At 40.4% G+C, this 71,618-nt stretch overlaps 5 protein-coding genes and 1 non-coding gene across 11 annotated transcripts; 3 read left to right on the top strand and 3 right to left on the bottom strand.

Annotated features, from left to right (window-relative positions):
• Nucleotides 1–16,388: 16,388 nt before the first annotated feature.
• On the bottom strand, nt 16,389–19,501 carry LOC144707202 (uncharacterized). 2 transcript variants are annotated; one of them, XM_078580332.1, is made up of 5 exons: nt 19,360–19,501; nt 17,852–17,925; nt 17,698–17,777; nt 16,718–16,872; nt 16,389–16,625 (listed from the first exon to the last, which is right to left on the bottom strand). In XM_078580332.1, exons 1-5 carry the CDS (start codon nt 19,469–19,471, stop codon nt 16,552–16,554), a joined length of 495 nt encoding a protein of 164 aa, XP_078436458.1. In that variant the 5' UTR covers nt 19,472–19,501; the 3' UTR covers nt 16,389–16,551. The 2 variants fall into 2 exon arrangements, with proteins under 2 accessions (XP_078436458.1, XP_078436459.1); XM_078580333.1 differs by lacking the exon at nt 17,852–17,925 and having other exon boundaries at nt 17,698–17,788.
• TRNAA-AGC (transfer RNA alanine (anticodon AGC)) lies at nt 17,582–17,654 on the bottom strand. Its single transcript has one exon. It is a non-coding gene; the product is annotated as a tRNA-Ala (tRNA).
• A 340-nt stretch (nt 19,502–19,841) lies between the features above and the next one.
• Nucleotides 19,842–24,952, top strand: EMB2076 (Pentatricopeptide repeat (PPR) superfamily protein). Of its 4 annotated transcripts, none has more exons than XM_078579558.1 (3): nt 19,842–21,251; nt 21,319–21,511; nt 21,582–21,722. In XM_078579558.1, exons 1-2 carry the CDS (start codon nt 19,860–19,862, stop codon nt 21,499–21,501), a joined length of 1,575 nt encoding a protein of 524 aa, XP_078435684.1. In that variant the 5' UTR covers nt 19,842–19,859; the 3' UTR covers nt 21,502–21,511; nt 21,582–21,722. The 4 variants fall into 4 exon arrangements, with proteins under 4 accessions (XP_078435684.1, XP_078435685.1, XP_078435687.1 ...); XM_078579561.1 differs by lacking the exon at nt 19,842–21,251 and adding an exon at nt 24,814–24,952 and having other exon boundaries at nt 21,372–21,511; nt 21,582–22,471; XM_078579560.1 differs by lacking the exon at nt 19,842–21,251 and adding an exon at nt 24,814–24,952 and having other exon boundaries at nt 21,372–21,511; nt 21,582–22,486.
• A 1,187-nt stretch (nt 24,953–26,139) lies between these two features.
• Nucleotides 26,140–32,042, bottom strand: LOC144706569 (putative galacturonosyltransferase 14). Of its 2 annotated transcripts, none has more exons than XM_078579556.1 (6): nt 31,516–32,042; nt 30,898–30,953; nt 30,654–30,809; nt 28,559–29,146; nt 27,852–28,154; nt 26,140–26,788 (listed from the first exon to the last, which is right to left on the bottom strand). In XM_078579556.1, the coding sequence occupies exons 1-6, from the start codon at nt 31,718–31,720 to the stop codon at nt 26,498–26,500; spliced, it is 1,599 nt and encodes a 532-aa protein (XP_078435682.1). In that variant the 5' UTR covers nt 31,721–32,042; the 3' UTR covers nt 26,140–26,497. The 2 variants fall into 2 exon arrangements, with proteins under 2 accessions (XP_078435682.1, XP_078435683.1); XM_078579557.1 differs by having other exon boundaries at nt 30,654–30,818; nt 31,516–32,033.
• An 8,761-nt stretch (nt 32,043–40,803) lies between these two features.
• Nucleotides 40,804–42,510, top strand: LOC144706998 (upstream activation factor subunit UAF30-like). Its single transcript, XM_078580111.1, has 2 exons — nt 40,804–41,181; nt 42,175–42,510. Exons 1-2 carry the CDS (start codon nt 40,870–40,872, stop codon nt 42,292–42,294), a joined length of 432 nt encoding a protein of 143 aa, XP_078436237.1. The 5' UTR covers nt 40,804–40,869; the 3' UTR covers nt 42,295–42,510.
• A 14,242-nt stretch (nt 42,511–56,752) lies between these two features.
• Nucleotides 56,753–57,675, top strand: LOC144706965 (uncharacterized). Its single transcript, XM_078580065.1, has one exon. It carries the CDS (start codon nt 56,814–56,816, stop codon nt 57,552–57,554), a length of 741 nt encoding a protein of 246 aa, XP_078436191.1. The 5' UTR covers nt 56,753–56,813; the 3' UTR covers nt 57,555–57,675.
• The last annotated feature ends 13,943 nt before the right edge of the window (nt 57,676–71,618 follow it).

Genomic DNA, 71,618 nt, shown 5'->3' with positions numbered 1-71,618 from the left:
GATGAAAAATGTCTACTTAGTATAAATAGGAGAAAGACCCTGAACGAAATTCACCAAGGCCAGAACTATTCAGGAGCCTTCCCCTTCTTCTCCCTTTTCCTCATGACTACTCTCCACTCTGGATGTGATCGAGATGGCGTAACGATGGCGACAGAGATTGAACGGGCTCATCAACAATAAGGAGAAGATCTGACATGCTGACGACCGCATGGATACGTCTAGAGGCTGCATACTTGAGAAGCTCAACTCGACTCGCTTCGAGATCCAAAAAGTCGCGTTGGTGATATGTGCATAGGTTCCCAGTTTCAATGATTTTTTCAATGATGTTTTGATTTTTTTATGTGTCTTCCACTATGTGGAATCCTCATCTTCATCCAGATCTAGGGAACTAGAACCTAACAATGAGGTCCCTGGCCAAGGTAGTGGAATATTGAAGAAGGGTACTCTGATGATTTCCTAAATCATCAATATTTATTATAATGAATTATTAGCGTTTGATAGTTGACCATATCCTAAGTAGTCCTAGGACTATGAAGTAAATGATAGATTATACATACAAAATAACTGATGATAGTAAGGTTCCATTGGAGAGTTGGTATACTCCTTTATGTCTTCAAGATCATAAGGTATAGCTTGTCACCCCGTAGCTGGAAATTCAACATTTTGATGAGGTTAAATTGAATCTTGATTAATTAATCTATTGGTTGAAATACTTAATATATAGGGTTTCCCAATAGGAGTTATTGGAACAAGAGTTATTAACGACACTTATACATGGGCTTATGGGGTAACACACAAATGGTATTTTTGACATTAGAATATATGCATAAAGTTTAGGGTTTTTATGAAAGAATCTAATAAAGTATGTATAGGATAACTCTTAAATGAAAAAATGCATGTAAGAGTTCTACATGCACCCATCCCTCTTATTTCTTCTCTCCTTTGATGCCCTCCCCTCCTGATATGAGTGGAATAACAAAAGGATAGAGGATCAAGAATATGGCACATCAAGATGGAGGATATTTTATCTGCACATGACCAAGTGGATACATATAGAGGCTTAACATGACTCCCATTAGGAACTGATAATCATATATTTGATCCGCACAAAAGTGATTTGATCATCAACTCTTAAAGATCCTTTATGATTATATTTTATCTTCCGCTGTATGAACCCTTAAAGGACCATGTCAATCACGACACCCAAGCCCTAGGAATGCTTTCAAAGTATATGAGTAAGTGCATATGGTTAGTGTACTCAAGCTTGCACCCAAAATTATTCTATCATTAATTTTTTCCTCAAGTACAAATAAATATCTCACATAGTCTTCTCCTTTGATGTGATAATGCCATTGAATAATTCATGCCATGACATCATTTGAAATAATTATAATCATTGTTTTGTTAAATGTTTAAAATTATCTTAGGAAATTAGGCATTTCCTTCATACCTTGGCTGGCCTATGTCTAACATAGGGTAAATATCTGAAATTAATCAAACATGATCTAGTGTTTTAAAAGTCAATGAGATTAACAAATAGAGTCAGTAATTATAATATTTCATGTTAATCAAAATAAGTTCAATTCTATGAGTAAGGTCTATAGGACAATGCTAGGTTTTTAAGCAAAACCTTATAAAAAATTTAAAATTTTGTAAAAATTATTTTAAATACTTTCAAATCAAAATGAGTTCATTTGACTAGTGAAATAGGTTTCCAATGCTTTTTGTAGATGATTTTACATAATGACTAGATTATGGCAGGATTTTCCATAATGAGATTTCTTGATCTGGAAATGTGTGGAATGATTTTTAATAAAAATATATTATTAGAATTCCCAAATCTAAAATTTTAAAGATACTAAATTTAAATGCTCAAATTTAGAAGCAACAATTTATATATATATTTCTATAATTAACACATAATGGCAGATTTATTTTATGAAATATATATCAAATTAAGTTCTTGGTGTGAAAATGTGAGGAATATTTTTTATGTCAAATCTAATTTTGGGATTTTCTGTCTTAGAATTAACAAGTTATTAAATTTATATGCTGAGTGTGACAAGTAATAAATTAGTTGACTTTAAAAAATATTTAATGCGTTGGTATCATATTTTATTTTCATTGAATATATAAATATTTATTCATTTTTAAAAGGGCATTTCATCATCAAAATTTAATTCATATATTCATGACATTAGTTGTATGATCATATAAGACAATATTGTTTTAGAATTAGTATGGAAAAATAAAATACATTTAAAATAAAATTAAAATGAATTTTTACTCCCCTGTTTGTAATCATCTTTCATCTAGCCACCTATGTTTCCAAATATGGGCAAATATCTCATGTTTCCTTTTATTCTCACTGGAACCAAGATATCTCAAGTGAATTTAGAAAAATGTAAATATATCTGTATAAATTAAAACATAAACTCTGCGTGCCTAGATTCCTATCCATGAAGCGTAGCTATTTGAAAAATTAAAAACTTCATTTGATTCATTCATCTGGGTAAAAAACTAATAGGAGCAGAATTGGGTATTTTTTAAAACTAAATGAAAAATATTTTTTTATTTAATGCATGCAGTCCTATATAGGTAATGATAGTAAACTATAATGAAGACATATATTTGTATAATGGTTAGGGATCATCCCTTACTCTTGTCACAGGTATTCTTCGATAGTAGAATTTCTAAAAAAATCAAAATTGTTAATTTTGAATTCCAAACCTTTCTCATTTTTAAAAGCACAAAATATTTTAATCAAGGAAAAATAAACAGTTAAATCCAATTCTAATCTTAAATTTAATCATATATGTAGTCTCAATTTTTCATCTTAACCTCAAAACAGTCTAAACAATTTATGGTTCAAAAGAAAAGTCAACAAATCCCCCTTTAGCAGAGGTTGCGTCACTTCATCCTCATGTCAACTATTAATAATTTAATGATAAATATATCTAAAATAGTTTATATATATCTCAGTTTATTAAATATATCTAAAATTGAAATTAAAATACTAATCAAGTCCCATTATTTAACTCAGTATTTATAAATTTAAGCCACAAATGATTCAGCATCCCTTAATACTTAAATCCCTTGATAATAAAGTACCCAAATCAGAAAACCTTTTTAGAGAGAATAAATTTATAATAATCCAATTTATCAAATCAGGTGATACATAAAATTGAAGAAAATACTACTTATTAACATATAATTAATTCATCTAAAAATTCAGATAGGTAATAACACCCTAAATTATGTGCTTAATTCAAGTAATTAGCACAATGTTAAGCATTAAATGAACTTAGAATAGGGTTTTTATCATATATCTACATGTTAATTACTTTCCAAGTGAATTCTGATTTTTCCCTAATTTTCAGTTAATTTATGAACTTTATAGAATTTATTTAAGCTTGGAATACCTCTATTTAAAGGAAAATAGTAGCTTTAAAAATTAAATTAAATTCTAATTAATGAGGAGATGAATTACTGAATTTTCTAGGTTTTTTATATAATTTAATTGAATTTTTGGGTATTTATTCGAAGAAGAAATGAATTTTTTATAGAAAAAGGATATAATTACAAGGAAAATAGTAATTTAAATCAATTTCTAAAGTCTGAGGGACTTTTCTGAAATTTTGGTTGCAAGTATGCCCGTAAAACAGCTCTCGGTCACATGTCTCAGGTGTCAAAATCTTCTATGATTTCTCTGTTTTTTCAAAAAAAATGTAGGAGAGAGAAAGTGGAGGGGTATATTTCCAATTATTTTTGGGCGGCGTCCATTTGCGTGCACAAATTAAATTAGGGACTTTTGCGCAAAACTCCAAGAATTTGATTTTTCAGGGCTATTAGGCCAAATCTCGATCGTCGGAAAAGTATCCGACGGCTTAAATGTGATCCGTAGATGCCTCTTTTGAGGGCGGTAAGTGCACCGCCCGTACTGCGCATACAAAGTGCATGCACGGGAGGTGATGTGGCGATTTGTGATTGGGTGAAGCTAGAAAAAATGCACAGGTAAGTGTGTTTTGAAACATATTTTATTTATTACCTGATTTGATAAATTGCCTTTAAAATTTACCAGCCAGTCAGGGATCGACACAGCATGGTGTGTAATGTGAAATTTAAATTAAATAAATGAATATTGATCCAACGGCTCTGATTGATCAATATTCATTTATTAATTACTTTTAATCATGAAATCAGATTGAGCTCAGATTTTATGCGTTTGCTCATCTCACCCTCCTCTTTCTATCTGTTTTGTTGAATCATTCAGATTTAGCCTATATCAATGGGAAACATTAATTTCTTATTGGGGGTAAAATGGTAATTTATACCATTTAACCTACGTATACAATCAGAAATTTGAGTTTGGGAGTTCATTCTGGAAGGGGCTCTTTCACAACTGCAAGATAGAGAGGAGAACCAACCTGGATCAACAGCATGTGGTGTTTTTTATTTCATTGTATTTGTATTTGAATTTTAGTGTAATTTGGATTATGTGTTAGTGAATTTGTTGGTTGGTTTTCTTGATCTAAGTCTATAACTCTATATCGCTTGGCTACAAGCCCTTACGAAGATCAAGAGGAGTTATTATCTAATCATTCCACTTGCAAATTAAGAACAAAAAAATAACAAAAAAGGGGAGTTTAATTTCTAGGAAAGATTTGATTGTGTTTATGAGATAGTAGTTAGTAAATTTGGATACCCAGTTCCTCCGAAACAAATTAAACCCAAATCTCCTTCTTAACCCCCCAACCTCCCCCACCCCCCTACTTGACTCTTTTGATCCTTTATATTGAATGAAAGAAGTAAATTTAGAGATCCCTAATGCTTCTAGTATTCCCATCTATTCTACCCTCCTTCTAAAGTCTTCATCTAATTAGGGTGATTTGATCTTCATTGAATATAACATTAACCCTAACTAGGGTTAATTCGACAATATATTATCTCACTTAATATCATCAAATTCTTGTTTCAATCTCCTCTAAATTATTCATAATCTTCTTAATTTAAATGCACTGTTTATTTCTTAAATACATTATAATCATCCAAAAATCATATTAACATGAATAATACACAATGAAGATAAGAAACACAACATTGTTCATTTTTAATATATTTCTACTACATTCTTTTTCCTTCCCTCTTCTTCTTGATATATTCTCATCCTAGTTATTTTTAATTCATTATTATGATGAACCAAATTTATATAGACCTTAATATGAAAACAGATTAAGAATCAGAAATGTTGTGTCGAATCAAATAGTCTAAAACAGAGACTCTCCATGAAAATTCACAAAAATGCAGATATTGAAATATGTGACGACAGAATATATAATTTAGAGTACTTTCATTATTTCTACTTTGACTTTCAGAGATCAATCTTCACACGAATGCTACTTGAAGTACGTTCCCAGCTTGCAAGATAATGTGAGAACACAAAATTTCTCAAGAGAGTGCACTTTATATTCTAGGATGTTATATTGCATTGGATGGCCAGTGTTGATGGAATCATATGAGGCTTAAATTATATTCTCACATTCCACATCTTGTACATTATTGCAAAATACAAAAAATTTCAAAACTATGTTAAATAAAAATTTATATTCGTTGGATATTTAAGAAAGACATCAAAATATATGGATAAAATAACACTTTATGATGCTGCTCATGTGATAAGTTTCGTTGATCCAAAACGATTCGTCTGGAGACACAAATGACAGATGGTGCTCTTTAGAGAAAGATTTAGCTGATTTTTAAGCTTTCCTAGATCATATTATACATAGCTAGTCAACCGAGTTGATTCATGTCATGGTCGTACAAGTATTATCATGCCTTTAAAATGAATGACATATTTTGAATTTACATTCATGTTTTGACTACGGCTAAAAACATGCTTATTATTTAAATTTACATGTTTTGTGTGTTAAAATAATTATTATATATATATCTAAGTGGATATGATTATTTTTATGTATTTTTTGATATTTTAAAGGATTTTGCAATAAGATATTAATCGTCTAAGTTGGTATGTATATTTTATATAAATTTATGACTTATATTTTTTCAAGATTTGAATGCCCACCATGTTGTGGCATTCAAATTGATCAAATGGTAAACAATCACAATTCTGGGTAATGATTAGCACAGCTAATCACTGTGAAAACTTACTGTAATGGTATCCCAAATTATGATGCTATAACTGATGGATATTATGTGGCTGTCAAGCCAATCACACTACCATGTATATTTAAGTTCATTGAATAAATTAATTACATTCATTATTATTCCATGTGATGTGTATAATGAAGTCCATGAATATGTGCAATGACATAGTGAATTATGATGAGATCATAATACAGTGATCACTAGTCTTTAAATATGTATTCTAAATATTCCTATTCGAGGATAGTCGAGACGGACATTGAATTATCCAAATAGAATAGCACTAGCTGATCCTACTTTTCGTTAAGTATAGCTGATCCTGTGGCTATTAGTGTGGCGACACGGACAGTTAGTGGGCGCTCTTTGGAGAAAGAGTTCACTGAATTGATCCGTATGAATCCCTGAATGGTATTATACCTAAACGTCAATCAGGTTGATTCAAGTCACGGTTGTATAAGTGATCCACTGACCTGAGACACCAAGGACATCTCGTAAGTGGACGACTACATTTTGACTGTGATATATGAGTCTCTAACCATGGGATTCAAATAAGTTATAGATTGGATGTATTAAGAAGCTTACGGAGATGATTGAGTGGTCAAGATGGGATCATCCACCCTCGTTATAAGAGGAGATTGACTCGAGGAAGACGATGCAAGAAAATCCCTGGCCAGGGTAGTGAGGATATTGGAGAAGGCGTTCTCCAATGATCCCCGTTACGCATCAGTACTAATCGAATGACGGATTAGGGTTTGACGATAGACCATGCTCTAAGTCATTCGAGAGTCTCGCGCGGATGATGGATTATACATATACGGTAACCGATGACGGTAAAGGTTCCAAGAGAGAGTTCGAGACTACTCGGTGTCTTCTAGAGCACGAGGTGTAGCTTGGCACCCCACGGGCTAGAAACTTAACCTGTCGATTGGGTTAAATTGATCCTTATTTAATTAATCTATATGTTGATATAGTTAATTAATAATTTTGGTCAATAAATGTTATTGGGCCATTTAAGTTATTAACTAGAACGATACATGGGACTAGAGGGTCACACGCCCAAGGTCATAAGGGCATTGGTGGATATATTTTTCTTTGGAGGGTTTTTTGAGAAAAACCTTAAGTGAAATATAAAGAGGGAAAGGGGTCTCATTTTAGACACCCATGCAAGTTTCATTTGAGAGCCCCTCCCCTCTCCACTCTCTTCTACACTTCCAAGGAAGAGTGTCTTCATGGTGAGGAGATCTTCAAGGTTCTCAAGAAGAAGTGAAGAAGAAGACGTGGAGATCCAAGCTCCGAGTGATCGCGTGGATACTTCTAGAGGCCGGGCGCGTGAACGGCTTTAGAACGATCTCGGAACGACAAAATCAAGGGTGGAACGTGTTCCCCAAAAGGTACTACAAAATTTCATTTTGATAGATCGATTGATAATCGATCGACCACGCTTCCGCATCCATGGAATGTATTTTTCATGGATGAACCAAACTACAGAACCCAACAATAACTACTGATAACATGCAGTTTTAGTACCTTATATTATCATATTTACATGTTTATTTGCATTAAATTACTCATATTTGCATGTTATCAAGCTTAAAATGATTAAATCTATTTTTAGAATGAATTTTTTAATTTTATGCATTTTTTGGAATTTTTCTAACCATATATTCTAAAAGAATATAATTTTTAAGACAGAGTATGATTTTTCTGGAATTTTTTGACATTAAATTGGAAAGATGTGATTTTTCTGAGTCGAAACATATATTTTTATGTATTTTTTGGGCTTTTATTTTGATTACCATGGATTTTTAAATATTTTTTAAGCCCTTTTATTTGCGCCACCACGTGTCGTCATTCGATTTATTGAACAGCGACGAATCATAGTGCTTTATGATGATTGGTGCCAGCCAATCATTAACTAGGCAATCAACACTTCGTGATTCGCAAAGCAATGATTGCATTTATGCCTAACACAAAGTTCTTTGTTTTTTTTATGCACAGAATGACGTGGACAGATAAAAAAAAGACGCTTTTTTTTGCAATAAATGCAGCAAAGAGCAAGGCAAGAAGGACAAAAAGCTACTTTTCTCTCCCTCTCTCTAGATTTTGACAGCAGCAACATGGCGTGCGTGCAACGATTAAAAATATACAGCACGCTGATGTGGCATGTACTGACGCGCCGCCACGTCAGCCGCAAGTCTCCTCTTTTTTCCTTTATTTATTCCTCATTTTGTCTTTTTCTTATTTTGTCTTTTCATTTTCCTAGGTGCACGTGGCATAGAAAAGGACAAACGCACACGGAATATGATGCGACACAGAATCTGAAACGATTGGAATCTTTAACGGAAACGAAAAACGATGGCAATGATAAGGAGAGAGAACATATCAATGGCCAGGATTTCTTGAACTTCAAACATCCATAACTTTTGATCTACAACTCCGATTTAGCTTAACTTTATAGGCGTTGCTTCGTCTTCCCCTCCTCTTTCTATCCATACCCTCTGATCTATAAGTAGAGGCCTGGATCATTCTAAAATCCATCTTGAACTTCTCATATTTGTTTGGGCTGATTGAAAGATAGTGAGTTTTGAGATCCATCAAGAGTGTTCTTGGTGTTTTGAGTGTGTGGGAAGACGCATTGGAGAAGAGGGGGAGCTTACCGGCATTTGTAAATTGCTGTGATCCTAGCGGAACATAAGGATCTAAGGTAAGTATCTTTGCCTTACGTTGTCTCTTTCCCCTCGCTATAGTTAACACAATTAGGTTTTATAAATAGTACTTGCACTCTCATTTTACTCTCGTCTCTCGTCTCTCCATCCTCATCACCATGCCACTCCACATCCAATCACTATCTTCGTTCATACCATTATCCATCATCATGTCCATCACGTGTGCTTACTCTTTTATTTAAGTTAAATTAAATTATAAATTACGTACTTTTTATCGATATCATTAGTTCACTGATAAGCCCAAAAATGATGTCTAAATACGTCGTTGTTTGGGCTTTAGACTTATGCAATAAAATTTGTAAATACCCTTAATCACTAAATACAGTTTATAGAGAAAGCAAGGGGTCGAACCACAGGGAGGCAACAAGCAAGAATTTTTATCCAATTTTAAATAAATTAATCTAAGAATGATTTAATTTTGCAATTAATAAACCTTAATTATATTTAATTGATCAAAACTAAGTAAAAACTTAATTTTGATTTTAAATATTTTTTTTCAAAACACTCAAGATAGGAAAATTTTAATTATAAGATCAGATTAATTCGGATTCCTAATTTCCCAATTATCATAAAATTTTAAGACAATTTTAATGACTTAAAATTGGGAATTAATAATCAAGAAGGGGGTTTTGAAATTGGACTTCAAGATGGATGAATTTTTTGATGAAATTTTATATTTAGGTTTTAAATATATTGAACTAAATTTCCAAACAATAAAATTTTAAATATAGAGAGAGAAAATAGACGAATTAACCTAGAGAGAGAAAATGAAGAATTTGGGGGAAAAGGAAAATACGACCCTAATTTAAAAATCTAAAAATTCAGAACTGTACCAAATCTATTTAAAACTAAAAATTAAAAATCAGATCTCGAAGCAAAATCTAATTGCAATGCTAATTTCATTCAAAACAACTTCTAGGGTATGTACATTTCGCCCATGCCAAGGCGTTTTAGAATCTCTCAAGAAGAAGTTCAAAATACAAATCAGAAACTTACAATTTTTGAATGAAGAATCAAGATCTGCTGACTTCCAAAGCAACTCCTGTGTCCTTCCTGGCCAAATCCTTGGGGAGAGCTTCAAAAATAGAATTTTGCCTTTTTCAAGACCTATATTTAAAGATCCAATCATATGGATCTTAGAGGGGTAAAAGACAAACATGTCCTCAAAATTTCAGCTCAATCAGACATCTAGATCTCGAGATATCATTGTTTTACTGAGGATTAATCTAGGCCGTTGGACCATTTGGTTATTTAAAGAAAATGGAATTTTCTTATTGGCTGACATCTTTCCCTTGTGTTCACCACCCTCGAATTGCCCGACACGTATTTGTGCACTTCCACAGGCCCAATCATTGAACACTCGATTCTCCATTTGAACGGTTAAGAATATGCCATGCCGCGTTTTATCCTTGTGCGTCGGGAACAATACAGACAGAAATTCAAAGATTTATCGGGTCGTCGGATCTTAGTTCAGGACTGACGTCAGTACCCTTTAAAATAAAAAAGAATATTAAGGCGGTGAGCTTACCGCAATTTTTTAATACACGCATGTTGATTTATGTGTGCATTTAATGCACATGGCGAATCGACTACTGCGTGCATTAGGTAACGCGCAAAGGGTTTATTTATTTATAAATGCATGTGGGTCGGTTGCCGCGTGCAATCAATGCACGCGGCTAACCGAGTGCACGTTGGAGGAAGTACGTCTTAAATGCACACGGAGATCGATTCTCTGCGTGCATTTATTGCATGAAAAAATTAATAAAAAGAAAATGTACCTTTTCCTTGTTGTCCGCGCCGCTCCTTTTTAGCAAATTATTCGCTCATTATGGCATCGCGCATTGCGATGCCATAATGAGCAAATGATGCTCTCTCTTATAATTATTATTAAAACAAATGCATCCAGTTATTCGCCCGAATTTCGGGCGAATGACGTGGATGCCACATGGTATATATGTAAATAAATTATAAAATGCTTTTTTAAAATGTCAAATAAATAAAATATGTATTATTTAAATTCGTAAAATCATTTCTTGGCTAAATATTGGTCAGGAAATTATTTAAAAATATCAAACAATTCCATAAAAATTAGGAAAGCCCTTACCAACCTTTAGCCAAGTATTTAGGGCGCTGTAAAAAATATTTTTTCAATGAAATTAGGTTAAATACCATGTAAAAAATAATAAAAAATTAGAAATAATAATACAATCAAAGTGTAAGTCATTTGTCTCCATTTATATACGATAACATGCACATATAGCCATTAAAACATATAAATGTGCTAAAATATTCACTAATTAAACATTATAATTTGCAAGTTATCGTTCACATCCTTGAATCTTGTTTTAGTCGACCCTCTCATCAATCATCACTAATATAAGAAAGTAATTCCATAATCACCATTCCCTGTGGAGACGATCCGTACTCATCACTGACTACATATTTTTAAGTATGGGTAAATACGTTTTTATTGAATAATCTCAATTCCTAACAACGAATTAGAACCCGAAATTTGAGATTATCAATTACCAATGACTAGCTGATGAATGTATATTTTTTAAAATTTGTTTGGTGAAGGTCACTAATAGTAAAAAGATACATTAAAATCAAAATAAATTCATGTGTAGAGACTAAGGGAAAAAATGTATTCCATAGACATTCCTTAAATTTTATATTTCAAAAAAAGATGGTGTGCATGCGTGATATCACGTGATTGACAGACGATGAAAAAGACATGTTGACAGTGTTCGCAATCTGGATGGCCACATCATGCAATCATTCCAATATCTTTCTCTTTTGAAAAGAATGAGATGTGTGTTGATGTGGCCCGGATCAACACATTGCCATGTCACACCTTAATTATTTAAATAATCTGCCCTTTTATCTCCTTTCTCCACAAGACACATGTCCCTCTTAGAGCAGCCGACCACAATTTACATGGAAAAGTCAGCCAATTGCTAAAACTCGGGATATTTCAGGATTTGAAACCATTAACACAAAAAACGAGTTGACAATGGCGCTAATGTGGAGAGAGAATATTTAAATAAATTTATGGTTGGAATTGCTAAAACTCTAGAGCTTGATATTTGAGGGTTGAACTAACTTTGAGATCCATCAAGCTAGTTCTTAGTGTCATACTTGTTTGAGGAGAGGCAACTAGTGTTCGCCCAACCGATATCTGTCCGTCATCCGGTATCAGACAACCGATATCCGATATCCGGGAAAAAATGGGACACTGTCGGATATCGGATATCGATATCGGATATCGGTCGATATCTGTCTAGAAGGGGTTAGACGGATATTGGTATCGGATATCGGGGGGTGAGGACGAATAGGGTATCGGATACCGGATATCAGTTTTCCAATATCCGGATTTCGGAGACGGATACAGGATGCCGGATATCGGCTCCGATATCCGGATATCGGAACCGGTATTGACCGATAAAAATAAACTATGTTTCACATTCTACCTGTTAGTTTTAAACGCATTGTGTGCTTTTTTATTTATGATAAATGCCCGTTAATATATAGTGTGCAATTTTTTTTTTCCTTCCATATGGGATAACAGGATTCAAAGTTAATGTAAACTCTGAATCCCGTTATCCCACATGGAAGATATTAGAAAGTTTTATCTGTATAAATTAAATGAGGCCTAAAAAGTATTTAATATTAAAATAAAATTTATATCTATTATCGCTACATTTTAAGAGCGGTATATATATTAATTTTTTAATTAATGAGTACACCGTCCAATAAATAGAAACAAAAATTTCTATATCTTTCCATATGGGATAAAGGGATTCCGAGTTTAACACAAAACCCGAATCTTCTATCCCATATGGAAAAAATTAAAAATCTGCAACTGTATATAATAGTTGAGATGTATGACAAACAGAAAGCTCATTCGGTTCACCGTGCCCATGTTATATGTGCGAAATGCGTGATATCTAATATATGATATCTAATAAAATTATTTTTATTATAATTCGATGTGGATCTCAGTTTTCGATATCCGCATCCGATATCCGATACCGTCATCTGCCCCGTTGAGACGGAGACGGATGCCTACATCGAGACGGATATTGGTATCGGATATCGGCACTGTAACAACCGATATCCGATCCGATATCTGGTATCCGGATACCAAAAAAAATGGATACCGGAAAATGCCTTTCCGGTATCCGATACAGCATCCGTCCCGATACCGGCATCCGGTACCGGTATCGGGATGGGCGAACACTAGAGGCAACAGAGAAGAGGGGGATAACTGCAGCAACAGAGAAGAGAGACACCACTGTTTCTTTTCATCATCATCATTAGCTTATCACCCTTGCATCACATATTTTCACATTTCTGTCACATTCTATGCCTTTCACATCACCATGTCTTCATGATCTTATCATCATCCCGCTTACATACATCATTCTATCATCTCGTGCTACCTATTTATCCATCTATCTACCAATCTTGTCATCATCACTTCACCCTCTATCTCACTCATTCTTACTTTCTCCTTCATATCACTATATCTTATCTAATATAATATATTAATCATCTTAATCTTGTTAATAATTATCACCTTCTCACCTCAATGTCTTGTAGTTTATATGTGTTCCCCCCTCATCATGTTAATCACTATTTAAAGAGTATTATCGATCATGGCCACAAAACATCAATATATGGTTCAGTTTAATTAGCTGTCAGATAAGATTAACAAGATTCTGTTTGTTTCCTAACGGATAAAAATATTATCATTGTCATTAATTTCTTACTTAGAAATTATTATCATAATTTGAACGTTATTAACCAAAATATGCATACTAGAATTAACCTGGTCATTTTATTGGTAAAATCTAGTTTGATTGATCTGAGAATTTGGAAAACGATAGGTTATAGACTGATTCTTCATGTCTTGATTATTCATTTCTGACATAAAAAATATTGACTAGATTTTCGTACTTCAATCTTGCAGTGAAAAGGCAACTTTCTTCATGAAGATATGGAGTGCTAATTTCATCGGTCCGGCTCTACATTCATTTTTCCCTTCATTTGATCTTCCTAAGATTTTTGGAGCACACTACCATGTTTGAACCTAATTTTACACAATCGAAAATTCATCTAACTAAGTTTGGCTATGTAATTTAAGACATTATTTATTTCTAGGATTCAGAAAAATCTCACTTACGCATTTTCAAGCAAACGCACTGCTCCCAAATCTTTAATTTACCCTTTATATTTTTGTTTACAAACAAGATTGTCCTTGTGTTTACATCCTTGATCCATTTTGTGAGAATCTGACATTTCTGTTGTTTGGATCTTAAGATCCAAATCAGGTCTATTTGTGTTGTTTTGTTGTTTTTTTTCTTTTTTCACATATATATACCCATATCTTCTATTTAATATGACCACTATAATAGACCTGATTTAGATCTTAAGATCCAAATGACATCTGTACTATGTATTGCGCATTTTCCCTAACGAATGAATGACGGATTTTCTTTCTTCTGACTGATGATGTCGTCGTCTTCCTCTCAATCGTCATTCCCAACATCACATGGACGTCTCCCATCGCAAGAATTCGGACAATTAAAAATTAAAGAATAAATTATAATGTTTTTAATTTGATCATTGATATTGACCTTTCTTCGTGATTAATTTTGGTGGCATATCACAAAGAGAAAAAAAATAAAGCCTGTAATTTGAATCCAACTATTTGTAGTTTCATGTACATGTACAATTTTTGTACAAACCTCCACACACCACGTTGGCGAAGAAGACAAGGGATTAATCTCCACACCAACATTTGTTTTCACAAAGTCCGTTCTGGTATCATAATTAAATAATAAAATAATTTATTTTCCACATTGTTATAAGATAATTATTTTAAAGGAAGTATGGATGAATTTATTAAATAAAAAGTATAGAACTTTCAATGAATTACACATTATTTTCTCTAAACTATGTAGGATTTGAGGAAAAGAGGAAAAAATGAAAAACATTTCTAGAAATTATTTATGCAATTCAGTCCATCTAAAATAAAATGAGTTCACCAGAAACAGATGGATATGTCCAAAGACGATGATAAAATTAATTATCTAGAGGAAGAAAATTACCGCCTCATAGAATGGAGAGCAATTGAAAAACAAATATTCTAAAATTTCACGTCCAAATTTGTACGCATTAAACATGTTTTAAACAGCCCCATGTTTTTTTATACCACCTTAAAAAACATTACAGCAAATTAGATTCCTAACCTATTTTGGTGGACCCAACTGTCAATAAATTGATTAGATTATCACACATTCCAATAGTATCATGTCTAGAGTTTTCTTCAACAGAACATATAGTCACATTTTATGGATGAACTGAATTCTATAAATTGGTGATATCTCCAAATCAACTTATAAATCTGCCATAGCGCATGATTGAATTAGTTGCAACAAAATATTCGAAAAAAATGGACAATCATGGAAGGACAAAAAAATTGAGCTAGAGTAAAAACTTTTCAACTTGCCTGTGATATCAATTTGGAAACAGAAATATCGAGAGACTGGGATGACATAATAAAAACAATAAAAACTCCAAGGGAAAAATAAATTTTCGTTTGCATTATTCGCACATGTATATTAGCCAGAAGTTACCAAAAATTAACATAGCGGAATAGATGACTTTCAAGATAAGATAATCATCTGTACCTCAAAACTTAAGTTCTAAGAGAAAAGGAGAAGCTAACTCCCAAGCAAATAAAGAATCCGAAAACCCAGATCAAAAGTAGTTACTGAACATGACTTGATAATCGGTGATTAAGGAAAAATTTAGACGATTTTTGGCCCAGAGAGAACCAAGAGAAGGAAATACATCTGAAACCTCAAATATTTGTCAATAATTTTCAACGGTTAGCGGCATAGATGGCTATCAAGATAAAATAATCAACATTAGTTTTAAAAGAAAAGGAGATGCAAACTCCCAAGCAAATAAAGAATCCGAAATCCCAAAGCAAAATAAGTAATTAACAAGACTTGCTGATCGGTGATTACATAAAAGACTAGATGGCTCTTGGCCAAGAGAGAACCAAAAGAACGAAGAGAATACTTCTAAACGTCAAAGATTTGTCGCTAACTGTCAACACTTCGTGGAATAGATGACTATCAAGATAAAACAATGAAGTTTTAAAATAAGAGGACTATACCTCAACGCTTTTTTTAAAAGAAAAGAAGATGCAAACTCAATCAAGCAAATAAATAATCCGAAATCCCTCTGCAAAATAAGTAGTTATGTGGCAAGACTTGATGATCGGTGATTACATACAAGTCTAGATGACTCTTGGCCCAAAGAGAAACAAAAGAAGATGAGAATACTTCTAGACCTCAAAGATTTCTACCTAACTGTCAACACTTCGTGGAATAGATGAATATCAAAATAAAATAATGAAATTTAAAAAGAAGATGATTATACCTCAACGCTTTTTTAAAAGAAAAGAAGATGCAAACTCAACCAAGCAAATAAATAATCCGAAATCCCTATGCAAAATAAATAATTATTTAACAAGACTTGGTGATCGCTGATAACATAAATGTCTTGACGACTCTAGGCCCAGAGAAAACCAAAAAAAAGGAAGAGACTTAAGGGAAAATTAACTTATCTCCTCGGCCAAGAGCTTTCATGATGTCTGCACTTCATTCGGCTCCTCCACTTGGAAATCAAAACCCGAAATGGTCATCGGACCCACGTTGACTACAAGTCAACGTCCAAAAGGCTAAGATACATATCCGAATAATGTATAAAACCCCAATATTATATGATAATAATAGGTGGGACCCACGTACCGACGACGTCGTGGCCGGACAGCTTGGGCATGAACCTCCTGACATGGTCCTCAGCGGCTGCATCCGCCTTCAAAGTCTCACAGTCAAAAGAAATCGATATATTTTGCTTCCCTTGGTTGGCCTTTTCCACCTCCTCCGCGGCTTCCTCGCCCCACCTGAGTCAGCAGAAGAAGCTGACGTGGATTAAATCTTATCCACAACGGCCACCACAATAAAATCCCATTTACGATCAAATACAGTAATTACGAGTTTCAAAAAATTGCTCGCCATTCGCCGATCTATATATTAATTTTAAGAATATTTAGGGAATAAAACATAAGCAGCTGACACATCATTAATTTGGAGATGCGAGAACTTTGTCTGATTTCTAAGAATAAATTCTCTCTAGACCGCAAACTGGCCTGATTTTTGGCCCAGCATAAACATTAGTTTACTGAAGTTTCTTGGCGGTTTCGAAAATTGCTCGCTATCCGCCGATTGAAACATTAATTTTACAACTATTTAAGCATTAAAAAATAAACAGCTGAAACATGATTAATGTTGGAGATGATTGTTCTTTGTCAGACTTCCAAGAATTTATAGTTTCTCTGGACCACAACCCGGACAGGCCTGATTTTCGGATGAGCAGAAACAATATTTCGCAGGGCTATAGAGGAAATTTATTTAGGCATTAAAAAATAAACAGCTGAAACATGATTAATGTTGGAGATGATTGTTCTTTGTCTGATTTCAAAGAATTTATTGTTTCTCTGGACCACAAACCGGACAGGCCTGACTTTCTGACGACCAGAAACAATATTTCCCTGGGCTATGGAGGAAATTAAAGAGCTAAATAAAAAGAATTTTAAGAAATTAACAAAAAAATGGAGATGCGGGGTATCGATCCCCGTACCTCTCGCATGCTAAGCGAGCGCTCTACCATCTGAGCTACATCCCCTGTTGAATTAGAGGAAATTATAACAATAAAAATTCGGACTTACCCGTGCACACAGTGAATTGATCGGAACTTTGCCGCATCATGCCCTCTGTATTCGATGACGACCACCTTTTCTCTCTTGTTCTGCATTTTTCCTGAATTTCATCAAAAAAAATTTCAAGAAAATGGAGACTGCGAAACGAGATGTGTTATCTTACAGAGTAATCGCATATAGTCAGCTTGATCAAGCGATAATCTTCTCCTCTACTGCATTCTCTCTCACATGCTAACTCTGCGCTAACGAAGAAGTAAAACAATGCGTGTGAAAGATAGGAACAAAAAGAAGCTTAAATATATAAAATTTGGCGAAAATGTTTTTTCTATTCTGTACGGAATCGATCATCAGGACATCATCTGGATTGAAGGAAGATGTTTTTGAAAAAAATTGAACTAGTTTCTGTTGATTCGATGCATAATGCAAAGGAAGGGCTAGTGAGAGAAATGAGCGACGGTAATTCAACAGGAAAGTAAAATGATTGAAACGCCAAATTTTGACGCAAATGAGACAGCGGACTTCAATAAATCACTTCAATCGAAAATGACCAAAATAATAATTTCGGCGCCAAAGATTCTAAAAAAGTTGAAGTTAGAAAACATATAGAGAAAAAATCATTAATATTCTAACAGTAAAATAAGTTAATTTTTTTCAATCTTTTCTATTTCTTTCATTTTTGACAATGGGAGGACAAAAAGGTCGTCCCATGGCAGCAAGATCAATAGACAATAAGAATAGTATTTATGAAGCCTTCTTGTTGCTAAAAAAAAGAGGAAATAATTGTCATGATTCTTAGGATCAGAAAATCAGAAACTAGAAACTAAAAATCGCAAATGTTTTCTTAATTCTTCGACTGCTCTTTGACAGGTTGGATAAGAGGATTAAATAAAAGAGAACGACGATCGCAAAAATAAGACAGGCTTCCAAGCTATAAATAAGTTCTCTAATAATCTTAAGGTCAAAGAAAATATTTAGAAATTCAACGGTGGAAGAGATTAAAGATACAATGTAGCAACAAATGATAAGTCGACTGGCGAGGCGAGCTCAAACGTTCTGATTTACTAACATCAGGACAGGAATAATCAAGAGACAACATCGAAGAAGACAACAAAACCTGAAATAAAAAGAGCTTAAATAGCAATGAAGGAACGGACGGAAACCCAAATATAAATGAAACGAACACGATGGAATAAACAATTAATCAGATAAAAATCCTTCACAGATCAAGAAAGGCAGATCATCAAGCATAAAAGTGATCGAAAAGAAAAACGGAATCATGTCATAACTCTAGGAATCTTCAAGCCAAATGAAGTGACCAGAGATAGAGCCGCACGGTAGCAAAGCAATCGACGTTATTGCGTCCATCTTCTCCCTCATCAAACACGATGAGATGAAACGAACACGATGAAATGTTTGGTCGACTGGCGAGGCGAGTTCGAACGTTCTGATTTACAAACATCCGGACAGGAATAATCAAGAGGCAACAGCGAAGACAACAAAACTGGAAATAAAAAGACCAAAATAAGAATGAACCAGTGGACGGAAAACCAAATAGATAAGGAAAGAACACGATGAAATGCACAATTAATCAGATTAAAATCGTTCACAGACCAAGAAAGACGGATCATTATGCAGAACAATGATCGAAAAAAACTCAGAATCATGAAATACCGGTCCCGTGGAGGCCATAACACGAGGAATCTTCAAGCCTAATGAAGTGACCAGAGATGGAGCCGCACGGCAGTAGAGCAATCGACGCGATTCCCTCCATCTTCTTTCCCATCTTCTGAAAAGCAGCCAAAAAGCGCGGGAATCTTTTATTTATATCTCTCATTTTCCTCACCGATCGAACCTTAACCAAAACAGAAAATTTGAATTTAGCTTCGAGACGGACGACGGAAGACGGAGCGAGACGGACGGCTCAGAACGCTTTCTCTCCGTTCTCTGCTCCGATATCAGAACAGATGATAGATCGTCATCCGTCCTCGATCCTTAATTTGAATTTCCAATATAAAATCTCCTGCCAACCGAAACGGAGTCGTCCCGTTCAAACTTCTCCAGTCCACTAGAGATTTTTTATTGCTAAAATATCTTCAAGCTCTCTCTCTCTCTTCTCACCGACGCATATATATAGTAGCCATCTTCTTCTTCTTCTTCTTCTGAATCCAGCCATGGAGTTGCAGGCGAGCTGCGGAGTTGTTCTCTCAATTCGCCGTGGATCTTCTCGGAAGGAGCAAATCGCCCTCAAATCGGATGCGGCAAGCCTTCCACCTCTGCATCTTCGCCGATCGTCGAGTTCCATCGCGAACTGCCGAAGAAATTTCAACAATTCGACGTCTATCTCGGCCGCGAGCTGCTCGGAGAGCTCCCTCGAAGAATTTTCCACGGTGAGACCTTCGCAACTCTCCGGCATCAAGCCTCAGTATCTGGAAGAAACCGATGATTCAGTTCTATCTGAAAGATTGCTCAAGCTGTGTAGAAACAACAAAATTCTTAGCGCTCTTGAATTGTTCGCCTCAATGTCTGCACTAGGAATCAAACCTAACAGCCACGCCTGCAACTCCTTGATTGCTTGTCTCACAAGAAACAATTGCATAGACGATGCCCTAGCTGTTTTCGAAATCTTGCGGAGGGAAAAATTAGCCACGGAGCACACCTTCAGCATAGTCCTGAAAGCAGTGGCAGAGGCGAAAGGATGCAGATCTGCGGTCGAGATCTTCTCCGAGGTTGAATCAGAGGAGAACAAACTCGATACCGTTGTTTACAACACGATGATATCCATCTGCGGAAGATCGAAGAACTGGATCGAGGCGGAGCGGTTATGGAACAGACTCCGGCAGCGCGATTGTGCAGGTTCGATTTTGACCTACCGCCTTCTGATCAGCATCTTCGTCCAGTGCGGCCAGCCAGAGCTCGCGCTTTCAGCCTACGACGAGATGATCAAGAACGGATTACAACCAGACGAAGACTCCATGAAAGGCATCATCTCCGTCTGCACAAAGGAAGGGAACTGGAGATCAGGCCTTGCGGTGTTCAATCAGATGATCAACAGCGGCGTCCAGCCAAACGCCGTGGCATTCAATTCGATCATCAACTGCCTCGGAAAGGCTGGGGAAACCGATCAAGCATTCAAAATCTACGATCTGATGAAGAACGCCGGGCTTTCGCCCGATGTTTACACCTGGACTGCGCTGCTGAATTCTCTCTACCGTTCCGGTAGATACTCCGACGCGCTCAGATTGTTCGAGTTCATCTCAAAAGGGGACGAAGAACTGAACCCGCACCTCTGCAATGTGGCTCTGATGTCTTGCCAGAGACTCCGCCGATGGGATCGCAGCCTGCAGATCTTGTGGAAGATGGAAGAAAGCGAAATGTATGTTCCCCCAGAATCATACAATCTCGTGATTTTAGCTTGCGAAAGGGCGAATCAAGCCAAAGTAGCAGTCGAAGTTTATGAACACATGATCCACAGAAAATGCGTTCCGGACACGTTCACTCATCTGTCTCTCATTCGAGCGTGCATCTGGGGATCGCTCTGGGCCGAGGTCGACGGATTACTGAAGGTAATCATGCATTAATTAAATCATTTGTTTCAGACAAGGATTGATTATCGTTTGATGCGATGAACAGCGGGTTGAGCCGAGCGCATCCCTTTATAACACGATCATTCAAGGGCTCTTCCTGAGGGGGAAGGCGGGATCGGCGAAGAAGTTGTACGAGAAGCTACGGGCCAACGGGCTGGAGCCCGACGGCAAAACCCGGGCTTTAATGCTTCAATATTCCTCGGAGAAACCAAAGTTCGGAAGAAATTAAACCTCCTAAAGTAAGTTTTTTTTTTTGTTCTCTATATATATAAAAAGCCGGGGTTCGAGGCTTCGAGTTCGCGGTTCCAGGCGAGATGGCGGACGGGGGGTTCTACCTGAGAGTGGCGGAGAAGCTTCTCGAAGGGCACGACTTCGCGGGGAGCAAGATGTTCGCGGAGCTGGCGATCGAGGCGGATCCGCTGCTGGACGGCGCGGATTGGATCATCGCGGCGGCGGACGTGCTCCAATCCTCGTCCCGCCGTCGGATCAACCACCACATGGACTGGTACGAGGTTCTCCAGATCGGGGCATCGGCGGGGGACCGTCAGATCTCAGCCGTCCGCCGGCAGTACCGGCGGCTCTCTCTCCTCCTGCGCGCTCCCGGCCGTCCGATCTCCGCCGCGGCCGACGAGGCGCTCCGGCTCGTGGAGAGCGCGTGGAAGGTCCTCTCCGACCCGGTGAAGAAGAACCTCTACGACAAAGAGCTTCTCATCTCCGCCTCGCCGGAGAAGTCGTCTTCGGCGGCGGCGGCGGCGGAGCGAACCCCCGACGGCGGCGCGTTCTGGACCGTCTGCGGGGGCTGCTTTCACATCCATCAGTACGCGAGGGGATGCGAAGGAAGAACCCTAATCTGCCAGAGCTGCGGGAAGCCGTTCATGGCGAGGGAGCTGCAATCTCCGCCGTCCATCGTGCCCGGGACGGACACGTATTACTGCGTCTGGGGGCTCGTCCCGCTAGGGTTTCCTCGGGAGTCCGCCCACTGGAGCTCCGCCCCGATCTCGCCCTTCTTTCCCGATCCGACGGACCAGATGAGGTTCGACCTGAGGCCTTCCCCCGTCCCTGTGGAGAGCAAGGCGGAGCCCCCCAAGATGAGGAGGAAGAAGGCCGTCGTGGTTCGCCCCAGGAAGCGCTTAGCCGAGGAACCCGTTCCAGATGGGAAGACTTGATTCGATTTCGATTGGGTTTCTGCACAGATCCAGGTATGTGAATGAAATGTAAGTATGAATCTTTTTGTCATAGCCATCTGTTTTTTTTCTTATTTTTTTCTTCCGTGGACTTTCAAGGGTTTCATTCTCGTTATCATGGTAATTGTTGAATATATTGTTTGAACAGAGGAATGCACTCGGTTTTCGTCTCATCATGTTATATGTCCTTTTATGGCTTCTTTGGGTCTTTCTTTCTACCCTTTGATCTACTTTTTTGAATCTTCGGTCTGGTCTCCGTCCGGCCTCAATCTGGTCTTGGTTGAGTCTCGGTCTGGTTTTGATTAGTCTCTGTAAGGTTTTAGCAAAAATCTAAACCTATCTCTGATCAGGGACCAGTATAGTTCCGGATCGTTCGGGATGTGGATGATGGACGGCACAGGACGAAGATCGTCCTATCCAACATCTGGAATCAGTGCAGGGACGCAACGGGATGGTTTTTTCGTCCGAGACCTCAGTTCATCTCAGGTCGAATTTCCATCCCGGTGTTCGTCCAACCACGCGGACGGGATGATTTTTTTGTCCTGAGACGAAAAACCCGTCCCGTCCGCATCCTTGCAATTGTGTAGTGTTCTGGATCGTTCGGGAGGTGGATGATGGACAGGACTAAGATTGTCCCATTCGACATCCGGAATCAGTGCAGGGACGTGGACGGGACAGTTTTTTCATCCGAGACCTCCGGATGGAACAGTTTTTAGTCCAAGTGAACGAAAACCATCCGATCCGTTCGTCTCGGGACGAATTTCCATCCCAGTGTTCGTCCAACCTCACGGACGGGTTGGTTTTTTTGTCCTGGGCCGAAAAACCATCCTGTCCGCGTCCCTGCAATTGTATAGTTCTGGGTTGTCCGGGACGAGGACTTTGGACGGGACAGGATGAAGATCGTCCCGTGTGACGTCGGGAATCAGTGCCGGGATGCAGACAGGACAGTTTTTTCGTCCGAGTGGACAAAAACTGTCCCGTCCATTCATCTTGGGACTAATTTTCGTCCCGGTTTTCGTCCAACCTTGCGGACGGGACGATTTTTTTGTCCTGGGACAAAAAAACCATCTGTTCGCATCCCTGCACTACAGGGACCAGTCCAGTCTAGGTCAGTTTATTTGGACTATTCAAAGTCAATGTTAGAAGTCAGTGTTGTAGTTTTGAACAAAGTTAAGAACTCAATGTTAATATGAATTATAGACATGCAACATTGCTGTGGAAGCAGTATAAAAATTCAAACAATTATCTTCACAGAAAGAATTATGCAGTATAAGTATAGTTCCGAATTGTCCCGGATGTGGACGATGGACGGGACGGGACGAATTTTGTCCCGTCGAATGTCCGGATTCAGTGCAGGGACAAAGGACGGGATGAAATTTTCGTCCCATCCAGTCCTCCCAGGACGAATTTTCGTCCCGTTCCTCGTCCCAGACGGAAAACCCATTTTATATTTTTAAATTTTAAGTTTTTTAGGGAATTAAGGAGGAGAGAGAATGTGAAGGGCCACATGTACAATTTTTTCTGAGCAGTGTCCATTTGCACTGACATAAAAAAACAGTGACTTTGATGCAAATTGTCATTGCGAGGCCAAGTGGCTACATCTCAACCGTCAGATGTGAATCCGGTGGTTCTGTCTAGATTCGTCCTTCCAACGTCCGAGACCTCCGGACAGACGACTTTTTCGTTCCATGGGACGAAAACCATCCTGCCCTGTGCTCCCCAGGATGAATTTTCATCCCGAAATTCGTCTGTATCTTTGGATGGGATGATTGTTTCATTTCGGGTCTAAAGAATCATCCCGTTCGCGTCACTGCACTATAATTATAAGTATTCAATCAGTCTTGAATAACTTAGTTTTAAGTTGTCGGTGGATTCCACAAAACTTGGTCTTCCCCTAAAGTTGATTGATTGCCTTTCTCAAGCAGGCTATAAAATAATATATAATTATGGACTGTAAAAGTGGTAGAAACACATTTTCCACTCAGAGAGGGAAAGGGAGAGAGGAAAAGGGAAAAGTATAGATGTGGATATATGGAGATACAGAGAGAGAGATACAAGAAAAGAGATAGGCTTTGAAAGGAGGAGAGTGATGGAAAAGGATTATTAAAGAGGAAATAGTGAGAGGGGGGAGAGTGAAAGGAAAGAAAGAGATTGATATGGGGGAGATAGATAGGGGTGGACATCTGGGACTGAGCCGGTCAGACTAGACCATATCAGGAGGTAGGTCCTAGGTCCGCCACTCTAGGGCAGACCAATTGGTCAGGTAGGTATTTAATATTTTGTAGTAAAATTCAGAAAAAAATATATTAAATCCACCTTGTCAGAGGTGTAATCACAGCTTATTTTATTGTCTGCAGGCGCCCATTTATTGAAGAAGAGCTTTTCTTTGAACATGGGCTACAAGAACCCATCAAAACCTCGTCCTCTGTTGAACATTTCATCCTTCTCTATTCACATCAGCAGTTCTCGGTGAACAAAAAGAGGTGGAGGGAGAAAAATTGGGTGAGGGAGATAGGAGAGTGGGGAAAGAAGGGAAGGGAGGGAAGGGGCATTTGTTACCAGCATTTCTAAAGTTGGTTTTGTTGATAGTCAACCTAACCATCAGTACCACTTTTCTACATTGACTTTGACATCCGCCAGTCAACCCGACAGGATCAGGATTGAACAAGAACGGACCATAACTAGAGCGAACTTTAGGTAAGGTTTAAGTCTTTGTTAAAAATGGAGACCAGACGGGGACTGAGTAAGAACAGGCTAGAAGAGAACGAAACTTTAGGTATGGTTTAGGTCTTTGTTAAAGACCATGATCGGGCCGTCAAACCATAGTTAGAGTTTTGAAGAGAGTTGCATAAAAAAGAGAGAACGAATAAGAGGAGAGAGTGTGTGAGTGAAAAGAGGGTGGATCTAAGGAGAGATGGAGAGGGAAAGATATAAAGATTGAGAGGTAAAGATGCAAATCTAAGGAAAGAGAAAATAGAAATTAGTGTGGAGGGAGAGAATGAGAGAGGAAAAGTGAAAGAGAGAGAAGTAGGAAGAGGGAGAGAAAAAGGGAGATAGCTGGGTTGAGGGAGAGTGAAAGAGAGACGAGTGTGGAGATAGGTGGGTAGAAGGTGAGGGTAAAGAGAGATTGGTGGGTATAGAGAGAGAGAGAGAGAGAGAGAGATGAGTAGAGGGAGATATGAGAGAGGGAAAGAGAGAGATAATGAGAGAGGGAGAGAGAGAGATGTGTAGAGGGAAATAGCGAGAGAGGGATATATATATATATATCGGTAGAGGGAGATAATGAAAGAGGGAACGAGAGTGAGGTGTGAAGAGGAAGATAACCAGAGAAGGAAAGAGAGATGTGTGTAGAGGGAGATATGAGAGAGGGAAAGACAGAGAGATGAGTAGAGGGAGATATGAGAGAGGAAGAGAGAGAGATGTGTAGAGGGAAATAGCAAGGGAGGGAGAGAGAGAGATACATATATATATGGGTGGAGGGAGATAATGAGAGAGGGAAAGAGAGAGGTGTGTAGAGGGAATAATAAGAGAGGGAGAGAGAAAGAGGTGGGTAGAGGGAGATAATGAGAGGGAACGAGAGAGATGAAGGGAGAGACAGAAAGAGAGAGAGAGAGAGGTCTAATCATCCATCTCTTTCTGCTCTTCCCATTCTCCACAACAATTATAAGGAAGACGAGAAATCATACATCTAATAATAGTGATGCTCCCAGTAATAACCAAACGAATAAAATTCCAAGAACAAAACAATAGAGAGAAGAAAAAGAAAAAATAATAATTCAATCACACCGATCATGGTCACAACTGAAGCTGATCTCGGCATTCCAGCCCAAAAAATATAAATCCCCTGCCGCCGACGACCACCAAAAAATACTCTTCTGAAAGTTTCCGCCGTATTACACCAAAAGTGGAAGAATGAATAAATAAAATTCCCCTCCAGCAAATTATCTGATTATTCTGACCAAAAATGGGTTCCTCTCTCTACCTCTCTGACAGAGGAAGAGGGCCCATTAGACGTGGAAAATCTGTTAATGGGCCGTGGGCCTAAGTCTGAGGATCCAATATATGACAGCTCTTGATAAACCCATCAGAATAATTGACATATTTTGACCAGAGAGGTTGAAGGTGCTTGAAACCAATGTCTAGCCAAGGCTTGGCCTGTCCATTAAAATGAATGACGGCCGCCTTTCGGGCCAGGCCCATATCGGAGTTTTCTTGATAGCCCAAGCCCAACATGTGCCATGATGGGTCGATGGGCTGGACATGGCCTCTGAAGGCAATCAGTGCTGGTGGCAGCGTTCCAAATCTCCATAGCGTCAGGTTTGACTTCAGATTCTGGTCAATATACACAGATCATGAGCCATTTCTTTCACTTACTAGGCTTTCTCTCCCTATGTGATCAGTGAGGGAGAGATTCTTAGATTAGAATCCAGAAAAAATATGGATAATTGAAATGGGGAGAAAGATAACGTGTCTTAGCTCAAATTGGAAAAAAAAGTCTTTCTCCCTCAATGCGATCATAGAGAGAGATTCTTAGAATATATTCCAGAAAAAAATAAGATGGGAGAAAGCACAAATGGAGATAATAAAATCAAATGAGTACTTTGAGTTATTAAACTATTTTTTTTTTGAACTATAACAAGGGATGAAAACCCGGCGAATCAGTGAACCTTTTGAGTTATTAGTCTTTATCTTACTATGTGAACTTAGAGAGAGATTCTCTTTCTGCGCAATTCGTAGATAGAGACAGGTTCTTAGAGTTTAGCCCACAAAAATAAAACAGGAGAAAGCCAAAAAGGAGGAAAAAATCATATGAGCTCTCCTTATTTTTTTCCAGATAAAGAGAGATTTTACTATGAACTCTTCTTTTGAGCTATTAGTCTTTATCGTACTATGTGAAAATAAAGACAGATTCTTAGACTACATTCCAAAAGGACTAATTTGTGTAGTTGAATAAAAATAATCAATAAATGGGAGAAAGGATTAAATATTTTACTCAAGAATGGGAAAAACATAATAAGCCCTTCTTTTAACTTATTAGTCTCCCTCTCTTTTTGTGTGATTGTAGAGTGAGATTCTTAGATTACAGTCCAGAAAAAAAGGAGTAAATATGAACGAATAAATAAAATCGGAGAAAAGAAAACATATTTCACCCGAACATTTTAGGATGAGCCATGATTTTGACTTGTCACTCTCTCTTTCTCTGTGGTCGAAGAAAGAAATTATTCGATTACCGTCCGGAAAAAACAGTGGGAGAAAACATTACATCTTTTAGCCAAAAATAAAGTAAGACCTTTTGAGTTATTTGTCTTTCTCTTTCTACGTGATTACATAAAACATTACATAAATTTCTTGGATTTCAGTCCAGGAAAAAGGGAAAAAACGAGAAAAGGATTACCTGTTTCAGCCAAAAATGGTATTTCTCTCTGATATCCGTCTTCTTCCAGGCGCTAAGATCGAAGATGTTCATCCCATAAGCCCAGGCGCAGTCGTTGGGGTTCAAATGCCGGGATATGAGAGGATTAGAGAAGTTGAAGTAATTTCTGAAGCGCTTCGACATCACCCAGCTGTCTCCACCTTTACAAGTCTCCACGGCCCCGTTGACTTTACCCCCAAGGTCAACTTCCCACAATGACGATAAGTCCCGTTGAACGACGACATCGTCATCCAGAAAGACCACCTTGTTTAATCTTGGGAATAGCTAGTTTCGAAATATATCAGCCGTCAGATTATCTGTCTTAGAAATCCAGTGCTCTAATTAATAAAGGAAATCATGGAAATCCGTCCTAATTTCCCAGGAAACATAATAATATCAGGATCTCCTAACATTAACTGTTCGGAAACAATGAATGTAGTCATAGGATTTCTAAACTGGGGAGCCGTCAAAAAAAGAACATCATCTCAAGATTCCCAAATTTCGGAGCCCTCAACCTATCAATCATTAGAATATCACAGTTTATTAATGATTCGTCAAATTACATGGGAATCATTAACATACCTATATCGTCAGCTTATCAATCATATATTCTATATCCTTTCAAAACAAATATTGGATAGCTCAAATTTTAAATAACTGGAATATCATGAGAATGGCTCAAACTTTACCTCTGGAAGATATATACGGAGATGATTAAGCAGAGAAATATATTTAGGGCTCCTGGCCAGCAGTTTTGAGGCAAAAACCCTGGGACTATCCTCGACATCGGTCCCCAACATGTGATTGCCATGATAGTGATCCCTGACCGCATGATATCTCTCCATTGCCTCAAGAACTGGAACATTCTCCTTGGTCAACCAGTCAAACTGGTGGGCCCCTTTTACCTCTACAATGGCGGGCCCAATGGGGTTCAGAGCAAACCATGAATGCATGCCAGCATATGTTTTCTTATCAGTAATCACATGGAAGACGATTTTCTCAGGTCTTAATGAGGATCTGACTGTGGAATTGACCACAGCAGAAGCAGCAAGAACATTATCGCTGGCAAGAACAAAGTGATGGAGTGAGTTATCAGATAATCTGTGAAGCAACTCCGGCACCGGGAGTGGTCTTCGAGCACGAGCATTAGAAGAGTATTCGTCTGTTAGGCATAGCGATAGGCAATGTATACCCTTCGGTATCGAACTTGCGGCAACATGTTTGTTTAGCTGCTCTGCCAGCCTGGATTTTTTGGCCTCCCTGTCCAGATTGTCCATCTGCAGTAAAACCATATTAAAAAATTAATGGGAAGTCAAAAAGGTGAAAAAGTTTAAAATTCAACCCAGGAAGAAATAAATTAGAAATATATTAATTGTCACTGGCGTCTGGTTTCCAAGAACCTTTGACAAATTGTCATCATTGTTGTCACCTTCACCCATCAGTTGACGAGAAATCGTCAATTGTTTTCATCACGGTCCCAATAGACGTTGTCATTGTGTTCCCAATAGATATCTGATATGTACTTTTCAAGAAAGTACCAAAGAAGGAAAAGGCAGGCGGGTCAACAGACCGTTTACCGGACGACCTGACCAGGGACTCGACCCTATAAATAAGAGGGAGTCATGGTCGGGGGAGGTAGGACGTTATTCTTGATTCAGACCTGTGATGGTTACGTGGCCGGAGGACCAGAGATGCGGAACTAAACGGCAGATCTGGAAAGGGGATTACGACAACGAGGAAGGAATATTGGCAAATTCTTGAGTTTCTATTGGAGATAATTCATTGATACAACATAGGTGTATCAATATCATCGCCATCCATAGGTTTCCGATCAAAGATAGCACGTAATCTGATACATTCCAGATAGACTGTATCATGAAAAGGTTACAGAGAGTGATTTCATGATTTGGCAGAATGGAGAGGTCTAATGGGGTGGATGTTGCCAGAGAGAAGATAACGGCAGGATGGGCTTCACCGGAGAAGAGAACAACTTCCCTTCTTGATATTTCTTGGCTACCATTCTCTAGGGAGCGCTGCCCCATTTAAAGGGGAATATATGTAAAACAGAAAATGATAGGAATGCCCCTAATGGGCCAAATAAATAAAATGCCTCTAATGAGCCTAGAGCACTGAAGACAACCAAGGGGGTTTGGGATTGTATTATAATCATGCCATCACAATCATCATCACCATTGTCATTTGAAATCCATCTGATCACATTATCATAATTTACATTTGTCCAAGCAAAAGATGCATAGCAATGAGAACAACAAAATCCCCATCATCTGCCAACCCTACTTTGAGGCAAGGTCATTCATAGAGGAGAGAGAGGTCAAACCAACATACAAATGGACTGTTTTAACACTTCAGGTCCTATCAGCCTCCATCCGATACAAATATGGTATAACTTTTTGGGATTAAAAAAATGCTGAGTATGAGTCTTGAGGTTTCAAGAGATGCTTAGGATCTGGACAAGAGAATTCTGATCTCAGGTTTTAAAAGACAGAAACTCGAAGTTTTAATTACCCAAAAAAATATATACTAAATGAAATGGGGAAAATAAGAGCCGAAATGGCTGTGATAATCCATTGAATATTAAATGAGAAGGTAGAAAAATAAGAAACAAAAGGCCCATAATAATACATTGGCCACGAAAGACGAATGAGCTAACTTGATATATTTAGGCATCATCATCAAGCGAGCAGATCGAACATGCAAGCAAGCTGCTGGTGAAAAAACATCACAAACAGGAAAAAAAAGTTAATACTTTGATTAACGTCATACCGTTGCTTTTAACACTAGAGCGAACTTCTTGGCGTCATAATGATTGGTCTTCGTCTGGGAAAGAAACTCACTGAATGAGTTGGGCAATGTCAGCCCGACTGGTACTGCTTCAGAATTTGCTTGATTAAGGATGTTATAGAAATCTTCTATAAGACGCTGCAAGATCTAAAGATAAAAAATGTGGATCAGGGCTTAAACAAACAAAATATCATCCATGAATTGCATTAAGCTGGGTGATACTTACAACGGAATCGTCTGTTCGAGTGAGAAACTTGGGGCCATAACGCCTTCCTAAACAATCTACAAGCGGCAAGAATTGAAGCTCAGTATGAGGGCCATTCGTTTATTTTTAGGGAATTCACAAAAGTAGAATGCAACGGAGCTCAAGGGAAGGTTTATAATCAAGAAAAAAAATAATTGATGGAAATACGTAATCAAAATTCAGGGATAGGTGAGATCATTATATCGCTCCACTTTTATCGAATATACAACAGTAAAATGTAACATATTTTAAAGAAGAGTTTCTGATAAATATGAACCTAAGCTGATGAAAATATGCATATATGCATTCATAAAAGTACAATGCAACCTAGCTCAAAGAATATTTCTGACAAAGAGGAAACTAAGTTGACAAATATATATACCTATATAGAGAAATATTAGGTTATCATCTTGCTCCTTTTGCCAAAAGGATAACGAAATATCACGAGAACCATCGTTCTAAAATGCATACTAAACTAAGAATTGAGCAGAAACCAGAAATTACACAACACCAAATGAAGAAATCAAGAAGAAATGCAAGCACCCATCTGATGCAAATCGTAGAACAGATTTTTTTCTCAAGGAAAGGACTCAGAATTACCGAAAGTAGAACACTTATTCACACCCTCCAGCGTGACGACAGCGGTGAGGATGAACACGAACGGGAGGAGGAAAGCGAGGAAGAGGATCGTGTGGAAGAGGGTTCGATGGGAAACATGGCGGACTCTGATTTTCATCAAATCCAGAAACCCATTGCTCGTGGCTATCGTGAGGCTTCTCATGCTAGGCGAGAGCCGAATCTGCATCGTAGAGATCGACGCCGGCGAAATCTGAAAATCAAAGTAGGATGAACCCAGAAAGATTGCGTTGGATCGATCAACATTGGGGCTCAGCAGCGTCCGATTGAAGTGGTAATGGGCAAGTGGTGAATTGGGTTTGTCTGGATCGGGAAAGGGGAGATCTTGGAGGGCTGATCTTTCACGCCAGATGCCATTTTTTCTCGTTCTTCGATCTCGCTCTGTCGATTCTTCGACTGGGAGATGGAAATCGGATGATGGGTCGACGAGAAAGGAGCCCCCTTGCTGCTTCTCCCCTTTTCCCTCCAGCGCACAGCTATGTTCACTTGTCTCTCAGCTCGATGTGCATTTAAGGGGTCGTACAAGTCATAGAGAAAACAGAGGAAAAAAAGCGAAGAGAGAGAGATGGAGAGAAGAGAGATAGATGGAGAGAGAAGAGAGAGAGGGAGAGAGGGAGAGAAGAGAGAGAGAGAGAGAGAGAGAGAGAGAGATGGGGAGAGAGAGAGAGAGAGATAGATGGAGAGAGAGAGAGAGAGATAGATGGAGAGAGAAGAGAGAGAGATAGAGTGATGGAGAGAGAGAGAGAGAGATGGAGAGAGAGAGAGATGGAGAGAAGAGAGAGATAGAGTGATGGAGAGAGAGAGAGATGGAGAGAAGAGAGAGATAGAGTGATGGAGAGAGAGAGAGAGAGATGGAGAGAGAGAGAGATGGAGAGAAGAGAGAGAGAGAGAGATGGAGAGATGGAGAAAGAAGAGAGATCGAGAGAGAAGAAAGATGGAGAGAGAGAAAGAGAGAGATGGAGAGAGAGAGAGAGAGAGAGAGAGAGAAAAAGGGAGAGAGAAGAGAGATGGAGAAAGAAGAGAGAGAGAGAGAGAAGAAAGATGGAGAGAGAAGAGAAAGAGAGAGATGGAGAGAGAGAGGGAGAGAGAAGAGAGATGGAGAGAGAGAAAGAGGGAGAGAGAAGAGAGATGGAGAAAGAAGAGAGATCGAGAGAGAAGAAAGATGGAGAGAGAAGAGAAAGAGAGAGAGGGAGAGAGAGAGGGAGAGAGAAGAGAGATGGAGAGAGAAGAGAAAGAGAGAGAGAGAGAGAGGGAGAGAGAAGAGAGGTGGAGAAAGAAGAGAGATCGAGAGAGAAGAAAGATGGAGAGAGAAGAGAAAGAGAGAGATGGAGAGAGAGAGGGAGAGAGAAGAGAGATGGAGAGATAGAGAGAGATGGAGAGAGAGAGAGAGGGAGAGAGGAGAGAGATGGAGAGAGAAGAGAGAAGAAGAAAGAGGGAGAGAGAGATGGAGAGAGGTGGAGATAGACGGAGAGAGGGAGAGAGAAGAGAGATGGAGAAAGAAGAGAGATCGAGAGAGAAGAAAGATGGAGAGAGAAGAGAAAGAGAGAGATGGAGAGAGAGAGGGAGAGAGAAGAGAGATGGAGAAAGAAGAGAGATCGAGAGAGAAGAAAGATGGAGAGAGAGGAGAAAGAGAGAGATGGAGAGAGAGAGGGAGAGAGAAGAGAGATGGAGAGATAGAGAGAGATGGAGAGAGAGAGAGAGGGAGAGAGAAGAGAGAGGGAGAGAGAAGAGAGATGGAGAGAGATGGAGATAGAGGGAGAGAGAGATGGAGAGAGGTGGAGATAGACGGAGAGAGGGGGAGAGAGATGGTGACAGATAGAGAGAGATGGAGAGAGGGAGAGAGGGGGAGAGATAAGAGAGAGAGAGAGGGGGAGAGAAGAGAGATGGAGAGAGAGGGAGAGAGGGGGAGAGATAAGAGAGAGAGAGGGGGAGGGGGGAGAGAGGGAGAGAGAGGGAGAGAGGGGGGGAGAGGAGAGGGAGAGAGATGGGGAGAGAAGAGAGATGGAGAGATGGAGAGATAAGAGAGAGATGGGGAGAGAAGAGAGATGAAGAGATGGAGAGAGATGGAGAGAGCGGGAGAGATAAGAGAGAGAGATGGGGAGAGAAGAGAGACGGAGAGAGAGGGAGAGAGGGGAGAGAGATAAGACAGAGAGAGGGGGAGAGAAGAGAGATGGAGAGAGAGGGAGAGAGGGGGAGAGAGGGGGAGAGATAAGAGAGAGATGGAGAGAAGAGAAAGAGGGGGAGAGAGAAGAGAGAGAGATAGCGAGAGAGGAGAGAGGGAGAGAGGAGAGAGATGGAGAAAGAAGAGAGATGGAGAGGAGAGAGAGAGAGAGAGAGATGGACAGAGAGGGAGAGAGGAGAGAGAGAGAGAGAGAGAGAGAGAGGGAGAGAGAGAGATGGAGACAGTCAACCCATGAAAGCGCATATGGTAGAAGGTGACTTAGGTGAATATCGAATAACTAGAATAAGAAATTAACAATTCTAGGTATATTCGCAAGGGCCCCCAACAAAGAGAAGCCCAGCCATGTCTTTTAGGTTGAAGGCCCAGTTCAAAACATATTCCAAATAAGATGCTTTCAAGAACGCATAAAATATATAAACTTGATGAATAGTTCTGGTAGCATTAGATTTAACTTGAATATTTCTGTACAAAATGGTCATGTTTTCAGCATAGTAAATTGAGGGATTCTTACAGCTTCTAAGGACACATTTTGGATGGGTAAATGAGTCTTATTATAAAAAAATTAAAAAATATGTTGCAAGTAGATTTAGGAAGAAAATTTTGATAGGCATCACATGAAGAAGATATGCTGTCTGAAAAACATAAAGTCAATATCGTATGCAATATTAGGGCCTGTCAACATGTCTACTTGTGAACTATTAAACAAGGGCTTGAAGCTCCAATTGATATCTTTGAATGTACAATAAGCTTAAAACCCAATTAATAACTAGTTAATTGACCAGGGAAAACATAGAAATCTAATTTCTAAAGAATCTCAAATGCACAGCTTTTTGGCCTCATGTTGGTAAGACCTTGATTTCTTACCTAATGCCTATCATTCATTTCAAGCTTTAACTAATGCTGATGTATTTGATCTAGTTTCGTGCCATAAAATGTTGGTGAGCTGTTATTATCTATCATGTCATTTCATTGTTATATTCCTCAAATATATGGTGTTGTACTTATTTTGCTTCTCATTATAGAATCCATTGTGACTATAATGATTTCAAAACACATGTCCATAAGTCTGTTGAAATTAGAGTAACATTTTAACAAGAGTATGGTTAGTGTCAGCTTATATATCATCCCCATATATGTCAAGAATTTTGAATCTATGCTTTTTCTAATAACTTATGTAGATCTTAAAAAGTTATCCATTTATTTGTACTTGATATCCAAGATGTATTTTTTAGCATAACATATGTTGATCGGAAAAATTTATTTGTGTACTAGTACTAGTACTAGATACCCCACATGTATTTTTTTGGAAACATGCATAGATTGTAAACAAGTATTCATTTACGAGTACAATATTTGACCCTAGTTGCCATTTCATCTCAAATATGCATCACTAAATCAAATGTGATATCATATCGTCTCAAAAACCTTCCATTGATGCATAGCTAGACTTTCATGCGTTGATATATTAAGTTGAAGATACTGTCTTTTTTTTGGAAGAAAGATATTGTCTATTTTAAAACAATATTTCTGTGACATGATTCATATCTATTATAAAAATATGTATTTAATTAGATATATATGTCAATATGTGGAATTACAGGGGTTTAAATAAACAAATAAACCTAATGCATATTTTCAAATAAAGAGAACCTACATATTTTGTCAAAATTTGTAAATAATGTAATATTTTGTGTGATAAGATCGCGTTATAACAATCTCTACGCAATTTTCAAAAGGTTTTACTTAATCTTTTTATTTTTATCCATGTGGATGTGTTTAGGTTTCTAGGTGACATAGTGACATTCCATTCTTAAAATTTAACGTAGAGGTAAATTTTAGACACTCTCACATCTTGATGGAAGCAGTTTGACTGGTTATAACTATTTATGCCTTTTTGAGGTTTATAACAAAAACCAAAAGAAACGAGCATTCCCCGTGGAACTGTAGTGATAATTATTAGATATAATTTTTTTCCTTTATAATTAAATATATCACTTATTGAATTTAACACGATTTAGATTATACATATAATATTGTCATTAACATGAAATTTACATGTTAGGTAACTATTCATCCGTTATCCTTATAAGTATTAGATACTAGTCTTTGTCTAACAATCTATTGGAAAAACGTGATCTTGTCATTATCTTTTGGAGATGGTGACATATTACTCAAATTATTTATATCTAAGTCGACGATAAATTATTTATACGTTGGAGAAGAAAGACAAACTCACTTTTGACAAATGAATCTGGAGTACTGATTATCACATTACATGATGACTAATGATTACAATGTCTTCAAATGTCCACAAAATTATTCCTAAAAAGGTCTGAGTGAATTTATCTAATCTGTCTTGATGGGTCATAATACTTCTTGTTTGTTTTTTAGGAAACCAAAATGATTCTTTAATTTAGAAATCTCTGGGATATATAAGATTGCAATAATTTTCACTACAAATTGATGCCGGATGTCATCGAGGACGTCGTCCGGTCGGCACCGAGTTTGATGGCTCGGTACCTAGACAGTGGTATCGAACGTCGACGGTGTCGTCGTCTGACGGATAAAACCCTACCGGGTTGATGTAACTACAATGCAATGCGTCCTACGTGTCGTATGTGCAGGCTCCAACTCGAGGGAGGCGCCGAGCTCCGAGCTTGGATGGGGTCGCCGGGTGACAGTGAGTGTAGCCTCTTGAACCTCGTCGAAGCGACGGGGACATCTACGGCCGAACATAATCAATCGGTAGGCTCGCACGTAACGGACGGACTCGTTCGTACCAATAAGACGCTCGATTATGCTCGTAGTTTTCTCCCAATTCCTTCCTTTCTCACCTACCTAGCTCGAGCGCGGTGGAGTCAAGACAAAAGTAAACTGCAAGGAGTAATATAACAAGCGGCAGAGAGAGGGCGTACCTCGTCGTCTGGTGGCTCGTCGTGCAGGTGATTCATCAAAACAGCGACCGTAGCGGTGTGGTGGAGAGGAGCCAGAGAGTGTCGGCGGCTCAACTGACGAACTGGCGCAAGAGCGGTAGAGGGAGCTCGGGGAAGGAGGGGTGTTGGTAGAGAGCAAGTCGCGAGCGACAACGGTTGGTTGCGGTGTGGTGACGGGGCTGGTCAAGGATTGACCGGACACTAGGCTATCAATGGCGGGGGGGCGACCGATGTGGATGCTCGAGGACGCAGCAGCTCACAATGCTTGCGGGTCAAGAGCGGCCGATGATAGGGTCACGACACGCTGGCACAGCGCGGACCAGCGTGGTCAATTAACGCCACAATAGTCAAACGTCATCAGTCAATGGGGGCACGTTGGCACAACGTAGACTGCCAGTAGGTTATCTGCTGCTGGTCGGTCGACGGGGGGGAACGGCAGTGGTAGCTTGATCACGGCGCCTGGGCGTGGATGAGCCACGGTGGGTGAGTCGGAACCCAGCCAGGGCCATGAGAAGTTCACCTAAAGTGGCGGCAAGGGGATTGCCCGCCAACGGTAGACGACGGTGGTTTGGGGGAAGAGATGTTCTTGACGGACAGGATTTTCAACTTTGCCTTGGCACTCTCTCTCGTCCAGCCATCCAATTCACCCTTCTCCAATCTTCCTGCTCTCTTGACGGGGCTCTTTCCTCACCCCTTCTTCTCCCCCTCTTCGTTCTCTCTGAACGGGAGGTGAGACCAAGGAAAAAAACACGATCCCTTCACTTCAATTTCTTTCTAGTCTGATCATTAGGGTGTCCCCATCTTCCCTTATAAAAGAGAGAGGTTAATTGGACCCCCTAATGGGTTAACAAAACAGGGGGAGAATTAGGGTTCCATTAGGGGCCCCTTATATAATGCGCCCCCCCCCCCCCTTCATTACAAAATAAAGGAAGGAAAAGAACAAAACATAAAGGAAAAAGGGGGAAACAAGGGAGGGGAGTCCAAATGACTAAGGACCCCCTCCCACATGACGACAAGACACGCGAGCACTGATAGACGACGAATGTGTCACGAAGCGACAGAAACAATTCGAGGAGTGCAAGAAACACGAAATACGACTAACAAAGACGATAAACAAGATACGATAAACGAGCATGCTTCACCCGGTTGTTGACGACGGTGGCGGGCGGCGCGGACGACATTGTCGACGGTTCGAGATGGCGTGCGCCAACGTAAATGAAATAGAAACATGTGATGATAACTGAAATTGCAGTGTGTGATTGGCCTTGATATAAATCTGAAACATAAGAGAACTGCATATTTTAGAATACAATAAGACCAATTTGAATCACTTGGATAAATACTGATGGATCAAATAATACTTGGTCGTCGACGATGGTGGCGGGCGGCCCGGACGACATCGTCGATGGTTCGAGATGGCGTGCGCCATCACAAATGAAATAAAGGCAAGTGATGATAACTGATATGCAGTGTGTGATTGGCCTTGATAAATAATACAAACCCGAAATACAAGAGAACTGCATATTTTAGAATACAATAAGACCAATTTGAATAATACTTGGTCGTTTGTTAATAAGAGGACCCAAACATGATTTTTTTATTGATAACAAGTAATAATAGAATTACCCTTAATCTTTAAGATTAAAACATATGTCCCTAACTACTATGAAGTGATGATATACTGGGGAAAATATATAGACCATGCACACAAGAGATTGAAAATTTGAGTACAAGGAGAATTAATTTATCCTTAACTGGTTAGATATCCTTGAATAATCAGTGAGTGCAATTTTTGACTCTAATGACAAATTTATATTTACATATACAATTTTTCGAGTGCACGAATAAAATGAAATCAAATTCCATTAATTCCAAGTATCATTTTATTTTTAAATGTATATGTTAATTTGTTAAATGAAGGTACATTGCCACCTGTTAATGAGATCACTCATTTCTGATTTTTTATATATTATTTTCTAATACGATTACTTATATTCATTCAGTCTCAGAGATTGAAAACAAAATGGGCATAGTAGACAAAGAATTCACAATAATACCTAAAATGGATTTTCCATTCGCTGGTACCCATAAATAAAAGCAAATCTATCAATTAAAATGGAATAACGGGCTTTCTTGTAATCATTTTCCTTATATTATACTTAGATTCATTCATTCTCAAAGATTCAAGTGAAAATGTGGATAATAGACTAAGAATTCACAAAACACCTACAAATTATTTTTTGTTAGGTCTAATCCTTAAATAAAAGCAAATATATCAATTAAAATGGGATAAGGGGCTTTCTTATACTTCTTTTTCTATCACATTCTTAGATCCATTCAGCAACATGGATTCAAATTAAAAACAAATATATAAATTAAAATGGGATAAAAGGCTATCTTACACTTATGTTCCCTATCTTATACTTATATTCAATCAGACTCAAAGATTCTAATGAAAATGGGGATAATAGAAAAAAGTGTTGCTCACAAATACCTTCAACTGATTTTCCATTAGATGGAACCCATAAATAAAAGCAAAAATATAAATTAAAATTGACTAAGGGCTATCATAAACTCCTTTCTTCCTAACTTATACTTATATTCATTCAATCTCAAAGATTCAAATCAAAATGGGGATACTAGAAAAAGAGTTTCACACAAATACCTTCAACTGATTTCCCATTAGGTGGAACCCCTAAATAAAAGCAAAAAAATAAATTAAATGGGATAAATGACTATCTTTTATTTTTTCTTCCTATCCTATACTTATGATGATTTGGTCTCAAAGATTCAAATCAAAATGGGGATAATACAAAAAATGTCGCAGACAAATACCTTCAACTATAGTGCATGATAGTCTAGGACGGGCAAGAAGAACAAGACGGGACGAAGATCGTCCCATCCTATGTCCAAATTTTTAGAGGTTCGTCCAAATTGTCTCGCACCCAAATATTTTCTTCCACATCCTGTCCCGTCCCAATACCCTCCCTTTCGACATCGGAGACAAAGTAGTGCGTACGTCAGTCGTGCATCAACATTAGGCCACTCAGAATTTGACACATGGCACAACAGTGCGTTCACCAGCTGGAGCTCTCAATCTCCTACTTAGACATGGTCGTTTCGTTCTGTTCGTTTGAAACGAACACAAAATTCGCACAAAAGAACCGCACATGCCCTTGTTCTTTGTTCTGTTATTTTTCTTTTTCAAAAACGAACAAAATTCGCACATTTGCACAAATTTGTACATTCGCACAAAATTAGACTAAAATTCGCACAAAGTGAAGAAAAGAACAGAACACGGGTCTGTTCGATGTTCTGTTCAAATTCGTTTTTGTTCTGTTCGGAAATCCGAACAGAACAAACAATTCGCACAAATTCGCTCCAAAAGAACAGAACGACCATGTCTACTCCTACTTGACTCCCATAGAACGCATAAACCATCCCGCCTGCCATCCGAGGCCCTAGAGTGAATAGTTATTTAGTCTATGGATGAAAAATTGTCGTGGCTGGAGACCACTGGATGATTCTTCGTCTCGTCATTTGTCCGAACTCCGGGAGGGGACGATTATTACGTCCACATACAAAATAACGGTCTCGTCCGCGTCCTTGCACTATACCTGTTAGTAGGGTTGGACATTTAGGACCGAGGACCAGTTTTACCGGACTGAACCAGGACCGTAGGTCCTCCATTTGAGGGTTGACCAGTTTGTCAAACAGGTTTAGGTCCAAGGGTCAAACCGGACTGGAACCGTAAGTATATTATTTAATATTTTTAATGAAATTATAAAAATATCAAACCCAACCCAACGTAGAGGTTCTATTGAGGTCAGCGTGGACCACATATATTTGACCATATGTGGGCACCCACTTTATGTAGAGTATATTTAACATTACTACGAACATATATTTTTTACTTTGACTTTGACATTGACTAGTCAACTTGACCAGACTAGGACCGAACAAGAATGGACCGGAAGTTTAGGTAAGGTTTAAGTCTTTGCTAAAAACCCGGACTGGACCGGAACCGTCAAACCCTACCTGTAAGGCTGTAAATGATAAATAAAAGCAAAGAAATAAATTAAAATGGTATAAAGGGCTTCTTTCTTCCTATCTCAGTTTTTGATTATAAATACCTAAAATCCTCTATCCTACCTAAACAGAGGTTTATCTCCAAGTTGCAAGAAGCTCGGCTTGGCGGAAATCATGGCGGCGAGGTCGTTGTTAAGCTCTTCCTCCACGTTCATGGCCGGTCAATCCGCCATGAACAGGCCTCTGCGGCATCTCCCAACGTCTGCGCCGTTCAATGTTGTTTTCCGGGGTCGGAGATCGTTTCTGACGTTGTGCAGGGCTTCAAATCCCCCTTCTTCCGCCGAGAAGAACGAGAGTAGGGGAAGGGGCATCACCAGACCGCGACCCATTTCGCCAGAGCTTCAGGAGCTTCTCGGCGTCCCCGAGATTCCTCGCACGCAGGCGTTGAAGCAGATTTGGGCCTACATTAAAGAGAAAAACTTGCAGGTATTGGTTCTTCACTTTTTTTGTTTTAAACCTTGCAAGAATCTCCGGGGTCCTTGTGAATGGATACTGAATATTGCGTTACTATCTTGTTCCGTCTTTTATATGTTTTCTGGTAGAATTTGTTCATGGGTTCCCCTGGGCGATTGGAGTTTTCTGGTTTTATTTCCATGAATTTCCTTGGAGTAAGTAAATGGCAGCTATCATCAGGATTTTTTATGATGACATGTAGAAGGAAGCTCTGGTATTTTTTCGCTCTCATAGTTTATCATCAGTCTGCTCGAATCCTTCACTTGGAACTTAGCCCTCTTAAAAAAATTGAATTAGCAGTGATGTTTAATATTTTCACCTGAAGCTGACGTTTAATCTCTTTGGAAATGAAGTTATGCATGAATCTTTAAAAAGTGAATTTTTTTTCTGCTTTTTCCTGTTAAGATATATTAGACTCCTGAGCGAAAAATCTTATGAAAATACTGTGTGTTAGATTCCTGTATTTCTGTTTATTGATTACTTTTTAAGACAAAGAAATATTCTTACACTTCAATAATTTGGTAATGAATCCTCTAGTAGAAATCAAAGCTATGTTATTGGTGTCCAACAAAGATGCATTGTCATTTTTAATTAATCACTCTTTATTTTCTCCCGTTCACGATTTATTTCCACTTATGCCTACTTCTGCAGTATGTGAATTGTTGAAATACCTTTCCTCTTCAGCATTTTATTGTAACGTGTAATTTTAAACAACATTGTCAAATCTATTGGACTTCTGTGCGCCAAAATTTGATTACCGACTGATTTTTCCATTGAACTTGCGCAGCTAAAAGGAAATTAAGGGGGGATGATAGTATCTGGATCGATGCCTATAATTGATTGTATACATGAGATTTTGCCGACTTATATCACATTGATCAGTCTCGTCCTTCACATTAATATTATTTCTCTCTCTCGTGATTGGAAGGAGCTTTATAAATGATGATGCGTTGTGCTGCCCTGCAGGACCCAGATAACAAAAAGATAATTGTGTGCGATGAGAGGTTGAAGAAGGTATTCGGGGGAAAAGATCGTGTTGGCTTCCTTGAAATCTCCGGGCTTCTCAACCCCCACTTTGTCAAGTGATAGTTCTATCTCTACCCTAGAAAATTAGTGCAGAGTCTGGCTGTAACCTTACTTCCAAGGTGGATGCCATCCTCTGCGAATCCGGTTTGGCCGTGGGTTTTTTGCTGAATTTTTGATGATATGGCAGCCCATTTACTTTCAATGATGGCTATACCAACTCTTTTGACTTTATGACTCTGTTAGTTAATAGAAATTTTGGTATTCAATGGGTAGTTATCTTCATTTCCTTGAACCCCATCTGTCAGTTGTCACCCTCCATTTATTTCATCCAACAATGAACTCCACATTACCATGCAAACAACAGTTTTTACGCAGGATTTGAATGGGAATAGAGAAAAACAGATATTTGTGGTAAAGATGATCAAGAGCAAGATGAACAGCCACAGATGTGGAATGGTCACAGAAAAACAATCATGCCAGATCAATGAGTTTTTGTTTAGGACTGTCATCATTTAAGTATCATGCTCAATGTGGGAGGCTATTAGGGACCTACACTGACTGAAGCTTAGGGTTTCACTGGTTTGTCTGAATTCTGTGATATCATTGAATCACCATCATTGGCAGATCCCAGTGAACTCCTGTAGTTCATAGGTTGCAGGATGAGTCATGCACCTGGATGGATAAAATCTGAGAAAAGCAGCTGATATGCTATATAAGGCGATGATATCATGGAAAGTATACATCATCTGTTACTCTACCTTTGCTTTTTGTATGATATCAATGAAATGGTAAAATGGTCAACTGCATTCCCTGAAACACATGTAGTTTTGAAGAAGTTTGATGAATTCTCTTTATTAAAGGCATACATCCTATTAATGTTTACTTTATTGGTTTTATTAGATATTTCTTTCCCCAATCTCTTCAGTAATTCCAATGGCTGGGATTTTTGTCTGGTAGCCAATTAGCTGATATTAAAGTATTATGGATCAGATCTAGTAATGATAGAGTGTGAGAATCTGGTGAATAGACATAGTGCATGTAGATTGTTGAATAAGTTAAAATAAAGCTCCTAAGATATAACATGGACTTACATCATGATGGATTTCTTTTTCAATAAACTGCACGATGGTGGATTTATTCATTGGCAACAAGGTGTAGCTTGTATCCGTGTGTAGTGGTCTAATCGCCAATTATTCATTATGGTGGATATATTGCTAGTCCGTGTACAGGCCAAAACAGCTGTGTAAATAGTGTTATTCATGTGATGATAAGCACAAATATTGCTGGGATCAGGAGATCTATTCAATTACCATTGGACGTCTCATGATAAGAAGCCATGGTGTTTATAAAACATATCCATCCCAAGGTTTTATACAATGATGTGTAAAATTAGCGAAGGCTTTAGCATAAGTTTATTGGGTCAAAAGTTAAATTTATTCTTAAGAAATACTGAGGCAAACCCTACTTTCAATATCAGAAGATGCATTCTACTATTTCTTGTAAGACACACAACTTATTTTCCTGATGTAGTGCGAATTCTGAATTTTCATCGTAGCTAATAAGCTTTTGAGTTTGTCATTTAACTCAAAATTTCCAATAAATCCTATGTATCTGATTACACGTAAATTATTGAGATATTTCCAGGAAATTTAGACATATTTATGCACTAAACTAATTATAAATGTGTGTAATCAACCTTTAAATGATTAAACCTATTTTTTAGTGATATTCTGATTTTATGCGGATTTTTCTGACATCATTGGCATGTTCAAATTCATGCAGGCAGTTTATCACTTTGAAGGCTATATGTTGTCAATAAGATGGAATTAGCATACACATTTCTTGATATGTGATGAATGAAGTCCATTCCATGCATCAATTCTCATATTTTGTAAAATTACCTATTTTTATGAATTTAGCATGATTATGACAATGAATATGATCTAAACATGATAAGTAAAAATTGTCGATCATTAAAAAGAAAGGAAAAAATAAACAAAATGTTGCGGCCTCAAACGAGTGGCCAGGCAGCACTCAGCCCGGTTGTTAAGGGTCACAGCTGCAGCCACAAGCAAAGAGAGTACACCACAAGGTCCACAACACAACTATGAAGGTACACAATAACACTCCTCGTGCACACACATGGGGAAAGTTCGTCCCTTCTTCTTTTTTTTTAATTTAAATGTTATATGGCTTCAACATTTATATACCATTGATGAGTTCTCAATATTTTGATATGGGATTGACAAAGCTGGAAGTTTCAGAAAAATGCAGGCCGGGACAGGGCAAATAAAAAAATCAACTGGACCCGTGGGCTGCCGCATGAATAAATCATACAGAGAAGTAAAACTTCAGGCTTCACAATGGCCCAACCCAAAGCTCATAACATTATGGGCTTTCCTTAAAACTGATGTTTTAATCCTGACCATTGATCTTCTCTAAGAAGATCAAATGGTCACGTTCATATTTCTGTATTATATATATACAGAAAAATGAACGTATCAGCGACGTGACACGGACCAATGATACATAACCAACTGGAAATCTGAGCGGACATGAAGGTGCTGACTGGGAGAGGACCACTGGAACTAAAGGGGGTCCACGTCTAATATTTAATCGCAGCCGTTGAACCATTCAACACATGAATCAAACGGATGAGGGACAAGATTATCCTCTCCAACCCCTCATCACCGTCTCCGTCGCCGGCGACCAAATAATGACGACCAGAGGGTGGATCTCTTCCCATTCGCAGCCAAAAAGCAGCAATAAGTGGTCCCATATCGACGAGGAAGCTTCTGGGAGCATTTCAGACCTACAAAACTGAATTTTTCTACTGGGAGTATAATCTTTTTCTACCAAATTTTGAAGTTGAAATGTAAAGTTCTAGCCGACAGAGATACTCCTTTGCATCTGGTTCCTCTGTTGACCATTTCAGAACAAGAAGATGACAGCTTCATGCTCTTGAGGGAAGGTCCTAAATGGATAAATGAGAGAGAGGAATAGAGGAAGCAGAGCTGGAGGAGTCGGCCACCCATATGAAGAAATCTGAAGCTCATGGTGATTTCTTCTTAGCGGGGATCTCTGAGTTGGGGGGGATGTCCGATAAGTAACCATATTCATATCAGATCATACTAAGGGTAATCAACAAATAAAATCAAACCAAACCATAGACTTAAGTAATATTGTTCTAACAGACATTTCCTCGAACACCATATACCCACATTCTTTTCAAACAATTATTTAGTAGTTTCGACTGTAATTTGAATTCTAAAAAAAATAAAAAATATCTTAATTATCTCATCTATGTTTCTTTCAAAAAAATCTAATCTACGTATATTCTCAAGATAAAATTTTTGGTTTCTAATAAAATCAGAACAGTAAAATTTCTTTATAAAAACCTAAATAATCTCTCTTTCCCTTAGGCATTTCTATAAATACCTAGCGATGTTCTTGATTTTCTTCAATTGCAGTCTTATTTTAAATTGCTTCTTGTTAATTTCATTCCCCTAATTACTTCTTAATATTCCACTGAACTATCTTCAGAGGTACACTCCCACGTTTTCCTTTCTGGAATTGACACAATAAGAATAATAATAAAATCTCCTATTAGTCTAATTATTATAAAATTTTATCCCTATCATCTCAATCACTAATGATTCTATCTTCAAGAGGCAATCTATGAGGAGACTACTTTACTCTCCGGTATACACCTTAGAGAAAGACTAAACAATCACAAATATCATTTGGTTAAAGTAAAGTTAGAAATGACGACATTAACACCACATAAACTTGCTTTATCAATTATATTCTTGAAGAACTTAATTTTCTTATTCACAATATATTTTTAATGAATTTTTTAACATTATTTTCATGGATATATTACTTATTATTTATTTTATAACGATTTATTCTTATATATTCGTCTTGAATAGGCACCAGCCACGTGTTGCCATTTGATTCGTTGAATGGCGACCAATCACGAGTATCCACAATGATTATCTGCGCTAATCATTGCGAAAAGTTGCACAAATGGCATCGCAAATTGCGATGCCATTATGCACCAATCATTATCTAACATCTGATGCACTTTACTTGGAGGAGGCAACATGGACCAAAGAAAAAATGGAACGATTCAAATCACAGTAAAAGAAAATTGTAGATCGAGAATAAAATTAATGAAAAATTACAGAAAAAAGTCAAAAAGTGTGGCGGTACACGTAGCGTGCACTTGTACCTTGAGATTAAATAAAAAGGAATATAGATTCAGATGTGGTGCATTGACACATGTGCCATAGTAGGCAACCATCGGGGAATCTTTCTTCTTTCTGTGGAAAATGACATGCATCAACATGCCATACATTAGGAAAATAAGAAAGAGAAACAAGAAATTGACATGGTGTGCGATGACGCGTCGCTGCATCACGATTAATATGACTGAAAAAAAGAGTTTTGTCTTCGTTTGATGCAAGTACATGTGACATTCTCAGAGAATGCAAGCATAGAAGACAATGAAATCCTGCATATGCTTAATATCTGATGATTGGACGATTTAACTGAAAATGAAAAAAGAGGAAGCATCAACGCCAATGACAAGGATATAGAAAAAAATGATGGCTAAGATTGCTCCAACTTCAAAGTGCAATATCTGATTATCTAGAGGTCCGATTGAACTGAAAATTTCAGGGATGCTTTGTCTTCATCCTCTCTTTCCATCCGTACCTCTGATATATAAATAGAGGTGTGAATCACTTCCAAATTCATCCTTAAAACTTGGTTCATACTCATGTGGGCTGATTGGAAGATAGTGAGTTTCTGAGATCCATCAAGTCTGTTCTTGGTGTCCTGAGTGTGTGGATATAAGCAACAGAGAATTGATTTTACTGTCATGTCTCACCATCACATCTCTTCCATAAACTCTTCAACCATGTCTTAACATGTTCACATCATTATCTTATCATTAATTTACTCATTATTTACTGTCTTTGACTCGCTCACCACCTTGTGCTGTCATTCTTCGCGTCATCATCATTTGATTCTCGCATTCACTCAGTCTTCTCAAATCCTAATTATCACTATCTAATAACTAGTCTCCTCATCTTAATGTCACTGAATCGCCTCACATTTTCTCCTCAATCAATTTTGTAATTAGTACATATCTCATGTCATCTCAATGATCACTATATTAACAATATTATATCATTAATCACTGTTCCCTGCAGGGATGATTTGTACTCATGACTAGTTAAGATTACTTAGTGAGTACATGTTTGTATTTTTATTAAATAATCTCAAAAATACCAATGAAGAGCTAAACTCTAATTTTGAGATTATCAATATCTTCGCTTGGCACTAAAAGGTCAACATCTTTTCCTCAGCCAGGAGTTCAACCTTATGATTAAATAAAAGTTTTCCCACTCTTGTAATGGTAAATACAAATATTGATGGGATCTAGAGTGCTATTCAATTACCATTGGATGCCTCAAGATTAGAAACCATGGTGCTTATAAAAAATTATCCCTCCCAAGGTTTTATACACTGATGTGTAACATTAGGGAGGGATTTAGTAATAGTTTATTAGCTCAAAAATTAAATTTAAACATCACAAGATCTTTTCTACCTTTCTCATGTAAGCACCATGGTTTCTAATCTTCTTTTCCTGATATATTGCTAATTCTGAATTTGCATCAGTAGCCAATAGGATATTTGTTTTTTCATTTAGCTCAAAACTTTCCAGTAAAACCTATATATCTTAACTTCACCCTAAATCACATTAAATCACAGAAACATATAGACAATGTGGGATAAGATCTAGAAGTGCGTTGGACTAAGGAAATCTAATTTAAATAATTCCAAAAGTTGAACATCTTTTCATCAGCTCAGAGTTGAACCTCATGATTAATTTAAAATTTACCCCTTCTGAATAATTAAATAAATTATTCAAAACCTCCTCTTCTGATTCTATAATAATTCTTAAGAGGGAATATCTTAAAAACATCTACTTCGACCTTTTTAGTGATTGAAATTTCATTTCAAAATATTACAGCGATTAAATTAATTTTATTTACACAAAATCAAGACTATATCCAATATTTAATTTTATAATTTATACATTATTAAGACGTGGATTTGTAAATAGTTTAATGAACTGAAATGATTCAGAAAAAAATGTGAAATGGGAAATAATAATTCTTAGGAGGGATCAAAATCACCTCTCCTAGTTCATTAATAATTCTTAGGAGGGAATATCTCAAAAACATCTTCTTGGACCATTTTAGTGATTGAAATTTATTTTCAAAACATTGTGGAGATTAAATTGCTTTTATACACACACAAAATAAAGACTATCTCCAATATTTAACCTTATAATTCATACGTTATTATGAGATGGATTTGTGAATATTTTAATGAAGTGAAGTGATTTAAAAAAAAATGTGAAATGGGAAATAGGAAAGTCTTTTTCTGATTAACTGAATAGCTTACCATATAGAAGATCACAGAACAAGAGATGTCAGATAGCTGAAGCCGTAGGTAACAGATACAGAACATATCCTTGACAAATAGTGAATTGATTTTGGATTTAGAATTAACATGCTGATACTTGAATATTCATATGTTCGGAAAATAACATTTATATTGAAAGGATCTCCAATCTATCATGTAACTGATATTTAAAACCTGAGGCATAAGATAAACATCCATTCAATTTAAATATAAATGATTTAAGCTGCATTAAATTCAGGTTTTACTTGTATAATTATTTAAAGTTTAAAAAACAAAAGTCTAATCTAGACGAAGTATTTTTGAGTGATTCAAGTTTTCAACGTTATATATGCCACTTGCTGATTCTATCATATACCTTATTACTGAATTTTATTAAGAAAAATTTTAAATCATAAACAATTGAAAAGACAATTGAGGAACATGATACCATATATTTTTTTTGGGGGTTATATCACGGTGTGGCCCAAAATTTTTTGAAAATTCGAGTTACAGCCCTTACTTTTTTTTGCCGCGACACAACCCGAAGTCCCATTTGGTCCGCAGCCTGTGACGTGGAGTCTACGTGGCTGCCAGGTGGAGTTCCGGTGGAGTCCACCTAGGCAGAATCCACGTGGCAGCCACGTGGATTCCACGTCATAGCGCGATTTGAAGAAAGAAAGATTTTAGCCCGCCCAATGTGAGTCACCCGGGAGAGAGCTGAGAAAGGCGACGAAGGAGAAGGAGACGGTGGAGAAGGAGGAAGAAAGGGCGCGAGGGAGAAGGGGCTTCCACGCTGATCAACGCCGTTGGCGCCGGAATCGTTGCGAGCACGCCCTCGCCCTCGCCCTCCTCGATCGGCTGAAGCGGCCGCCCTACTCTGTCGCGCCGACGGTCCTCACCTACAACACCATCATCAACGCCTGCTCTCGGGCCACAGAGGTGCTCTGGGATAAAGAGGAGATGGGCGAGCTAAATTCATGCTCTTCCATACCCATTCGTTCATTTGCGCTTGCTGTTCTAGGGTTCATTGAAATTTGATCTTCAATTCTTCTTCCTCGCAGATTCTTTTTTGCTTTGATCCACGAGTGATGGTAGACTGTGGACTGACTGGATCTCAAATTTCAATCTCTCTCTCTCTGTAGAACTCTCGCATGAAGGAGAAGGGGGGGAAGAAGAATTCCCGCGGATCGGAGCATTGTCTTCAATTTGCCAAGAAATCAATTCTCAGACGCTTAATTTGTTTTCATATGCTTTTTTGTCAAATTCTGTTGGAAATTTGGTTTCTCGTGATTTGAATCAAGATTTATTTTAAGCAGTACAGTTATCCGGCGGATGGATCTGTTGATGAACAGATTCATCTTTGACTGTTTTGCTTCTTAGTTTGATTCGTCCTAGGTTTGACGCCTTCTTTCCACGTCGCCTTTTCTCTTGGTAGATCTGTGCCTTTTCTCTTACGGTCGTCATGGATTTAGGCTGCTTCAGGATTCAATTTCTTGCTTCTTTAATTGGTGGGTCTCTTTGCAGAGCAGATTCTTGTGAGGATTGAATCGTTGACCCCCCGGTTCCCTCTTGGCCTATGCTGCAAGATCTAATGGAAAGAAAGAAGAACACGACGGATCTATTAGCCGTCGGACGGAAGAAGGTTTTTCTTGCCCCAATTCCCTTTCATGTTGCTTTTTCATTGTTCTAAGCATCAGTTTCTTGCTCTTTACGGATATTTCATGCTATTTTCTCATTTTTTATCCTCATTTCTATTCAGTTGCAGCAATATAGGCAAAAGAAAGATCATAAATCTCCCATGGTTTGTCGAGCACCTTTGAAGATGTTGTTGCTAGAAATTACCTTGAGGAACGCCAAGCCCTCCATAAGAAAGCAGAATCAATCAAAAAAGGAGAAACACCTCAGAATAACTTCTCCTGCCTTTCCCAGACGACTGATGATGTACATCTGATTGAGATTCTGAAATCTCATCTTTATTTGAGCAGTGTCACTAAGGATTTTCTCCAGTCGCAGATTTCTGAGCTGGTCGATAAACGATAACTTAGTTCTGCTATTGAAATTTTACAGCCCCAGGATCTGGCCAAGGCGCATTACAGTTGAACATTATTTTTCCTCCTACAGATGTGAACCTGCCTTTATTTTATTCTCTTTCATTTAACGCTTTTAGATATGCACCTATGTCGTTTGAGAATTTATTGAAAAACATATTTCAAATTTCCTATCTCGGTTGATACCTAAATTTTCAGGCAAGAAAAGCAAGTGAGTTGGCTGGATTCTGTGTTCCCCACAGATAAAAAACTCCAACGTAGGAGACTGAGTTCCCCACAGCCGGGCTGCATTCTGTGCCAGGTGAGACGAACAACTATATTGCACCATGCGTTTATTATTAATAAACAGCATTTCAATAAAGTTAAACATTATTCTTGATTGGAAATTTGAATTTAAAATATGTTCTTTCTGGGTGAGAGCAGGGGACGGTGAAGGAGGCATTGAAATGACGGGGAGCATGCAGCTTATCAGCTTATTAGAGAGCTAATGACGGGGAGCATGCAGCTCGACCATGCCTGGAGGTTGACCCAGCACGGACCGGAGGTGGACTGCTTGGCTCGACCCTGCCCGCCCCCTTTGATGTGCCCCGGGCGTTCAATGAGGCCATATCAATTTTGCCGACATCTCGCAAGCATGATGGATCACTTGTATCGAATTGTGAATGAGGACGTATCATTTTCGCAGACTTGTGAATTATATTCTGTTCTGTGACTCAATTTTGAGGTCGCGAGGAACATAATGAAATATGTTTGATTGGAAGAAAATTTCTTGGTTTATTGGAGAATACGTACTATAAGTAGGCATGACACTGGCCGATTTAGTTTGTAAGAACCTATTGTTTTACTGTGAAAACATGGGCCACGACGAAGAAGAAGGGCGAATAGGAAGGACGAATAAGTACCGAAATGCATGGATTAATCAACGGCGATTCAGAACGGCAAACATGAACGAGAATTCTGTGGAATTGGATAACAAAGTTCGTATCATCAACCGAGAACTGAATCCTGTTCTACAAATGTTTGTTTAGGGCGAGCGATTAATAAGCTTGAGCGCGTTGTGTTTCGTAGCCGAATTGCAACTTCACCGGCGATGGTCTTCGACAATTGGCAGATATGTAGCTTCTTGAGATCCCTGCATGATTAGTGAAACAAGTTAATTGGTTAACGTTCGGAAAAAAATGATGACACATGTAAACAAAGTTAGACATAAAATTGAAACTGTACCTGGCCTCCAGCTTCCATTTTTGGTTGGGTACATGTCTTCCGATTATGCCAAACTTGGTGGCAGAGGGAGCACGTCATGTGCAGGCCTCTCCTCGACAATCTATGTACCGTGGGTTCTTTCTCAACGACGTCAATCCTCCTCTTCAGCTTGGGCCTTCCAGGTTGTCTCCTCACAAGAGGAGGGAATACATAAGTGTAAGCTCCCATCAACTTCACTCCATAGGTTTTTGCCATTCATTGGCGGGATACCATAAGTGTAAGTTAGTTGGTATATGTCTTTCTTGAACCATTCACTGACAAAAATGACGGGGTCCTCCTTGACCCAATGAATGCAACATATAGCATGGGGGCATGGAATGCCCCTTAACTCCCAATATCCGAAACTACATGTTCTGTGAAGTACATCGACCACAAACCTGCTTCCCAAGTCTGTGACCTCGAATTGATACTTCCCTACATGCCTAAGAGTGCATCTCCTAGACTTCTTCTTGTTCTCTTTGACCACCTCCCTTATCCGAGGGCATAAGGTATTAGTTCTATTTGAAAACAACTCCCTTTTTTTTGCTACCCTCTGCATTACTGCACCTCTGACTTCCTCCAGCATGTCGATGATTGGCTTAGACCTGGCCTGCATGATGTAGTTGTTGAAGCACTCGCAAATGTTGTTGTCGATCACCTCACACCTTCTGTCCTCATTAATGTACGCCCTGCAAAACTTCTTTATACCTATATCTTGGAAGTCTTGCGCGGCTTGTGGGTTCACACTGCTCATCTCCCTCATCAGCCGTTGGAAATCTTCGTGCGTGGTGGCCTTCGCAGCTTTCCAGAATAAGTTCTTCAAAAATGCCGTGGAATGTCCTTTCTTCTTCCAATTTGCGTAGATATACCGAGCAAAATTCCTATGCTCCGCATTGGGCAATAAGGAGGACACTGCGTTCTCCAGTCCCTGCACAATGTTAGACGGTACACATCTATTAATGTACTACACGTGTTTGACAGTAAGCGATAAGAGTCCAAAGAAATAAATTAAGTACCTTCTGCTGATCGCTAATAATCGTCCAGCCATTTTCGTCCACCATTCCTAGATCATTCATCAGTAGCTGAATAAACCACGTCCACAAAGATTGATTTTCACCTTCAACTACCGCCCAGGCGATGGGGAACATTTGATTATTCCCGTCCTTGCCGACAACACTCAATAGTTGGCCTTTCAGTTCGGTCTTCAAAAAACATTCGTCCATTCCAATGACTCGTCTACAGCCTTCAAGGAACCCTCTTGCTATCGAATCGAAACATATGTAGAGCCTCGTAAACCTAACCAAGGAATCTGGGGTCGCTCTATCGAGAACCAGCTCAAAAGTACCACTCCTATTTACCCTCTTTAACTCGGCAACATATGCGGGAAGCATGTGGTAATGGTCGTCCAATGTTCCTAGAAGCTTCGTGCGAGCCTCGGCTCTGGCTCTATAACATGTTTATTTTGAAACAGTGATTCCGAACAGATCATTTATTTCCCGCATCATATCTGTCACCTTCATATCCAAATTCATTCGAATTTTCTCCAAGAACTGTTTCGCAACCCAATGATAATCAGCTTGGCTATTCCTCGGCGTCCTGCTGCACATATGAGTATCATTAAGCATTTTCACAACAAACGCCTCTCTCCTAGCATCCAAACTAGCATATATCCTCCACGGACAGTTTCCCTTGCAGACGACCTCCACTTTCCGGTCACCGGACCTCGGAAAAGTGATGTTGAATCCGTTCCAAATAGCGTGGTCCTTCACAGCTGCCCTAAATTACGACGTCGATTCAAACTTCATGCCCACTTGAAATATAAAACTCTCAGTGGGGCATCTCGGATCATACGTATTGCCCCTGTATCTGTACCTTCGATTTTCATCATCGTCATCAGTACCATCGGGGGTTAACATATCATCCTCTGAATCATCATACTCGCTATGATCTACCAATTCATCATTCCATTCCTCACTGGAATATTCGTCTGGTGCACTTAAATACACGTCACTTTCCTCAACTTCCTTACAGATATCATATTCTGAGTCATCATCGTTATTATACTCAGAACCGAACACCTTGCACTCGTCATCGGCCCTGTTAAGTGACGGATGGTAAATAGTAATAGAACATGCGTTAACACCATAAATTTTCGTCATGCAGGTTTTATAAAAAGATTATACAACCCACAAACATATTTATAACTCTGCAGAGAGTTCAACGCCAAAAAAAGTACATTACCAATTTTAAAAATAATTTGAATCATCAACGCGAAGAGGGTTAGTATCACGATGTACAAATATATCTCAAATAACATTGGAAATAATTAAAAATTAAAATTATAAGACGTGCAGGAAAAATAGAGATAATAAAATCTTACATTACTTGAATCCAAGCGTCCACTGTCGAAGAAGAGAAGAACGCCTAAAAGCGCAAAAAATAGATGACTATGATGAGAAGAGGACAACTCTTCATATTTTTCATAACAGAAAGCAAAACAAATTCAAAATAAATTAAGTAGGGATCACACTTCTTGTTCTCACCAATAAGTATGAGAAAGAAACACCATATCCTCCATGATCAATAGAGAAACACCAACATCTTTGTCATGAAAATAATCTTATTCATCCAAGAGATATAAAGAGAGAGAGAGAGAGAATAATGATACACATAATAAGAGAGAATTGCACGAGTGAACTCAAAACATTTATCCCAAGCGAGAGAAAGGAAATGCGGGAGAGATAACTTATACGAATGCAAGAGAGAGAACAACACAAATTTAAAAATCAAACATGGTAAGATGAATAGAAGAGAGAGAAAGTTAACTTTTACACCGAGTCAAAAAATGCAGCTCACCGTAAACATCATTTATGGCAGAGAGGAACTGAAATTTTGAAATGCCATTGTATGAGATGTTTAAACTGATAGAGAAAGTTACATGAGTGGAGTGTGAAAGTTCTACATGAAAGCAAAAATAACAGTCATAAATAATCTTCGATGAAGAGAGAGAGAGAGAGAGAGAGAGAGAGAGAGAGAGAGAGAGAGAGAGAGAGAGAGAGAGAGAGAGAGAGAGAGAGAGAGAGAGAGAGAGAGAGAGAGAGAGTTGAATTATTTTTATAATCGTACTTAAATATGAATTTATATTAAATATGATAATTTTAACTTTAAATCGCGATGGAGACTTCGAATATTGTATTAATAAAGAGATATATTGACATTTGAATTTAAAGGGAGAGACTTAAAGAAATTCAGAGTGAACAAATTACGATAAAATTTGAAAAAGTAGAGGTAAATACAAAAGAAGAAGAAAATGTGATATTGATATCTTAATTTAACTAAGAGAAAATGATGAAGTGAGAGCTATAGTGTTGGGATTTAATTGAGAGACATTTATATCAAGTAAAAAGTAGAGTAGACTTAGACTTATGAAAAGTGGATCTAGATACAAATGTTTTTAGAAATTTGAATTTATTAGATTGCAATTGGATTAAGGCATATATAAATCAAGTATAAATAGATGATATTTTAAAAACTATTATTCAAATTCTTTTTTTTATATGACAAATTTATTAGATTTGAAACATTAGGACCCAATTTAATTCAAATTGAGGCATCTTATATTTCAATTATATTTACTCGTGATATGACAATTCCCAAGTCCTTATTGTCTAGTTTTTTATTACCTTTTTCCTTATCTTCACTTTTATCTTTTGTTCTTCATTACCTTTTATCCCATTCTCACCTGATTCTCTTTATTTGCACTGTGCTGAAATTTTCTTCTTGTAATCGATATGGACTGTTCATATCACACACACTGGCTGTTTAAAGTTCTTCCAGATGGAGAAACCAGTCCGTAGAGAATCTCCAAGAACTTTGTGCCTAGGTTTCGTAGTCTGTTCATTATTTCTTGTCTATAAGTCTGTGCTTTGTAATATAAGCTCTCTTTCTGTGTTCATTGTGTACAAGTAAGGAGTTGTCGTCGCGTGAAGACTCCCATCTCCAACAGATGGAGGAGAGTGGAGAAAATTGGGCGTAAAATGGCGTTGAACTCACATGTTATGCTATGAGCAAAGTAGTAATACAATACGAAGCATTCGATTTGAGTAGTTTGGTCTTTCTAATTTTTGTCCTAGGCAATTAACGCTTAGAACAATATTAACTATAAAAATACAGTTCCTCCTTGAGTCGAAGACTGTTCGTCTATTCTAGACTTTTCTAGAACCATATGAAATCGTATGGTGTAGAAATGATACTGACCATGGTGCTAAAGAGATGATGATCATCCACACCACAATTTAATGGCTGACTTACCATAATCTGCAGTGTCAAAAGGATGGGTTTGCAAGAGGGGGGAGGGTGACACAGCTGAAGTTCTCCCGGTTTATCTACACCATTACCCATGCAGAGTTGGGAGAGGACTTATTATTGGATATTTCAAAGACTTTTAGATAAATTTTTGCATAGAGTGTCACTTGATACCCAAGATAAGCTAGGCTACTTTTAGAATCAATCGAGTGGCTTCTTACCATAATCCTTAATTAAGAAAAGGTCCAATTTTTCATACTAATTTATGCCAGTTGTGTGAAAAAAGAAATAATTAAAAAATCTGGAACACGGTTATTTTCTTGACGCCGAAGACTGTTCGTCTCTTCCGAATATTCCAAAAACTTCTAGACTTTTCTAGAACCATATGAAATCGTATGGTATAAATACGACCCACGCGACCTCTTTGAACAGTCAGAACTCTTCCTCATCATCATCATCTTTCATCATCGTCTTCGATCGAGCTCGCGAGGTTGCGAACTTGCGATGGAGGAAATTCATCATCCGAGCTTGCGGCGGAGGGCACCGCCATCGTCGTCCAGAGCTCGCCCCGCGAAGGTCGTATCCATCCCCGTCCTCTTCGTCGGTTCCGAGCAGGAGAAGGAGAAGAACGAGAAGCCGAGAGCTCGTCCCGCGACGGAGGAGGCAAGCTCCGAATCGGCTGTCGCCATCGCCGCGGTCAAGATTCAGAAGATCGCGAGGGGCCTCTTGGCGAGGCGGAACGTGAGGATCGTCCGGCGATTGGAGGCCGAGTTGGAGGCGATCGAGAGATCGGCCAAGGAATCGGAGATTCACCTGCGCGGCGAGGAAAAGGATCGGATCAGGCTGGCGGAGGAGCTGATGGCACTGCTTTTGAAGCTCGACTCGGTCCGCGGGGCGAGGGACTATCGACGCCGCGTGATCCGGCGAGCGATCGCGCTTCAGGAGGCCATGGATGCGGTTCCAGCCGTCGCCGACGAGGGATCGGAGGTCGATCGAGCGGCGGAATCGATCGGAAGCGAGGATTTGAAATCTGCGACGGCAGCTGGCGCCATGGAGAGGATGATGGAGGAGAACAGAGCTCTGCGAAGGGTCGCGGAGGAGCTGCGCGAGAGGAACGAGATGCAGTTGTCCGCCATGAACGGGCTGCTGGGCAGGATCGAGCGGCTGGAGAAGGTCGTCGAGAAGATGAGCAGACGGCAAAATCGACGGGCTTGCGATTCCAAGCAATCCAAGCGAAAATTGTAGCGCTTCCCTGCTGTTCTTCGATGTTCTTGCTGAGATCAGCGGAACTATAGGAAAATAAGAGGAATTGGACTTCCTTTTCTTATAATCTGTTATTTGCCGCAATTTAAGATATTTCTTTCTAGTTGACCGACCAATAATAATGAATACAACTCAAGATTTTTCTTTATTTAAAAAAAAATCAATAGACCCGATATTTGAAAGGACCCAATTCAAGTTTTAAATACCGTGGCCCTTGGCCCCAGTTTTCTACCACGGTCTCTCGGTAAAGTAGAATGAAAATTATACTCTTTATTTAGGTGCATTTGGACAATTTGGGACTTTTCTTCCTTGAAGATTTAAGGGTTTTCGTATAAAACCTGCATTGTCCAGAGAGGAAAGAAATTGTTAAATAGAGGCGATAATTAGGTTTGATTTGGCGTGCTGAGCTTGATTGATCTTCACACTCGGAAGCGAAAGAACGAAGTGAAGAGAAGGGAAGAAGCAGAAGAAGAAGGAAGAAAAATGAAGAAAGGGCAAGAAGACACAAGTAGATCAAGATCGTTGTATTAACCCACAAGATTTATTGTTAACATTGGTGAGTATTTATACTGTATATATGTACTAAAAATAGTAAATCATATGTCCGTTGTAACGATATACGACGGAATTACAAATTTGAATTATTGTTTAATCCTAACCGTTATAATGTATCGGGTGCACTGATCACAGCCGTCGATCGGTGCCGTGTACCCATCCATTGTAACGAATATATTATTTAATTTCAAAGACCGCCAAGTCCAAGTCGTGGAGACAGCAAACTCGGCGGCCCAAGCAGTCAGCACGGCGACCTGTTGATAGAGACTTAATGAAGATTAGTTAGTAAATAAAATAAATAATATATACTCGTTAGAGACTAGAAGATAGGATTCAATATAAGTTTAAAGATAGTATAGGATGAAAGATAGAATAGGATCAAACATAGATTGGAGGAGACGACGTTGAGATTTGGACACTGGTTTGGTTAGACAATCGGCTAACTGACTATCGCTGTTGACGAATTTGATTTCGAACGTTCCTGCCGCAACTTGCTCCCGAACGAAATGATAGTCGATCTCAATGTGCTTCATTCTAGCATGAAATATTGGATTGGCGGCAAGATATGTTGCTCCTAGATTGACACACCACAATGTCAGGGTAGATTCAGATGAGAACTTCAGTTCCTTCAGTAAAGATTGGATCCATAACATTTCTGCTGTAGCGTTTGCTAGTGCTTTGTACTCGGCCTCGTTACTAGACCTTGCCACTGTCGATTGTTTCTCGGAGCTCCATGACACCAAATTATTCCCAATGTAGATCAAGTATGCTCCAGTGGATCTTTGGTCTTCCTTATTACCTGCCCAGTCAGAATCACTAAATGCACTTATGTTAAATTTTGAGTTCTTATAAACAAGTAAGCCATGAAGAATGCTGCCTTTAAGATAGCGAAGTAAATGTTTAAGAGCACCCCAATCTTCTGAATTCGGGGAATGCATCTTTTGGCATGCCTTGTTCACTGCAAACGCTATAACGTGTTAGTGTCAAATACTGAAGAGCACCAACAATTTGCCTATACAATGTATCCAATGAAGCATCCCCTTTCTTATTCTCATTTTTGGTTGTTGTAGAGAGTGCAATGGGAGTTGATAACGGTTTTGAATTTTCCATATCTGACTTCTTAAGAATTGACAACAGATATTGTGACTGAGTCAGTAAAAATCCTTCTTGATGTGGAATTAATTCAATACCGAGAAAATGTTTAGCTGGTCCTAAATCGCGAATAGCAAATTGTTCATGTAATTTAGAGACAACATGCTGAATTTCTTTAATTTCAGGGAAATTATCAAAATATCATCAACAGATATTAAAATAAAAACCGGAGCATTCTTTGTTTTAAAAAATAAAGAAGTATCAGTTTTAGAACCAGCAAAACCAAGAACATGTAATGATGTTGAAAGTTTGTGGAACCAGGCCCTGGGTGATTGTTTCAAACCATAAATTGATTTCTTAAGTAGACAAATAAAATCGGGTTGAGTTGAATCTTTAAAACCTGGAGGTTGTTCCATGTAGACAGTTTCTTCCAGTTCTCCATGAAGAAACGCATTCGACACATCTAACTGATGTATTTTCCTACTATTGCTAATAGCAAGTGGGAGGAGTAAACGAATTGTTGTATGTTTAATAACTGGACTAAAAGTTTCATTGAAATCGAACCCTTCTTGTTGTTTAAACCCTTTAGCTACTAGTCTAGCTTTATACCTGTCAATGGTTCCATCAGTTTTATATTTCACTTTATAGACCCATTTACAACCTATCACATTTAACTTTTTATTTCTTGGAACTAGTGTCCAAGTATTGTTTCGTATAAGAGTATCGTATTCTGCTTGCATCGCTCGCATCCAATTGATATCTTTGGATGCGTCGACGTAAGTGCTTGGTTCAATGCAATTAATACCTGTAAACAAGCACTCGGGAATAGGATGTTTAATGACTGTTTATCATCACAAAGATAGATATCCCTGAGAGATTTTATTTTAAGCGGAATTCCTGGTTCAGGTGTTCTATCAAGTGTGCTAGAAATTTCAAAGATGGTATCTTGATTTGGTGTAGAATTTAGTGTATCGTGATAATCTAGAGGAACTAAATCATCTGAGACAGATAAAAAATTATCTTGACATCTATTCGATTCTGAACTGGAGGAGGAATTTTGATCTTCCTCCATAGATTGAGATGATATATTTGTATCATTATCAATATCCATATTGGGTATTGAAGATGATACATTATGTGTTTTATCTATGGTAGGTATACTGGATACAACTTTTGGTTGAGATCCGAATATTCCTGAGTATTTATCACAAGATATGTTGGAAGCAAACCGAAATACATATTCTTCAAAAACAACGTGCCTTGAAATGAAAATTTTACCTGATTGTAGCGAAAGACATCTGTACCCAACATGCATTGAGCTGTATCCAAGAAATACGCATCTTTCTGATCTTGCATCTAATTTATGCTGTGAATATGATCTCAAATAGGGATACCAAAGACATCCAAAAGTTCTTAAAAAAGAATAATCAGGTTTACTTTTATGCAAGACTTCACAAGGAAAACTATTTTTCAGAATAGGAGTAGGTAATCGATTTATCAGATATGTGGCTGTTACTACTACGTCCCAATATTTTTTGGGCATCGCTGCATGATGTAGTAAGGCCAAAGCAGTCTCAACTATATGCCTGTGTTTTCGTTCTGCAGTCCCATTTTGTTTAGGTGTATGAGGACATGACACCCGATGAACAATTCCTTGATTTTGGTAGAAAACTGGTTTTCTACCCTTCTTTGGAATTCTATGAACTTGTCTGTTACTTCATTCTTGCGTTTTAACAAATATAACCATGCAAATTTACTGTAATCATCTATAAATACTACATAGTAAGAGAATCCAAAGTTAGAAAGAATAGGAGAGGGTCCCCATACGTCTGAATGCACTATTTCAAGAGATTTGCTAGATCTATTTGAAGTTTGAGAGAATGAAAGTTTATGAGATTTTGAAATTTTACAGGCATCACAAAAAAACGGTTTTGAAAAATCTGTGAACGGAAGTCCAAACTTCTTTATGACTAGATTCAAAATTTTAAAATTTGGGTGCCCGAGTCAAGAGTGCCATGTATCTGGCGACGCTTTTTCTCCAATGAACGCAGCAGGTTTTCCAAGGATTGGCTTTAGGCAGTAGAGCCCATCCTTAGTTGTCCCTTTGAGTGGAATTCGATTGGTTTTCTTGACCTTCACGAGACAATAAAATGGGTGAAATTCGACAAAAACATTATTATCTACTGTTAGTTTACGAACAGATAACAAATTCTTTTTAATTTCAGGTACATGCATTGTATCCTTTAGAAACAAATTTTTATCAGAAGTAGAAATTTTAGAAGAACCAATGGATAGAATTTTCAAACCTGTACCATTACCCACTAGCAGATGTTCATTTGTTTGAAAATTGGTGGCAGATGAGATCATGTTTGGATTTGTTGTAACATGGTGTGTTGCTCCACTGTCTGGAAACCATGTTCCTTCACCTGAATTATTTACGATGTATGCTTGAGGATTTGTCTGATAATTTTGTCTGGATTGCATCCAATTTTGCTGATTTCTTGTGAATTCTTAACATTCACGAGCTCTGTGACCAAATTGCGTGCATATTTGGCACCTTGGCTGAAACCTGTTGGACCTCCCTCTTCCTCGACCTTTTTTTGGATTGTAGCCTATTGGTTGATAGCCTTCTCTTCTTGGCGTGTTGCTTGATGTGGAATTCTGTACTTGACTTTGATTAGCCATGGGATGGAAGGCACTTGAACTGGCTTTTTGTTGATAAGAAAGATAAATTTCTTGTGCTTTGAGGTTGGTCACGATTTCTTCGAACTTCATGTGATGAAGATTGGCGTTAACACATAAAACAAACTGACTATATTCTGTACCTAGACCTCTGAGGAATGTATAGTTTTTTGTGTCCTCATCAACCTTTGCTCCAGCAGCCTCCAATGACTCAGTAACAAATCTGAAATGTCTTACATATTCATCAATGTTCATGGTACCTTTTGTCACAGTATGAAATTATCGATGTAGCTCCATGACTCTTTCATTATTTCTGCTGGAGAAAGTGCTTTCCAGCAAATTCCAGGCTTCTCTGGTTGTTTTGGCTTGACTGATACATGGAATTAATACATATTTTTTATGCCCATTCAGAATGTGCTTCGAGATTACTATATTTGATGGGTTTAATTCGCAAGTTAGTTTTGGTATATTGTGCAAGGCCACTAGCAAAGCACTAAAGCCAGCCTCAAGCAGATGAGCATATGAGCGCTCAAGTTTGCCTGCAGCAAGCCAATGGTGATGGAGGGCCATCCAGTCGATCACGCCCCGATCCGTCGCCAGCCATGTCGTGAAGCCCAAGCCAACGTGAAGAATCTACAGTTCCACTACCAAGCTTGAGAAGCGACATCGTCATATCGCTTCATCTCGTGTATCTTTACGTTCTTTCTTCCTTTCGTCGTCTTTGGATTATTGAGAGGCGCCTCCTGCATGAGTACCGGTCTCCCCTTGTACGTGTTTTTATTTTAATTATGTTCAATTGTCATCTTTAGGGGGAGGAAATCCATGTTGGGATTCTTCTCCCCCTATAGATCCCTTTTAAGGGGAAAGCCCAATAGGCCTTCCCCTTAAAAGGGAGCCCAATTGGGCCTCCATAACTGCCACTTCCCTTCTATAAAGAAGAGAGAGGAGTGGACGAGGAGGCCAAGTTATTGTATTGTCTTTGAACTCCAGATCTCGTTTTCAGTCTATTGGCAGTTATAGTTGTGCTTGTTTCTGAAAGAATAAGAAGATACATTGAGAAGAAGAAGGTACATCGTAGAAGAGGAAGAAGATAGATTGTAGAAGAAGAAGAAAACGTCGCATTAGAAGGAGATTGTGTGATATTGTAGAGTTATCTTCACGTAGCCCTCCGGATCCGCGCTACTTTTTTCTCACCGATACCTTGTAAGAAGAAGATGCCGGGAGAAGAAGATTGTCTTGCCTTTTTATTCTCAAAGTCTGAGTGTCAGCAATTATGTCTCTATTCTGGACGACATCTCCAGAATCACGACAAGTTCTGCGACACTATCTGTGGGAAGCGGAAGTAATCGTTGCCAACCCAGATTAACCCCGACGTCCGGTACCTTGTGCCGATTGTGACGAAGAATTACCTGGAGTTGCTACGTCATGCCCAGCCTAATCTAAGATCGAGCCGCTCCGAACCTTTCTCCTGAAAGAGGAAGGGTTCGTCCCTTCCGCGGGTGTCCATTCAGATTTCCGCGACCCGGTACTCTTACGGCTTTGAAGTTACGCCCTACCGCTGCAACCTGATCCTGGACTCTCTCCTTCGCTGATTGAATCCATCGTATGTGCAACCCTCGCTGAAAAAAGAAGGGATCTTATACTATTTAGACTTTGACAATCCGGTGCTCTCACGGTGTTGAAATTTCACTTTGTCGCGGCGATCCGATCGTGGACTTTCTTGTGTTCTCGCTATTATTATATCGACTCGGAGGCCACCAGTTCAGAATGACATCAAATCTCATGCTCCTGGAGGCACGTATTAATCACCACCCAGACCAATCTTGATTGTGGAATTGTTTCAAGTACTCCGGTACGTGCACTCAGGTTCCATTTTGTTTCTCATATTGACGCTTAATTACTGCTCTTTGCCACGAGTGAAACTGTTTATGCTTAGGAATATCCATGACAGTGCCTGGTCTGTTCGTTCACCTCGACGGTGGGACATTCTTAGATGAAGATCATCTCCCACTACGTCGACCCTTCGAGCCGATTACGCAGATCATTGGGAGCTTGTTCGAGATAAAACCCATCTCGTGTCGTTCAATTGATTTGCCTCTCACGTCACTCAGTGGTTGAATCACTTACTCGTTGATTCTCAAACTACGCATCATTTTTGCATCTCTTCTTGTGTTTTGTGAACGTCCCTTTTGTTGTGTAACACGATACGAACGAATTCCGCTCATCGTGTTACATCACATTCGAGATGACTCTGATCGACGGTGCCACCAGTCAACCACTAGCGGCAAGCGATTCCAACTTGGCCACTTCCAACTTGGAGATGTGGAAGGCGGAGAATTTGTAACCCAAGAAGAACTACGACGGACAATTCTCTTCTTCTATTCGTCTTCAATGCCCAACGGAAAGATGAACCAACAGGACAATGGGATGAAGTAACTCGAGCACGCTACTTGCTGCAGGACATCGTCGGGACGCCGTTCGATCGACACCGAACATGTTGGATCGGTGCCGATGATATGTAGTGGTAGTCGGACTACGGCGGAGAGTCATCCGACGGTGAATGTGAACGAGCGAATGACGATGGAATGCAAAAGTGGTAAACTATGGTACATGCAAGTGCTGACTCGTGGGAATGTCCGACGTCCGGGAAATCGACGAAGTCGCCCGGGGAGGTAGGGTAGATCCTTCAAACCTCGTCCGAGAGGACAAAGACGGCTACGGCGCCAAAGGGGGTAACCCCGCCGGGCGTTGCTATCATGGGAGGGGCGAACCCGACTCATACCAAACAGGTAAGACGCTCTTGTTTTCGATGTAATTCACTCAAACTGTTTCGCTCACCTACGTCTAACCCGAGCGCAGTGGAGGCAAATCGAAAGCGCACTGAAGAAAATAAGAGACGGTGACAGGATGGGCGTACCTCGTCAATGTCCGGGGACGGTCATCTCAGCGTCGTGCATTGGGCCTGGCGCGATGTTGTCGGAGACGATGGGAGCTGAAGTGTGAGAGGAGGCTGCTAGCGGTCGAGAAGCGGTTCAGTCGGTGGTGCAGCGTGGGCGTGAACGCCGAGCATGTGGCGACGGTGGCCCGAACTGATGACAACTGGGGTGAAGTATGCAGGTGCGACGGCATAACGAGCGCGCGAGCGGCAGCATGGACACGGCGCAGTGCAGCGGAGTCAGACCCACACAGGTGGACGGCGGCAGTAGGCAGGGCCACAGCGTCATGCGTGGGCGGTAATGACGGTGCACGAAGGGGCGGAGCGGCCGCGGATGGCAGGCTTGCGGTGTTGCACGCAGGCAGGATGCGCCGGCCCGCAGGCGAGTGGGAGAGGTGCGGGAAGGCAAGGTCGCGGCGTCGCACGCGGGCAAGCAGCGACGGCAGTTGTCGGGACCGCAGGCTCGCGCGCGGGCAGAGGTGTCGTCGCATGGGTGATGGTCGATGGCGAGTGGCTGAGCCGAGGTGTGCACGCGGGCGATGGAGTCGGCGCATGGGCACGCGGCGTCAGCAGTCATCCGAGCGATGGCATCGCACGCGCGGGCGGCGGAGTCAGCGCGTGGTCAGGCAGGCGACGGCGGCGATCGGGTTGCGGCATCTTGAGCGGGCAGCGGTGACAGCGCGCGGCCAGGAGGGCGACGGTGGCGATAAAAAATGTGGCATTGTGCGCAGGCAGCTTCGGCACGCGAGAGGCTGAGCGGCAGCGGGAGAGTTAGGCGGCACTGCTTCCCTCTTTTCTTCCTCCACCTTCTTCCTCCGTCCCTTCTCCTTCGTCCTCCTTCCTCCTTATTCCCTTCTTGGATCGTGACCTCTTCAACTTTGTGAACTTTCAAATTGTAAAATTGTCAAAAGGGTCCTTAGGACGTCCATCTTTTCCCTATTTATAGGGGAACATGGATGGACCCCTAATGGGCTAACAAAAGAGAAATGAAAGGGAAATTGTCCTAGTCCCCTTAGTGGGTGGAGGGAAAAAATCCTTATAGGATGGATTTTCCCCTCACTACATCATGAGAGTAATGGGGAACGAAACAACGGGAAAACGTGAGAAACGTAAATAGAGGTTCGGATGAAAACAACGAGAGAAAACAACGAACAAACAACGAACGAAAACAACGATAGCATACCCATTACCCGGGATATTTGAATCCGGGCGTGCGTGCTGTCGCCTTGGCTTGTCGGGCGGGCTGAACGCGAACTGGTAGCGGTGTTGACGACGAAGGCGACGCTCCGAAGATGTTCCTTGGGGCTCGGGCTGCGTCACGCCATCACTATTCCACCGTGGTGATTTATAAATCAAATTTCAGAGATACAACCAGAAGAATGAGGAGTCTTCTTCTTCTTCAACATAAAACAAAATAACTTCTAATACCAAAACGAGATCTGGATTCAAGATCATCAACAACAAGCAAGCATCTCCACGTCCACCCTTCTCCCACTACTTATAATCAAGTGGTGGCAGTTTGGGAAGGCTAATGGGCCCCTTTTTTAAGCGTGAGCTTATTCATCTTCTTTTAAAAGGATATTTTAGGGGGGAAAAGGAGTTTTATGTGGACTCTTCTCCCCCCCCTAAAAGGCACAATTAGAACAGGTAAGTAACAAGCATGTTAATGGAGCGCGCCAGATTGCTCCATCGCAGACATCAAGGGAGCCGCCGTCACCATTGTCGACAGCATGCCAAGACATCAATGAAGACACCCGGATAAGAGTATCCCGGGTGAAATCACGTCTGTATCTTTATCACATTTGAATTTCTCTTCGCCTTCTTCGTTTAGTCGTGTTTATGTTTTCTTTCTCGTCTAGTCGGTATTTGTTGTTTCACGTACGCATTCGTATAGTCGCCTGCTGTGTCGTCCTGTGCTGCCAATGTAAGCGTCAAACATATTTCTTTTTGTTTTGTTAAAAGGGGCATGGTGGCGACGACGTCAACGCACCATCTTCAGATGCGCCACCACCGTCATCCGAGACACGTCGCATCCTAACCCGTCATCAACGTCAACTAAAGAACTGCCATGATGACGACCACATCAACACACCGACAACGGACGCGCCTCCACTTACATAGGACATATCCTCCATCATGACACGTTGCCAATGACTACTGCAGAACCATTCATGACGTGATGAGTCGACACGTTGCCTCGTCCTTGAAGGTTATTTTATTTCTTATTTCTCTTTCCTCCAAGGCCTATATGTAGGCCAATGTTGCAAAAGAACACTTAGCTAGTTTACTTCAAGAGATGAGTTTTTCTCTCCTTGGAAGGCTCGCCCTATCTTCCCCATCCCGTTCCGATCGCAGCCACTGTCGATCACCTCCGCCGCTGATCGCCGTTGCGCGCCGCGCCCTCGGCCACCACCCTGTGCCCCGGACGCCCGAGCCCAATGCCCTGGCAGCCCGCTCCCTTTTCCTTGGCCGCTGCCCTGCGTCTTGGCCGCCCTATGCCCTAGGCACCAGCCCGCAGAGGCGCTCACCCCACGCAGGCGCTCGTCCGCACAAGCGCTCGTCCGCACAGGCGCCCGCCCTGCGTAGGCCACCTGCACTTGCCGCGCACCCAGCTGCCCGTGCCTGCCGCATGCCCGGCCGCCCATGCCAGCCGCGCCCCATCCGCTTGTGCCTACAGAGTCCCCGGCCGCCAACGCGCGCCCGCGGTGCCCCCGGACGCCCTCGCAGCCGCTGGTGGTGGTGCATACCATTTAGGTGTCGGGGCGCTGCCCTGCACCCCGTAAGGGGGCGACTCCCCCCTTGACCCGCCTGCTAACTGACCGCGCAGTTGGATCCGTGACACCCTGTCGAAGCGCACGTCAATCATCCTGCCAACGACGCGTCAAGAATTCCCGCAACCTCTTCACGCACTATTAAGTGTCGAGGTACTCCTACACTCTTTGGTGTCGTGTTCTTCGTCCAGTATTCTTTGAGTGTTCATCCGCCGCCATCAGATTAGATTTGAATTTCGAGTCTTCTAAGCGAATCGCCCATTTGAAGTTATTGATTTTGGTGCTTTGCATCGCCACGGTGGTTGTAAGACAGTACTCCCACCCTCGACGAGGAAAGGGGCTGCACCATCAATATTTTCACCGGACTTCATTTTTGAACTCAACCGTGTGATTTGTGGTCTGTTTTATCCCATCACCCCTAGTCGTCCTAGGATGCAGTCCCGTCATCCCCTAGTCATCCTACATCAAGGGGTCCTATGTATAAGACCCCCCCTTAGTAAGGGCACAAGTACCCTTATTAAGGGCACCCTTGGCCTTAGTAAGCACCATCGGGCCTGATGTAATACGATGAGCGTGCCGGGATCGGACGGCTCGTATTACGTCACAGGACAATGACGAGTGAGTTCGTAATTAATATGAAATGAATGCTTGTTGAAAACCCCTGTAATGAGCAAATAAGACGATTCTGAATGAGGGAGGATGATCAATGTCGTCCCCTAAGTAGAGATATTGATCTGATTAGACTCATAATGACCCAATGAAAACCAAATATGACACCTATGAGTGAGGGGCATTTGCGGCAGAGGAAGCGATAGGGGATGACGGCACTGCAGTAAGTAATAATGCTGGAAATAACGGAGGGGAGACGAACAGGTACCTGATAGTCGATGATCCACGGCGCAGTAAGTATTCAGGAGGTTGATGACGAGGACCGACCGACATGCAGGTGGGCGGTGACTCACAGACGGGCGGCAACGAGCGGACGCGCGGTGAGAGCGCGGGAGCACACGGACGCCAGACGGGAGCGTACGTCGGCGCAGGGCACGTGTGAGGTCTGGGGTGCGTGCGGGCACGGGGCGTCTTGGCGCCGGATGGCGGAGTGCGGCGCGAGCGTCTGCGGGCCCGGGTGCGTACGGCACCGAGGCTGGGCGTGCGGGCGCTGGCTCGTGGGCACGGGCGCGGGGCATTCGCGGGATGAGGGCGTGAGCAGGGCTGAGGCGCGTGCGTGCACCGTGCGCGTAGGCAAGTGCTGGGCGGCGAGCGCGGGCCGGCACACGCGGCTGTTGGCAGACGGGCGGACCGGCAGAGGAGCAGAGTGCGCGCTGGTCGGGTTTGTGCGCAGCGGCGGGCGGCGGGCAGGGTTGAGGGCGTGCTGAGGAGGCCTTTGCGCCCGCGGCTGAGGATTGCGGAGGTGGGCGACGGCCGAGCGGGTGTCGGTGGCGGCGAAGGGTGCAGGAGGTGAGCAAATCCCAAGGAGGGGTTTCTTGAGAGATAACCAACCAAGAACCTCAATGGAAAGGCAACTTCTTGATCTGTTGGTGGGTTCTGGCTGGCGAAATGAATGGGATCTAGGAGGAAGACGTCGGCGGCGCAGACCTGGAGTGGTCTCGACGAGGACGACTGGTGACGCTATCCCCCAATGTAGGCACTTCTTGAACCTTAGGATACCCTCAGAGTAATCTCGACGAAGGAGTCTTTAGGCTTCAAGAAATGGCGAGTTTTGAATCTTTAGGCGTCCCGGAGTAATCTCGACGAGGACGTTGAGACACGTCATCACGGAGTGATCTCGACATGACGGCATGGGCTCTAACCATGGAGTGATCTCGACGTGGGCGAGGCTAGCCACTCCTCTCTACACTCTAATTCCTATCTACGATAAGGTGGAGACAACTTGGAAATTTCTTCAACAAATGCCTCAACCTTTCACTTGGGCATGCTATCCCCTTATATAGTGAGGATAGGTGCCAAGTGAGATCGTGGAGAGGACGAACCGTCGCGAGACGTGGTTAGGCCTCTCTTTAACGGTTACAAGTAAATAAGAAAACATAACAAGGATGAGGCCCAAACACCGGCCCAGTCCATAAAATCCAAGAACAAAAATAACAAAGACAAACAAATAAAAGACGAAAATAAGATGCTTACGCGGATTACTTAAACCCCGGATGGCGAGCATCGGCGCGAGCAGCCCGGCGTGGCTGGATTCGTCCCGTCCTGGCGTCCTCTGGGTGGTCCCCCATCAGGGCCCCTATAAAAGGGGGCACGATGGCACCCTAGAATTTCAGACCGAAAATCATCATGTTGAAGTTTTCATTCACATCTCAATCTCACAACGGAAAAGAAAGGAAGAGGAAAGGGGAGAAGAGGGAGATCGGAAAAGGGCAGAAGAAGATAAGCAAGAGTAGTTCCCCGCTACAAGCACTACCGTGTCTTGCCAGATGGTGCCTTCCGAGCTCGGGTCACGCTCGCACTGTCAGTACAAAGCCATGGTATTGGGACGACTTGTACCATTGTGAATCATTTCGCGTTGACAATCTGGTCAATGTTAGAACTTGTGTGTGCGACCCACAGAACCTGACATCCACGTGAGTCACCGGGATGCCCAGTCCCACAGAAAATCCTCTCACGAGTGTCCAGACCCACGCATAAATGCCACTATTGAGTCCCTGCTTCAACGGTACTCACTAGTGCCCTACGAGTGGTTTTTCTGTTGTGAGTACAGTGAGGTGCATCGCTGAGCCACCAATACAAGAATAAGCATGCCTCTGCGCTTGCTTCGGCACATCATCCATTTGCATGCTGCGTGAGCATGACCATCCTTGCCGCCACTCGCCCCAAGCCATGTGCATCACTATGCCCGCTACGCCCTCCATGGTACGTTGTCGAGCTCATGTGCATCCTCTATGGATCGTCGCTCTACTTGCACGTCTACCAACCATCTGCGGTAGTGCACTAGTATCAGAGCCCGACTGTGGTCACCCACATCACATCTTTGACGCATCAGCCGCAACATCCGCATCATCCGCATCGCATCGCATTTTGAAAATTCATATAGGATTCCCTAGGGACGGCAATAGAAACGCGATCGAGTTGGAGAGCTCAACGTGGAGTTTCTACCTCCCTACGATGTTCCAAAACATCACACGTTGTGAGAGGCAACATTACTGCCCTCTCAGAACCCCGTCATGTGACGCCTGTGGCCGGTCTGGCACAACTGCCTATGGAGCCGACGCGGACCGCACCCGCCGACACGAGTGCTCTCGAGTCGTCCGGGCCACGCAAAAACACTCACGCTTCCCGTGGCCCCCGACGATCCCTGCATGACTCACCTCAATCATTGGGAGGCTCACTGCCTAGTGATTTTGAGGAAGGGGTGAACACGGGTCGTCGATCGTACGGGAAGCCTCCCGTCGATGAGGTCACACCCCGGATCGCCACTACACGTGGCCGTGGAGCAGGACGCGGACGAGAAGGCATGCATCGTCAACACCAACCCCGAGAGGACCCATCAGAGGAGCAAGGGGCATATCTTCGCACCATGGCCACCATGGTAGAACGCGTGGAGCATATGCTTGCACGCCCACAATCTCCTGTATACGACGTCGTTCCATCGCTCGCCGCTCGAGAGCGACTCCGCGACCCACCTAGGGTCGCTCGACACGCACGACGACAGAAGAGCCCCTACGATGATGGCGATGAGTACAAGGAGCTTGATCGAAGGCCAGCCGAGGTCCAGCGAGGATGACACCCCGCCTACGACCCCGCACGTGACCCACAAGATGTCCATGCTTGGGGCACGAAACACCCACAGGACAACTATGCCCACGGGTATGAGGCTGACCAACTAGTCCGCCAGACCACTACGTCCGACGACACGATCGCGAGTTTGACGCCGACCACCCGGCCCACCGTGACGAACCCATTTGGGGCCACGATCGTAGGTACGTAGCCGACCCACTTGCCGGACGTGACGACTACGCCCGGCCTCACCACTGCCAGAACAAGTAAGTCGAC

The sequence above is a fragment of the Wolffia australiana genome, chromosome 8, assembly GCF_029677425.1.
Source record: "Wolffia australiana isolate 7733 chromosome 8, ASM2967742v1".
NCBI lineage: Eukaryota > Viridiplantae > Streptophyta > Magnoliopsida > Alismatales > Araceae > Wolffia > Wolffia australiana.
Note: the sequence above shows the minus strand (reverse complement) of the source record. Positions and strands in the feature narration are given on the sequence as shown.

Bases quoted from the DNA above. Each gene is read 5' to 3' on its own strand.
- LOC144707202 (XM_078580332.1), bottom strand. From the start codon at position 19,471: ATGGGAAAGAAGATGGAGGGAATCGCGTCGATTGCTCTACTGCCGTGC. The intron at 16,873-17,697 runs GTAAGTCCGAAT...CTGCTGACTCAG, and splicing joins TCAATTCACTGTGTGCACGG to GTGGGGCGAGGAAGCCGCGG. The intron at 16,626-16,717 runs GTACGTGGGTCC...GTTGACTTGTAG, and splicing joins GTCCGGCCACGACGTCGTCG to TCAACGTGGGTCCGATGACC.
- EMB2076 (XM_078579558.1), top strand. From the start codon at position 19,860: ATGGAGTTGCAGGCGAGCTGCGGAGTTGTTCTCTCAATTCGCCGTGGA. The intron at 21,252-21,318 runs GTAATCATGCAT...TGCGATGAACAG, and splicing joins AGGTCGACGGATTACTGAAG to CGGGTTGAGCCGAGCGCATC.
- LOC144706569 (XM_078579557.1), bottom strand. From the start codon at position 31,720: ATGCAGATTCGGCTCTCGCCTAGCATGAGAAGCCTCACGATAGCCACG. The intron at 30,954-31,515 runs GTAATTCTGAGT...TGCCGCTTGTAG, and splicing joins GAATAAGTGTTCTACTTTCG to ATTGTTTAGGAAGGCGTTAT. The intron at 28,155-28,558 runs GTAAAGTTTGAG...TTTCGAAACTAG, and splicing joins TCCGTATATATCTTCCAGAG to CTATTCCCAAGATTAAACAA.
- LOC144706998 (XM_078580111.1), top strand. From the start codon at position 40,870: ATGGCGGCGAGGTCGTTGTTAAGCTCTTCCTCCACGTTCATGGCCGGT. The intron at 41,182-42,174 runs GTATTGGTTCTT...GCTGCCCTGCAG, and splicing joins TTAAAGAGAAAAACTTGCAG to GACCCAGATAACAAAAAGAT.
- LOC144706965 (XM_078580065.1), top strand. From the start codon at position 56,814: ATGGAGGAAATTCATCATCCGAGCTTGCGGCGGAGGGCACCGCCATCG.